Source organism: Merops nubicus, unplaced genomic scaffold (genome assembly GCF_000691845.1).
Source record: "Merops nubicus isolate BGI_N331 unplaced genomic scaffold, ASM69184v1 scaffold10568, whole genome shotgun sequence".
NCBI lineage: Eukaryota > Metazoa > Chordata > Aves > Coraciiformes > Meropidae > Merops > Merops nubicus.
The window spans coordinates 1-58,635 of record NW_008623640.1 but is presented as its reverse complement, the minus strand read 5'-3'; the positions used below and the strand labels follow the sequence as shown (position 1 = coordinate 58,635).

General features: G+C 37.5%; 1 protein-coding gene across 1 annotated transcript; it reads right to left on the bottom strand.

The window, feature by feature from the left end:
* Positions 1-25,074: 25,074 nt before the first annotated feature.
* Positions 25,075-38,719, bottom strand: LOC103777582 (glutamate receptor ionotropic, delta-2-like; the record flags this gene model as incomplete). The annotated part of the gene is made up of 3 exons (XM_008945140.1): positions 25,075-25,194; positions 33,249-33,410; positions 38,546-38,719. Coding segments are annotated over 3 exons (456 nt in total), but the record flags the coding sequence as incomplete, so codon positions are not given.
* Positions 38,720-58,635: the final 19,916 nt, after the last annotated feature.

The following is a 58,635-nucleotide window of genomic DNA, read 5'->3' as shown; positions in this document are numbered from 1 at the left end:
TTTTTTATTTGCTTTTGTCAATTCTCTACACAAAGTACAAAGCTGATCTATGTTTATACTGGATGATGTAAGGCTGCTGCTTAGCTCATGCTCTGAGATTAAAAAGAAAAAATAGAAAAAAATTGCCTGTGTTAGGTCTTCTCTGGGACTTCTAATAAGAATCAAGTTTACTTAGTTTGAGTTTGACTGCACTCACGTAGCATACAGATATCTGTCAGTTCAGAATTAATTTGTATTTGCTTACAAGATTACACTGTAAACATAATGATAAAATCTCCACCCCAGAAACCAGAAAGGAAACTAGTAGTGGTTCACCTTGAATAAGTGAGCTATTATGGTAGTGTGAATAAGATGATTAAAGGAAAACTTAGAACCTATTAATATTTTTTAGATGTATATAATTTGCCTTATTTTACATAAGATAGGTGCAATTTTCATAGACAAAATCAGCACCACATTCTATAATACTTGAAATACATTACATCCACTTTTCAATTTCTGGATTATAGCTGTCTTTCTTCTAATGCAGATGCCCAAGGTGGAAAATTCACAAGCAGCAACTTTAAATTTTAGTGTAGCTATATATCCAAGTACCATGTATGTTGAAAATGAAACTGAAAATGTCTTGTGAAACATGTTTAACTGTCTAAAATTTTCAGGATTTGCCATTTGAGATTGCTTTTGTAGTATTCTAACTTGAGGTTACTCTAAGTCAAGATTTACCCAAAAGCTGATGTTTGGGGTGAAGTGAATGTATTTCAAGAAGTGACAAGACAGAAAAGCATCTTAAATTTCTGCTAATAAAAGTACTCATATTCTGTACACACAAAATCAGAACAGGCTTGAGGGGGACACTTGTTTGCAGAAAGTACAAACCTTGTTGGGAATAATTATCATCATGCTCCAGTTCAAGCTTCTCCCTTTGCTTCACTACGCCCAGCTATTTAGAGTTAACTATTTGGGAACCCATTTCTGGTGCCTTTCTAATTATACATCAGAGTCCCCATGGTAATACACATACTGATTACACATTTAAAAGCACTTCTGCATTTAGTGACAGCCTAGGAAGCAGAGAAATCAGGTAATGACAGAAATGTGAAAAAGAGAGATGCAATGTTAGAAAGATATATTACACTAAAATGGAGGTAATTTGTTTCTCCAATCAGAATAAAAATACATAAACTTATATTCACATGGTAAATAAATATCAAGTACTATAAACACTAAGGCCAAGGAATACGAAGAGGTAATCTATCTGTGTCTGTGTACACATAAAAAACTGGTTGCAGGTATTAATGGAAAAGACATGAAACACATTGTTCTGCTGCACTACAGGTCATGTTGCAAACTCCAGGAAGCATGAAGTCTACGCTACCTAGAGAATTTCCAAGATCCTTATTTTTTTTTTCTGAGTCAAAATACAAAAAGGAAGTGTCTCAATTCCAGGATGGTTTACTGATGCTGAGGATGTTTCTTACACCATTTGATACCTCCTGGCCGCTGATACTGCTGTGTCAATACTAACTCCATACTGTAGACTTGCAAATCTTGTAGTTGACTCTCTTTATAAAGGAGATGTCTTGCCCTGTCTTTACATTCCATGAATGGCGTAGTTATATAGCTGGCCACCTTTGTAAGTTATCCAAGGTTTTACTCTATGTCACAATAGACTTAACAGGTAACAGCTAATTATCAGGCAATCAGCTCAGTTCCTTAAAGAGAATAATAACGAAGACGAGTTCTATCAAGGTGTTAACCTGCATAGAAATTGTAGCACAATAGGAGGACAAGAATAGGATTGATTAGAAGCTGTGATATGTTCACAGATCATGCTAGGAGTCTCTGGTAAGCACAATGCATCTTTAATGCAAATCAATATAGACAGTCTGACGATGGCCCTTGAGAAGGGAAGTGCAATCAAGCCGCTACTCCGAAAGACAGAGCCAGTCCAGCAGCGAGCAGCCGGGTTCTCTCTTCCCAGCATCAATGGGAGTGAAGACTTTGTCTGATAATTACAGCCGTTCAAATGATTTTTGCTGTTAAGTAGGCTGTGAAATTCAGGAAGATATTCTGGGTTTTGCCTTATAATGGCACAATTACTCATTGACAGAGCACAGTAGCACCATTGTGGTGAGTCGCTAGCAAACAGCCTCACAAGCTGCAGAGGACGTATAATTTGAGCAGAAGTTAAGTTTTCCCCATGTTGTCTTGGGAACTTCAAAAACCCACTTTCAAAACTATAAAGTTTTGCAGCAGTTTTTTTAAAGAGAGAAGTTAAAAAATAGAGACACACATATATAAATCCAGCCCCCCCAATCTTATTCTCAGATGCTCAGCTGTAACTGTGTAGGGCCTGTTCACTAAAGAACAGTAGGTGGGTAGTAATTTTACAACATTTACTCATTTATTTCACACCGTGTCTAGAGTTATATTACTTTCTAAGAAAAATCTTCAACAGTCTCACCAAGTCTCTCCAAAACATATGGTCCAAACCCTACTGGGTTTAGTAACAAAATGAAGTGGGATAAGCAGTGATATTCAGCAAAGGAAAAAATGTGTTAAAAATCAGTAAACTTCTAAAGTATAGTTTACATTCCACATTAATTCAGGACCTTAAATAAAATGTAGCTTTAAAAAATCGGTTGAACTAATTTCCCCTATCCCATGGCCTCTGTAAACTCCTATATCATTGAAATTCCAGGATTTTGAATTAAAATTGGAGGGGAAAAAAAAAAAGCATATTGCTCACCTAACAATCACATTTCTGCTTGAAAACATTGATTTCTTAAAACTACTTCACTGACGTTTTAAATGCCACAAACTATACCTAGGCACACTGTTGGCAGCAAGCTTTGCTCCTGCAGACCAAATGCACGAGGAGATGAGGGTGTTTGTACCAATCCTTGCAAGAGACAGTCATGGTGATTAACTGGCTCTATCCTTTTGTCCTCCTGTCTGAATAAGTGTGGTGGGGGACAGGAGTCAGGAGGGGCACCTCTGAGATCACTTCAGACAGGTCCAAGGCGAACGGTTGGAATGAATTGCTCGTGCCCAGGCCCTTGGAGCATGAAGGGCTGTGTGAAGAGAGGCACAGTTCCTGAAGCAGCTGAAATGAGCAGGAGGTTCTGCAGCACTGCACTGCGCCTGCCCTCGGCACCCCATATGTCTTCACCGGAGGAAGCATGCAGGGGGAGATGAAAATTAATTATTGCCTCAAGGAGTAAAACTCACTCCACAAGATCTTTGAGTCTAGGGGCTACAGGTTCCCTTTGTTTCTTTTGACATATTACACCAGCTTTTGCCTGGTGAGGCATCTGAAGATGTCAGATGATGGTAGACACTGAAATTCACAGGAAATTGCTTTGCTACCAGAAAGCACATTTACTTTTAAGCAGGTACTTTTTTTCATGGTACCTCCTCCCAAAACAGACAAGTAACCAAGAAATCACAAATTAATATATAGTGATTAAAATTCACATGGACTCATCCTTGGAGCTTAATTTACCATACAGTTCTGGATATTTTGATAAATGGATTAAGTACCTGTAGATTTGTAAAAACACCCTAAATGTTGTTACTACTGCACTTAAACTTAGGAACTTAAATCTTTAATCGGCCATATAAATCTAAAGTGTTTTCATGTTCTGAGATGCTTGAGACACTTAGCTCCCATTAAGTTTGTAAATTTAGGTATCTAACCTCTACTAAGCAAAAAACCAACTCTCCATGTTTCAAGTATTTTCATCAAGTATACTTTTAGTGTGGCTTATTTCTCTCCCTGAGGAACAATTTCTTTCAGACAGTGTACTGTTTCACTTTACAATCATACAGTTTAATGATTACCATATAATTTATTTGAATTTTTTTTTTTATTACAGATGTGTTAATTATAAAAATTATCTTCCACAAGAAAGAACGGGAACTTCAGTAATGGGGGCTTTTTTATTTAGTGTATATTCCACCACACCATTTCTAACGTACCCTAAAGGGTCATAAATGAAAATTTACACCTGAAGGGAAGCTAACATATCTAAGGGTTTTCAAGCAGCTTTTCTGAATTTTCTGGGTATAATTTAGTCTTGTTGGAAGAAAAAGAACTGAAATGAAGCATTCCAGCAAAAACTATCTATAGGTATGTATTTGTGTGTGTGAAGAAGAATTCTATCTAGCCTACGGGAAGATAAAAACAGCTTACAGCAAAGAGGATCTATCACAAAGAATAACTCAAGCCAATAGAAAAATCAATCCAATATGCCACAGATAGAGCATGCAGTCTTAACAAATCCTCTAATGCTTAAACATCAGGAACAAAATTTGAAGAGTAAACATTAAAGAGTAGCACATAGTAGAAAAAAAAATCTGAAACAATAAAGACATGACCATAATAAGTGATATCCAACCATGACCAGAGACCACAGCATGATATAAATGTGGAAAATAAAATCATCTCCTTCTCATAAATCTGTTGTCAGGACTCATGGTGGCTTTAATGAACTGCTCCATCAAATCCTAAACCCAAAATTAAACATCAAGTGACCCTCTTCTAAGTCCCCATCCAAGTCACTTGGCTCATTACACACTAATATATAAGAGTGATAAAAGTCTGGTGAGTCAGATATTCAGCAGAACAAGAAGAAAATAAAATTTGATAGCTTCCCTGAGTCTGTCCATCTATTATCATGTTAGGGAGGGGCAAAAAGAAGGAAAAAAATGATTACAAAAATGTTAAGAGTTAAGAAGGTGAAGACAAAAGTGCTGGAGGTTAAGAAGTAAAGAGAAAGGAGGAAGTAAAATGGCTCCCTGTAAAGCTTTTAATCTCAAATTTAAAACCCAGGCATGATTTTGCACCCCTGTCTCAAGCATAAGTATATTCATTATTGCTATAAGGAATAGTGTGCTGGCAAAGCTCTACATTTACCACTGGCACCTGGGGAAAGAGGAGATGGGGTGGCTTTCCATTCAAAGAGGGGTTACCAGGAAGAACAGGAATAAAACCAAAGGCAAATAACGTCCTACTGTTCACAAGCAGCCTGTGAGTCTTTTGCAGACTAGCACCAAGCCATCCTGCCCAGGAACTTAGGCACTCTCTGAAACAAAGACTTCCAAAAGATGTGTGATTGTCAGGATGGAAAAGCCTCAGTGCTTTAGGAATAGACAGAAAGACCTGAAGTCAGAAATCCAGCTCACCTTTGGTGCACTCTGCATTTCTGAACATTCTGTATTTGAGGCTGGGCAATCTATTTTCACACAGAGAGCTCTGCGGCCTAGGGCTTTATAGACAAAATACAGGCCACTAGCTTTTGTGCATATACACCTATATGTACATATGTATATGCTTAAACTTCTTAATTAGCTTCTGTATGAGCTTAAAATGAGACTGACCTCAGTGAAATATTTTTCGCAGCTATCCTCAGGTCTTCCTAGTGCTGTGTGTTTTAAAACTGGGGTACAATTTAAAGCCATTGTAACTATTTCTACATAAATAAGATATACAAATAATAAGTTATTGGAGTCTTAAATTTCAAGCAGGCACCACACCGGGAATTCTTTTGATTAGCTGAATTATGGGGAGAGTCTGAGGACAGTGGCAAAAGGCTAAAAATAAATGTTTCTTCCTAATTATTTTTTTTTCAACCTATTAGGAAGTCAGTAGTAAAAGCTGGACAGAAATCCTCTACCTGTAAAGGGGAGCAAAGGAGATATCTGTATCCAGGTTTTGGCATCTCACACTGACTGCGTGTACTTGGACAGCAAAAACAAGGCAAAAGAAAGCCAGCACAGGAAGCATACATATTCATTCCCTTCCTACACTTCTCCCAAAACAGTGTTTCTTCCTCAACACTGTTCCACACCCATACTGACAAGGGCACAGGAAAATGAACATCCTTGCTGTTATATCACCAAGTGATATCAGAAACCAAAAATAAAGAAGAAAAGAGATCTCTTGCCATTCTACCCAGTCAGCATGGGTTTATGAAATACATATTCATTCCCTTCCTACACTTCTCCCAAAACAGTGTTTCTTCCTCAACACTGTTCCACACCCATACTGACAAGGGCACAGGAAAATGAACATCCTTGCTGTTATATCACCAAGTGATATCAGAAACCAAAAATAAAGAAGAAAAGAGATCTCTTGCCATTCTACCCAGTCAGCATGGGTTCATGAAAGTCAGGTCCTGCTTGATGAACCTGATCTCCTCCTATGACTTCCCATCTAGCAGACGAAGGAAAGGCTGGGGATGCTGTCTACCTGAACTTCAGTAAAGCCTTTGGCACCAAAGCCTTTGGCACTGTGTCTGACAACATTCTCTTGAGAAAACTGGCTGCTCATGGCTTTGATGGGTGTATGTTCTGCTGGGTAAAACACTGGCACCCAAAGAGTGGTGGTGAATGGAGTTAAATCCAGTTGGCCATCACAAGTGGTGTTCCCCAGGACTCAGTACTGGGCCCAGTCCTGATTAACATCTTTATCAATGTTCTTGATGAGGAGATAGAGTGCACCCTCAGTATCTTTGCAGACAACAGCAAGTTGGCCGGGTGTGTTGATCTGCTTAAGGGTAGGAAGGCTCTACAGAGAGACCTGGACAGCTTGTATCAGAGGCTGGGGCCAACTGTATGAGCTTCAACAAGGCCAAGTGCTGGTCCTCCACTCAGGTCACAACAACCTCAGGCAATGCTACAGGCTTGGGGAAGAGTGGCTGGAAAGCTGCCTGGCAGAAAAGGACCTGGGGGCATTGATCAACAACTAGCTAAATATTAGCCAGCAGTGTGTACAGATGGCCAAGAAGGCCAAAGGCATCCTGGTTTATATCCAAAATAGTGTGGCCAGCAGGACTAGGGGAATTGATTATGCCCCTAGTACTCAGAGCTAGTAAGGTTGCATCTTGAATACTATGTCTAGTTTTGGGCCCTTCAATACACGACAGACATTGAGGTGCTGGAGCAGGTCCAGAGAAGGGCAACAAAGTTGCTAAAGGCCTTAAAGCAGAAGTCTTATAAGGAGAAACCAAGGGAAATGGAGTTGTTTAGTCTGAAGAAAAGAAGGCTGAGGGGAGGTCTTATCGCTCTCTACAACTGCCTGAAATGAGGTTGTACTGAAGTGGGTGCTGACCTCTACTGCCAAGTAACAATTGATAGGACAAGAGGAAATGCCTTCAAGTCATGTCAGTGCAGGTTTAGTTTGACTATTAGGAAAAATTTCTTCACTGAAAGGGTTATCAAGCACTGGAACAGGCTGTCCCAGGAAGTCGTCGAATCACCATCCCTGGACATGTTTAAAAGTCATGTAGATATGGTGCTTAGGGACGTGGTTTACCAGCAGACTTGGTAGAGTTAGATTAATGGTTGGATTTGATCTTAAAGGTCTTTTCCAACCTAAATGATTCTATGATTATTTAAGGACTTCTCCCTGCCACTCATCTAGATCTCCTATGTGCTTGCAGCACACTCATATCTGTAATTCACACCAGTTCTCAGCCTAAAGCTCACCTTCAAGTGATGATTGGCTAAACTAGTCGAATCACATACACGGGCTATGTGGAGAAATGCAGCAGCCAGCCAGGTTTGTACTTCCAAGTTCAAACGTTGGCCTTTCCACTAATACAGAAACAGTCAGCAGAGAATACCTGCTAGCCATGAATACGTCTCCTTCAAAAATGCAGTAGGGTCTAGGATGTGTCCCACAGGACTGACTTGAAATAACAGCTACAAAAGAAAGAAGGCAAGGGAACTGTGTGGCAGCCCTGAGGCACTTCACAACACAGTGTACCAAGATTGCTGCATTAAATATATTGCATTTTTAAAACGTGTCATGATTCCTCTTTTTCTGCTGTGCTGAAAGAGATATGATTGTTTGCCTTTCAGTAAAGATACAGACAAAAAAAATTAATAACCACGTCTCAACCTGGTTCTTGAATTGTTTTTGCTCCTTCTAATTTCCTGCCAAAGCATGTAGTCAGTTCACAAGGTGACATTTGCAGAAGCTCCTTACAGATTGATTGGCTAAACTGCTAGGGAGCCGAGAGAATTTGTATAAAGAATGACCTTCATTCATTATAAAGTCAGACCTACTGGTATTGCAACATGCCAGAAAAACGCACCCACTCCCCACTCGATGCTCAGAGGGGACTGCTGCTGGATGCAGATCACAAGCAGGACAGAAAACAATAGGCTAGGTGATCTGCAGAGCTCCTGATAACCCTCTGGTGAAAAGTCAGATCGTGGTGCTGCCTACTGCGTATGACAGGCTAGACGGGAAAGGAAAAAAGGCAGACTTTTCTTGGAAGACATCCTGCATAGTTACAAAGAGTTACTTGGAGGATACTAATGACTTCAGGAATTAAATATGCAAATCCTTTCTCTTTGTGAGCATCTGCAGGCTCTCCTTGTCTTTCCATCGTGATTTCCCTCCCTTTCAGCCTTTGCCTTGGAAGTTCCTGCACTCTTGGTGCTCAAACTTTCTACCACTGGCATATCTACTCCTCTGTCCTTTCAAACAAAGTGGTCTGGGACAGGAGCACTTGTGAATTGCCGTTTGGTAAAGAACCAGTCATTGTTCTGTATAAAAACATTGAATATGGATTAATAATTTCGCTAGGCTACCAACAACAAAAAATCATTTAAAATATTTTCTCAGGACAAAGTAGCATGTCTGTGCTTCAGCAACTGGAAAGATGCTGAACTGCTTATGGGGCTCTGGACATGCACCAAATTGCTGTTTTCTTTTACTTCTTTGGCTTGAAAAAAACACATTGGCAAAAGACAGGATGTGTTTGGTTTATTTTTGCCCATTCACTCCTCCATAAATATTGCTATAACACGGACCTCCTGAAATATATGGCAAAACATAACTTTCACCAGAAATGATCCCTTTGGGACTTGCAAGATATATATACAAAATCCACAGCACTTCTAAGTTTTAGTTGCTCTTGCTGTATGAGTTCACAGACTGTCTGAACCAGTAATGCTATCAATGAAGAATTTGTTTGATTGCTTTGAAGTAAGACACAGAACTGACTAAAGTTTAACTACAGTCCTTGATTTAATCAGATTGAATCATGACACAGAAATCAAAACTCATGTTTTTATGATGTTTGGACTTTGGTACTTTGGAAGACTTGGTCTTTTCAAAGAGATATGGAGAAGAACAGACATAGGCTTTGAAATTAAACTATGAAATTAGCTCACTAATAACTTCAAATACCCTCTGCAGCTTTCAACTGCCTTCAGGACCTCCCTCTGCATGTTTTGGAAGACTACAAGTTAACATATGCACCTGAATTAGCTGTCTGAAATTGACAGGTTTTAATAAAATAGTGACGAGCTCATTCCAGCAAGCAATTAAAATGTCATTAGCTTTTTCACTGCTCACAAGACACACAGACTTTAAGGTTTTTAAAAATATTTCTGTACTATTATGGGAAAGGATATATTGTCACGGTGTTTGTCTAAGAGGTTGAATACATAAATAAATATTCTTATACGCATAGCTCCACACATCATAGATCAAATCAGAGAACTCACTCACAGACTTGAAGTTGAAATAAACAGCACAACCATCATAGCTTCATGGGTACTCATTAACCCACAATAGCCAACTTGCTGTGATTTCCTAGCAAATAATACTTGCACCAAAGGAAAAGTCCTTTTTGCTCTTGGGTTAAGGTTTGTGAAAAAGAGACTAGTTTTAACTCTCACCAAGAGAGGGCAGTGAAATATCTCAAATTATTACAAGATCCCACACAAGAGTCATATACCTTTATAGCACGCATGATAGCAAATAATCTCTGCAGACATTTAATTTTAAATTCTATGGAGCATTCATCTGATGCTGTATTATTTTTAACATCCTCCCACCCTTGAGTAAGTGTACTGTTGTGTTTGGAACAGAAGAAAAATAGATTATGGATAAAACCGTAGTCCTTATGAAATAAGATTTTACATTTTTTTTTTTTTTTCTGTGTCAAAGAGGTTTTTCAAAGCAGAATATCAAGAAACACCTGCCTTCTACAGCCAGGTTCATAGCAGTGTCTAAGTTTTATTTTCAGTTTTAGCTGACTTCTTCAAAATGCGGGGACTTCACTGCATAGCTGTATCTCATACATTCTCTTCTTTCAAAACCCAAAATGGCAAGTTAGAGGGCTGCTTTTGTTTCCAGCTCTTAATGATCTTGTTACAGGTAAGCAGCTGTGCTGTGTTGTTCAGGATGATTGTTTTTTTTGAAGGCAGTATCCATTTAAGGTTATCTCAATACTTTTAGGTTGCAAAGTTTAAATTGTCCTACTCCAAAATCTTTCACTAAGTTATCTGTCATAAATCTGCTCTTTGTGGTCTCCAAAGGATTGCAACATCTTGGCTTCTTGCAATTCTAAGCCTACTGCTACCCCACCATTTTAAAAAAAACAGCTGGCAAAAAGCCAGCACCTTTCTCTTTTTCACAGCCAGGTGATTACTGTTTTGCTGAGCTAATATAATAACCAACAACTGAACATATAACCTTTCAATCCATAGATGTAATCCATGGAAAAATATTTTTTCTTCCGCAGAAAGATTTTGGGGTTTATGTTCAACAGGATTTAAGAGAGATCACAGCGATGACAGAACCTGGCCAATCTGGCACATGATTATATCCGATTATATTTGCACTTGCCAAGGCACCTTTCAAAAGATATGGTAAAAGCGTTTAAAAGAACAGCAATAGCAAAAAAGAAAAGTTAAAAAAAAAAAAAGGCAAAAAGAGAGGTGGGGAGAGAGTAATATACTTCTACTTCATTTTATCAGTGGTCTTTGAAAGTTTAGAGAGGTTTTAAGTCCTTCTTTAAAGATGTAATAAATAGACCAGACAGTTAAATGTTTTTTTCCTCTCTTTCTAAAGCAAATGGAATGAATAAGAAAATACAAAATAAAATAATGATGAGCTCAAACATTTCTTTAACAAGGTATCACAACATTCTGTGTTTTCTTTATTTATGTTTTAATTTTCTCTTGCAGAAATGATTTGCCTCAATATGCTAAAGTCACACAACAAACTAAAAAGCAGCTTCTAATGATTAATGGACTGACTGACAATTTACATGTTACAAAGCTGTTAGAAAAGAACCTAATAAAACTCAGAAGGAATATACAACTGCAACTAAAAATAATTCAGAGGGATTGATCTGTAATAAGTGTGGAGTATGTTGTTACATACTGAATACATTAAACAAATGGGGATGCCATATACTACCAGAAAAAGAAGATGAGAATTTTTTATTAAACTTTCCTATCATGTTTGTTCTCATCTCCCAACCCCCCAGCCCTCACCCCTCCTCCACCAAAATATGAAAGCAGCATGAAAATCTTTGCCACGAAATCAGTTTGATGTCCAATTCACTCCCCTTTGGACTGAACAGAAATGCTTCTGCACGTAGGGATGCTAAAAACATTTGTATTCAGTGAATCAATCCCTGTTTAATGCAACCTGCTGGTGGCCTACAGTCACAAAGTGACATAAAGACTGTATTCTCACAGGGGAAGGTATCCATCACCAAGTTGGTCTTGTCATGTTTGCTTTCTTGCAGACAAAATAAGTGGCAAAGCTAAAAGCAAGCAGGATGCAAGGTCTTCAGCAGTAAAGTTAGTAGTGAGAGAGGACAATAACTTCCACACGCTGTTCAGGGTAGAACAAGCCCCAAGGCCAAACAGAGAAATCAAAATCAATTTAACTGTCCAGAATCAAGCATATCGAGAGACTCATTATAACTTCATTGTAGACCAAATTAGCTGTGAATTATTCTAGTCTCCCAAGTATATCTGAAAAGGTAATTTGTGAACAAATAGGTCACAAAATATTGGGGAAATAGAATTTACCTTATTCTACACTGACCAAAAGGCTGTACTTTAAAATCTTTCTGCTAGCAAGTGGACACGTTGACTATCCAAGTACTGTAGACTGGGTATTATTGGATAGAATATTTCCATATTCTTTTTACCATTGTAGAACAGAAAGTCCATGTTACCTGTCCTTTCTTCTACAACAGACCTTTACAGAGATAACAAAACTCCATCTATGTGGCACTTCCTTTTCCAGGTTGTAGCCTCATTCTGAAACAAACTTTGTGGAATTGCATCCACCAACCCTCATCCCCTAAACTGCCCCGTGTGAACAGAGCCGCTCTGACAGCGAACCGGATCTCCTCTCTAATTCAAAGCTCGGACTACTCCTCCTGTAACCTTTTCTGAGTGAGTTTTTCCTGTGTGCAAATGAACCTATCAACTTTGGATTTGGCATATGATGCCATTGCCTACAGCCCTGCAAATAAGGCAAGACAAAGCAGGCTCACCTAGTCTCCAACATCAGAAGTAGAACCTATGATTTAAGGTAAAAATAAAAAAAAAGAATGAAGTGGCAAGAAATATACATCTAGCAGCAGGCCTGGATGGATGGTCCAGGGATTTCAAGGCAAGATAGTTGCTGCAGAGCAAAGACAAATAGGAAGATGTAGATAACTCGTAATGTATACAGAACTGGATACAAGGAAAAAGAGTCTATAAACCCATTTAACCACAAGGCCAAGTGCAAGATCCTGCATGTGGGTCAGGGCAATCCCAAGCACTAACATAGGCTGGGTGGAGTATGGACTGAGAGCAGTCCTGAGGAGAAAGACTTGGGGGTGTTGGTTGATGAAAAGCTCAACATGAGCCAACAATGTGTGAGTGCAGACCAGAAAACCAACTATATCCTGGGCTGCATCAAAAGAAGCATGGCCAGCAGGTCGAGGGAGGTGATTCTAGCCCTCTACTCTGCTCTCATGAGACCCCATCTGGAGTATTGTGTCCAACTCTGGAGCACCCAGCACAAGAAGGACATAGAGCTGTTGGAGTGGATCCAGAGGAGGGCCATGAAGATAATCAGATGGCTGGAATGCCTCTCATATTAGGACAAGCTGAGACAGTTGAGTTTGTTCAGCCTGGAGAAGAGAAGGCTCCAAGGAAACTTACTGTGGCTTTCCAGTGTCTGAAGGGGACCTACAAGAAAGTTGGGGAGGGACTTTTTACAAGGGCTTGTAGTGATAGGATGAGGGGCAATGGGTTCAAACTGGAAAAGGGCAGATTTAGATTAGAAATTAGGAAGAAGTTCTTCACTGTGAGGGTGGTGAGACACTGGAACAGGTTGCCCAGGGAAGCTGTGGATACTCCACTGGTTGTGTTCAAGACCAGGCTGGATGGGGCTTTGAGAAATCTGGTCCAGTGCGAGGTGCTCCTGCCCACGGCAAGGGGGTTGGACCAAGGTGATCTTTGAGATCCCTTCCAACCAAATGCATTCTACAATTCTGTGGCTGTGGCCTGAATGAGACTGATACTCCCTTTAAGAAGTCAAGAAATACAAAATTGCATTAATTAACACTGTTCCAGTGAATCATAAGTGTGGTTTAATCACGGACATATGCTATTTAACTAGATCCTAGCTGAAATATTTATTTTCTTACTTCCTATGTTTATGTCAAATATTTGTCTCAAGTAACATAATACACAGCTTAAAATAAACTGTCTAATATCTCCGACATGCACGCTCAATGGGAAAATCACACATCTTATCAGTAGTTAATAAATATAGGGAACTAAGAGTACCTGAGTACTAATTCAGAATACTAGTAAGTTCAGAGTACTGAAACATTCTAGAGAGGAACTGCTGCAAAACACCAATACCTAGGCTTTAAAATATAATCTATTACTTTAAAAGCAATCAAGTCATAATGCAAAATCAGTAGAGGTGTATAGAAACTGCATGTTGCATGGATATAATGTAAAACACTTATGGCTCATTATTAAGGCATTCCATTAGAATGCATACTTTCAGTCAGATTTTTATGAGCTCTAAGTACATCAATTTTTATAAAAGTGCCTTAAAAAAACCCAAACAAAAAAAACCAATCTCGCATTTCAGATGAACAGCTTTATGACTACATAAGGTGCAAAAGCTGCCTGGTTCAGCACAGATCAGGAAAATGCAGCAAAGATGGGACTACATCTGAGCCTCAAGGGACACCATGAGGAAGCAAAGACAAGCTTGAAGAATTACAAAGAGGCAAAGTAGCAGGTAAACTGATCAGAAGTGCACAAAACTGCCGAAGATATTACCCACAAAGGGTAGCATGATTAGCACAGCAGAGCGGGATATGACAGTAAGAGAGAAGACTAACTCTGGCAGTATCTGCAATAACCCCTGGGATCACTCACGAAACAGCAAATGGGCCAGCCATTGCAAAACAACTCTCATTTCTTGCTCTAGCCACAGCTTGGCTCCTAATCTCTGGTTCACTTTGGCCTCTTTATCCATCTTTCCTAGACAGAGATGTCAGAGAAGTCCATAAAACACAAAGGACTTTATTTCCAGTCGTTTAAGAAAGACACCATTCCTGGTACCATGCACTTTACTCTCAATATATATTTGTGTTGTCTGCAAGTATGTTAAAAATGTTAGTTATAGCTAGTAGGTTATTAGTTTAAATCAAAATGTTATAAATTTCATAAAAAAAACCCAAAACATACCAGTCTTCATATATTATGCTACCATTTTGTAAATGGAGTAATAAAATATTTTGCATATACAACCAAAATTAGTTAATTTGAGCTTAAATTTCAACAGAAGGCATTCTGCTTTTTATCCCATTCTCTCCTTTTCTATTTACACAAGAAAAATATTCTATCTACTTCTATACCTTGAAAAAAAACACCCATAATAATTTTCACAGGTTTTGAGAAACAGAGAGAGTAGTAGTATTGGAAGTAACAAGGAGAGTACTTTCTAACAGTTATGTCCCACAGCTGCCAGACGTACTTTACCAAAATCATTAAAACACAGTATTTCTCCTCATTTACTTCTAGCCTAAAGAGTTTCAAAGCCTTTTTAGTGCTTACAATTTCCTAACAAGTTTTATCTTTCAGAAAAAGAGGTGATATCAAATTAAAATAACTGTTTACCAAGATGGAAATGTAAAGTATTTGAGACCAACATATATCACTCTATTACTTTAAAGCAGGAGGTCACCATGACAAGAGTATTTATTATTAAATTTTTACTGTAACTTACCCTTTGATTAAGGCATTATATCATAACTACAGAACAGGCAAAAATCTGAGCACTGTAATTTTGAGGCTGAATCATAAAAATCTTTCAACACTATGAAAGAACTATAAATATTATGAAGTCATCAAAAGCTTCATCATCTTCATCTTTATTATTGCTAAAGAAGGGTGCAAGGAGTTGGCCCTTACTAATTACACAGAAGTAACTTTTTATCTCTGGAAGTGACTCTTATGATTCTTTTAGTTGCAAGAAACAGCTATAACTACTTTATGGGAAACGTCTCAGCACTGCCATAAAGGCAAAATGACATATCACTTCTACTTCAGAAGTTCTTTGGCAGATAAGAAAATATAATTGAAAACTTTACAAATCATAATTTATGCATAGCAAACTCTGCTGTATTTTGCAATACATGAGGTGAGTAATTTAGCTGGAAACTACAGTACGTTATAAACAGATAGAGCATCCAAGTTGAAATCACAAGGATGCTTCTCATTGTCTTCTCAAATATTGCTATTAGTTTCTTATCTGTCTTAAAAACACCACAACAAACAATGATTGACTGCATTTTCAGCTGTGTTGTGTTAACAACAGTGGAAAGCAATTTCCACAGTTCGACACATCATTTCTCCTCTTTCTCTTTTGCTAACCACTGTACCCACATGCATTTTTTGGTCCAGCTCAAACACGAGACTTCCCATTGACTCAAACTGTTCTCCCTAGTGAGCACCATTCTCCTTTCGCCAGGGGACAGTTGACCCTTGGCTCTTTGCTAATTTAACTCTTTCTGACGCTTGCCTATAGATGCCTATGTCCTTCTGATGAGTTTAGGAGCCTTTAGCAGCTTCACAGATGTTTTTACATTCTTGCCTGATGTAAATCTACTCCTGCAGCTGTAGAGACTGAGGGTGGTAAATATTACATGTAGATATAGATATACAGACATATAGCGAGTGTTCTCCGTGGAAATCCAGAGGTCCTGCATTTTCATTGAACACAATTACCAGTTTTCCAACTACTTCACGACTTGGCTAGGTCCTCGAGATCCCATGCCTGGGAAGGGAGGATGAAAGGGATTAAAAGTTTGGGTTCTTCCAGCTTTAGTAGAAAGTGACACTGAATACTCTGTGGGCAAAGAGACGAAGGTCAGTGGGCTTTTCAACGTCACTTACACCAGCGCAAGAAAATACTGCCTACTACTGTCAACAAAATATCTTCAGCATCATGTTCAACAAAATGCATTCTCTCAACAACAACAAAAATCCAAACCAAATGCCCTCCCTTTAAAAAAAAAAAAATAATAAAAAAACCAAACAAAACTTGCTTTCATCTCTGCTATATGTGAATATTCAGTGGATAGTAAGACAGACTTTCATATTTTCCTGCTAATGGGCTAGCTTGGAACAAAGAGATCTTACTGTGAAACAAAACAATTCTGCCTACTTTAAAACGTGTACGAGAGTTTTGATCAACATGAGCCTTCCAGGTCTTTCAGATGTACAATAGGGGCTCACCTGACATTCCATCAGCCTACGAGACAACACAGCCTTCAAGAAGTCCCTCACAAAGTGTAAAAAATTATAAACAATTTATTGGAAGGTTGGAAGAGATGCTCTTAGAAGTCCAACCTGGGCTGTTCTACAATTCTATGATTCATTACCTTGGGGAGACACAGTTGGAAGGATGTAGCAGGCCATCTACTCATGTCAGTCTTGGTTTTGGTTCTTGAAGAAAAAGCAATTTATCAAATCTTTTCCAATCTGTGTCCATCTACTTCCATGTATTATGGACTAAGATCTGTGCTATAACCCTTAGATGTATCAGCCTTACCAAGGCTGTGCATTGAGCTTTTAATTCAGAGAACTGAACAATACCCTTCACCACTCTCAAAAGCTAAAGCTAAATGACCCATTTCCTACTACCATCTCTTTGTGCCTCCTGCTAAAAGAAGTAGCTCAATTTTTTATCAACTCTCTCTCCTGTCTACATGGTTTTCCAATTACTATTAATTTTTGACTAGGATACCAAATTTACATCCAAATTTGGATGGAAATACTTAACTTACTGAAGTTACAGTTATTATCTCCCTCTTCACATGCTATATTAGCTACAACACCTCCTTCTTTTGTATTAATGGAGGGTTAAACACACATTACTTCCTGCTACTGGAAAATGTATGTTTGTTCCAGTTACAAGTATTTGTGAAATTTAGTAATTTTCATCAGACGATAGCTTTGACCAAAATCAAACCAACTCTAAAGAGCAAGAGACAAGCACTGAAAACTTTAATTCTGAAAGGTACCTATAATTTGTTGAGACTCCCCACCTTAAAACAAGTAACTCCAAGTTGAGCTAAGTGTTTTATCCTATTAATTTCAAGGATGATGAGACACATTCTTGAAGCAGCACTCACTGAGTGCTCCCTTAAAGGTGAAAAGAAGTCTCAAATGGGATTTTCAAAATCACATAGAAGAATTACTGCCTGCGAGGTCAATGAAGCATTAAGTCCGTTCTTAAATCATTTTTTTTTTCCTGCTGACATTATTCAAAATGTCATTTTTGAGGCACTTCAAAGTTCCCAAGCACTTCAGATCTCTGAAGTGAGTTACAAAGCTAATTTGCTCAGCTGAAGTATTTGAGGATAGAAATTCACCACAACTTCCCAGTCAGTTCTGCAGATTCATGTTCACTGGGAAGCTTTCACAGCTACTCAAGCTGAAGAAAAAGTAATATAAACATAGTAAAGGTATTTCAAAAGTGGCCCAACCAATCATACTGAAAACAGTTAACAGCCTACTAATTGTAAATATCAAGTTTGCAAAACCAAAAGTGATATAATCCCTTGGCCTGGTTCACCTGTGGCCCACTGCAAGCAGTTAAAGAGGAAGAGAGGAACTCAAAAATGAAGGAAAAATTTCTAATGGATACAAACCAAGTTTCATGTGCTACATTAACCTGATGAACACTCAAATCCAAATTCTTTCCGGCTGTAATTATTAAAAAACCCCACATTATTTCTCCTATTCAAAAGTCTTCAAGACCAAAAAAATCTCTGCTGCAAAAAAGAAATGACTGAAGTTCTGTATAACTCTTCTCTACTATGCCCATTTTGAAGCACAGAATAATCCCACAGGATCCTCTGTGGGTAGGTACTTGCCTAGCAGCATCAACAGAAAACAGAAGTTTCTGATACAAATCCTAGCTGTTTTTTTTATTATTATTTTTGACTGATCTTTCTCAAATTTTCCTTGTCATAACAAGATATTACAGGGAATTAAAAACACAACTTTGAAAATGGAAAGTATTTCTCCTGTTCTTTGCTGTCAAGACAACTGCATTTTCAACAGGAGATGGGTAAAATGTAACCTCTTATCCCCAAGAACAAAAATGAATAAACCCCATGAAACTATATAATTTACAGCACATAAAAAAGATTTTTCTCTTTCTAATGAAAGCAATCAGTCAAAATAGGCAGTTCCAAATCCACTGAAAGCAGTTTTCAGCAAGAACATTCATATCAGTTTTGACAAGAATGGAAATTCTGAGCAAAAAAGAGACGGACTCATGCCTGCCAAAATTGCCAAGAGAAATACTACAGAGCACCATTTCCTAGGGGAATTTCTGTCTGACATCGGTGCTTCTCCCCAGGGTCCCATTGCACTCACCTCTCCTGCCACCCTGCATTTTCCCTTTTTCTCCACTGTTCCCCATGCAGGAGTAAACTCCTCTTCACCACAGAGTGCTTCAGTTACTCAGAGGCTTGAGAGAGTTTTGGGGGGTTCAAATGCCACTCCTCTAGTCCTAAAAATGTCACTACTAAAAGCCATCCAACCTGCATGCTGAATACTGGATAAACGTGTATTTTAATTATTTGCATTGCATTTTAACCCACCACCCAACCCTATTATTCCAGGCTGAGAAACCTAGACACTCGCTTGTCTTGCAGCCTGAGATCATCTTTCTGTTTGACAACAGGTCCTGCTATGTTCAAATGCCTGAGCACACTGGAGCACAACAGATGTGGCTGACTGTGCTGCTTCTAAGGAGAGAGAGGTGGAGTAATATATCTCCATTGCAATATGTTTGTCTTGGCTTTGTGGGCATTGGTTTTGAGTTCTGGGCCATTTTGCTCATAAAACCTCATCCTGGCTCTCATGCATTCTTGGTGAATGTCCTGCTCCACAGGTTCACAGGGAATGGATTGCTCATAGCAATGCCTGTAGCAGCAGCTCTGCTTTGCATTTAATAATCACTAGAAGAAGGACTTCAACCTTGGTCTCCCATACTCCTGTGGCAGCTTTCACCAAGCCACCAAAACGATCTCTGACTTCTTTACTCTGTGCTTGTTATGAACACTGAAATAGTCAACCAGACAAACAGCCAGCCCATGGTCAGCATCAAGATTTAGATTTCCCCCCACCCCCATGTGATTCAGAGTGTCCAAAACCTGACAAATTCTCCATATGATACACTACTGATTATTTTGAGTTGGTCTGTCTCTCTCTCTCTGCAGTCTCAGATTTTAAAAGAAAATGTGCTATTCAAATGCAAAGAAAGGGATTTTTTTTTTTTACCTTTTAAGTTTTTTAAAAGGTCAGGAATACAGTTTTGACTAGAAGTATTTCTTTTTACATTTTCATTAGACTAAAATGCACATTGTTTGACTTTTAAGCTAAATAGAAGTGCACTTCTAAGTAAACCACAGTTGTCTACTAACACTAGTTTCATTGCAATAACATGTAAATTCCCAATGCTTTCCAGCCAAATTAAATTTCACCAAAATTTCACAAAAAATTTGCAGAAGCTAGCAGAAAGTAAAGAATCAGCCACCGTTATCTTCATCTACTGCATAGTCCTAAATAAAGAAAGGAAATGGTTTTCTTCAGCAAGTTTACAGCAGATTTAAGTACTGTGCTCAACTGGAACAGCAGATCCCAGTTCACTAAGGTATTTAATTACCTTTTTACTTTTAGTACTGAGTAGTTTATTTAATTTCTAGAAGGCTGCCTATGCATTTGAAGTTGCTTTAGAGAGAGTATCTATCAGCACTAGAGGCAAAGCAGTCAGACAGTAACGTTTACTTTCAACTTCCTAGAAAACTACACCATCACTAATGTCTCTGTAAATTGCAAGTATATCTTTGCAAGTCACATCATAAATTGCATGGCAGCCTTTTAAAACAGCTGAAACAGATCGCAGCTTAAAGTACCAGATGTTGATATATATTTTAAAAATCACATGACAGAGCTCTACCTTTGACCATGATCACAAACAGAGCAGGTGAACCTATGATCTATCTCAAGTAGCTAATCAAGATGAAAATACTTCGTCCACGTTTGGTTATTAGAGTGTTAGTTAGTAAGTGCCATCAGAGCTGTGTAAATTCTCTTTTTACCTAATGAAGGAAAAAGGAATAAGAGATAAAAGATGCAAACAATAACTTCTGACTTTATAAGATGATCTAGCAACTTCCTCAAGATCAAAATCTACACTTTGAATTTATGTTGTTTTGTGATATAAATGTAAGAAAAAATTATACACCGCATAACAAAGCAATGCCACTATTGTAATCAACAATTGTTCTCAGATGAAGTGGAAGTACCAATTATTTTACTAGAAGGAGAACAAAAAATACAATGCAATTTTCTCATCTCTGAAAAAATAACACAACCACAGAATATTCCATGTAACCCTTAATCTGTGAAATAAAAACCTGCATGCATTGGATTCCGTGGGGGAGGTACTCCCACTCGCACTGACAGAAGAAGAGAAACAACACACTCATTGGGCATTATGGCAACGGCCTTCAATCACATTCACACTAAATGCTTTTCACTACAGATATCCTTTAGATTAAAATAGCCATTTCCATTGAATTACAATCATTTAGGACAGACCCCTACAATCCTATGAGACAAATGCAGAGCGCGTGAAGCATCTTGGGTTATCCAAGTGCCCACCCAGGGTATCTGTTTTCTTGCATGCCCACGACTCCATCCTTGCTTGGAGACATCCCTAGGTGTCCTGAATGCAAAGAAAGCCTTGACATGGATGTCCTGGTGCAAAGAGGAAGAGATGAGAGAGCTTGGTGTGTCATCTCATTCCTCGACTGAGAGGAAATGAAAGAAATCATCTTGAGAAGATAAGAGAAAAAGGTGGATGCTAACAGGGATATGGAAGCAGAGCAAAATGCACCACAATCTCCAAATGTCCACACACAGTAATAAAACCAGTGTGGGAACAGGAAAAAAAGTCCTCTAAATTTGAAACGTGTAGCACAGAGCCTTTGAGGATGAGTCTATTCTGAATTACTAGGAGTGCTGGAAGAAACCTGAAAATTACTTTATTTTTGCACTGCTGTTTTCTACACCACTAACGTATAATACAGTAATCCTCTGAGCTATCAACTCCCTTTCTTCATTTGTTTGTTGGATGGTTATTCACAAGAATGGCAGCTTTTATTTCAACAGTATAGATAAAAGTATTGCACTGAAATTTAAATGTCAAAGAATACATACTCAAATGTCAAATACAAACAGACAAATGCCAACAGAGAAATGTCAGAAATACACCCATGTCTCCCACTGAATATAACTGTATCTGCACAAACGCAAGCCACAGTATGATGTGCAAAAGCAAACGTTTTTCTGCAGTTCCTTTGGGATGGTAACACCACTGGTGTCAATAAAATCAGTACCTGGCAGTGATCTGACTGTATTACTCCAAGTGTCTGACTCTGGCAACACATATAACCTAAGAGATCTGTGGTCTGCAAGGTGATGGATAGCATTTACAGACAATCATAAAAAAAAAATAATCATATTTCAGGCAAATGTCACTCCTGACTTTGCTGGCTCTTCACTAGATGAAGGACCACAACACAACAGACTTCCACATGAATGCTCCCATTGTTTTCCAGGGACAGTAGCCCATGAAAGTTGAAGGAGCGGTCTGACAGTTTCTGCTAGATATGTGGCATAATTTAGCCAATAAAAACAGACACAAGCATGAATTCTTGGTGTTTCCTAAACTGCTCGCTTTCTGAGTCCTGGGAATATTAACCTGAGAATATAAGTGAACTTTTTCAGAATTAAACAAATGACTCTGGGACCCAGAAAGAACAGACTTCAAGCAGAATTCAGATTCTTGAGAAATTAGAGTGTATTTTAAGATTTTACTTGCTTTAATTAAAATCGATTGTTCCTTCAGAAAACAAACAAACAAACAAAAAACCAAAAACCAAGAAAACCACAAACCAAACTTTACACATTTGGCTTGATAAGAACTTCTGGTCCCAATGACTTCAATGGGCCTTCTGTCGTGATTTCACCCTTCATTATCTCCTATAAATGTACTTGAAAACATGTTAATTAGGGTAGATGTATTTGCTTAGAAATTTCAGTCAGTCTGCTAATTGCAGCTGCTTCCACTACAGATGAGAAATAAAAATGGCCAGGTAGTTCTGTAGTGAGACTTCTAAATACACGAAAATCTGAAGTGCACTTTAATTAGTGTAGCTAACAAAAATATATCTGACTCCTGTAACTGTTGTGATTTGCTTCCGACACTACTGGCTCATACACTATAAAGTAAAACCTAACTCAAACATAAAATATGTGAACTTTTGTCAAAACCAAGATACAGCATTTTCCCCTTAAAACTTTCTCTGCTCTGATGTAAATATTTTAGAATCTTCAGCTTTTTTATTTTTTTTAACTTTGTGATATTGATTACAAATACCATATTTATTATAAATCTTTTTACTATTCCACTTAGTGTTTACAAATACAATATTGGAATTGCTTTGAATTTTTTTTTTTAAAGATGCTTCCAAGAAAGAGTACCACATTTTCACAATACATACAGAAATTTCTTTCTAAATAAGATTCCTTTCTCTACACCAGGACTATTTCTAAAGCTTTCTCCGGATCACTGAATGATGTTTAGAAAAAATATTGGAACAGATTAAATCTGTTCTGCTCTGCACACTTTCTTCTTCTTAACCAGCTGCAGCAAATCACAAAACTCTAAGGACAGACATTTATTGTGCAACCTGCATCAGGAGAATTTTCTTATAATCTCTATATTTAATTTTAAACACTCATCTTAGCAATCAAACAAATAAAATACTTTCAGTGTCTTACTTTTTAGCTTTACTTTTCTCTTGAACAAGGTCTTGTGACACTGAATTTCATGGTCTAATTATATTCTGTGAAAAACCCTACTCTCTTTGAACAACTTCAAATCTATTTCCTTTCAAAGACGGTGAATGTGTCTTTGTCCTTGAACTATGATAAAGGTTAAGCAAGAAAGGTTCAGAAAGCCTGTTTGTACCATCTTATTGTTTTGCATAACTTAAGTGTCCCCATGGTTGTTAATCTCATCTTTAAAAGTAAACTGTACCATAGTTTGGATCTGCACTATAAATCTAGATTATACCATCGGAAAAGAGTTAGAAAGGCTAGGAAGTCTTCTTGTACTTATGTATTTCCAGGACCTTCCTGTGAGTCTCTCTTTCTCTTCTACCTTTTTTTTTTTGACATGGAAGAACATAATTTAATGCTTCACTCAGGCATTCACCCAGACAAGCCTGAAGTCAAAAACCAGCCAAAGTCAACCAGTTAAAATAAATTAAGAGACAGAAATTTGTCTTAGGAAAGACTACCTGGCTGCTCTGAAGAATAAATAGCTCCTTGATACATAGCAAGGAAAGTAAATCAAGTCAAAATATGTTAAAATGGACTGAATTTATAAGTGAGGGAATAAGGATTCATCAAACATCCTGGTCACCTAATGACTTGGTGAAGAGGACCTCCAAATTTCAACAAGATCCAGTTCTGTTTAGTCTCTGAAGCATCTGTTAGTATCTCTGCTCAAGGTGACACAACTATAGGCACGTGTGTACATGAAAATATTGACAACATAAACCAGGGAGAATGGAATAACAATTCTGATGAATAGCAGAGGAGAAATTTCAGGAGTTTAGAAACACTTTTAATTTCTTACTTATCTCTCCCTTCTTTCAGAGCACTTATCTGTTACTGCAGAAAGTATACAGCCAAATGATGTACTTCATCATATAGTGACACTGACACATTGAACCAGTTTACATATATTAAGATAACTTTCTCTGTCATTTGCTTACAGACAATCACTTCAGGTTCCTCAAATATAAAAACTAATGTGATCTGATGCACTAAAAGAAGAGATACTGGTATTACCCTTCCAGAGGTCTGACTTGGAAAGACAACAGCTCATAGAAAAGCCTATTAGTCTTTTATTTTCCTAAAAGGTATCATATGATTTTTGCTACTTTTACTATCCCAGGTGGGCACTTGTCCAAAATTAAGGAGATACATCGCAAATGGACGCCTGCTTCCAACATTCCTTCCACAGGACTTAAACTTTTCTTATGGACTAGCGAAACAGAAATGCCAAGAAAAAGTATTTTTACTGGAGCTGTACATCATTTCCTCAAACATTCCCAGTCCAAGTATTTGGATTATTCTGTAACAGTTAATTTCTACTAAAACATCATGTGTTTATTTCATGAAGACACAAGATGAAAAAAATACTGTCTAAGTGACAACAGATTTTCTCTTTCTGTATTTCTGAATTTTAATCATCTAACGGTTGCAGCATCCCAATTTGATCATAAATATCAAGTGCCACCCTGAGAGTTCTAAACATAATTTGATGTAAAATTCGCTGTTTTGGAAACAGGTTGCAAGGCTTCAGCCTTCACTGATCTTTTGGGACAGCTGACCAGCAACATAACACATTCTGTATTACAAACAACTTGATTGACATAACCTGCTCCAAGGCCTCTTTGCAATAATAAAATAGATGATCATCTAGGAGATGCAGACTTTTCTCCCCTTTCTTACTCCTCTTAACGACACACAGCAGCACATCTGCCATGAAACGCTCTTAACATGAACACAAGGAGGGTTTTTAAAAAAATCAGTAGAAATAGTCTTTTGTGTGAATACAAGTAGCCTCACCTTGCGGATGCCTCTGCCAAGATCTTCTCCATAATTTGTCCCCAAAATTTCAAAATGTACATTGGGATTCCCCCCATTTTCTGCAAATTCCAGTTCTCCAGTCAAGCCGTTCACTCCACCCTATTGGAAAAAAAGGAAAGTGGAGTAAGAACTCAGAAGAAGACCATTATAATAACCTTTTACTTCTCCAAGGGATTTGTGCACTAACTATACAGAATGCATAAACAACTATCAGAATTAGGACAGTTTTCATAAGACCACATTCCCTTAAAAGTTCTGAAGCCTAAATTGTTCCTGCATCATTTAAGTTCTTCACAGAAAAATCAAACCCAGTAATGTTAAATAGGTGTAACTCAAGCAATAGTCTTACTCTTAGCATATTTGCACTCCAATTTTTGTTCTTTCATCCATCAATATATACATTTAGACATTCTAGGCCCATTAGGAAAAAACAAAACAAAACAAGTTTTGTGACTAATTTTAGTGGAAATAAAACTAAAGACAAATGTATAGAAGAAATTGCACAAAAAATAGTTTTGTTTATTTTTGCTTTCCTTCCCAGATATTTCTCACCCAAAGAAGTTTTCCACATGAGATCAGCTTGAGTTTTGGATCAAGTTAGGTGATTTTTGAGCCCAACAGAAGTGATCTGCATAAATGAAGAGGGGCTTGTCTAGCTGAATATAGTGGTTTTTCTGTTTTCTTCCACAACTCTTCTCTACTATGAAGTGTGCATGAGATGAGTAACAATGCAGTCTATTTTAAAGCTTGCTTTTTTACATTTCTGTCAGAAGGGTTTTAAAAAAATAAAGATTAAACAGTGAATATTTACTATAAAGAATGAGAGTTGAAACGGCTGTACTTGCCACAGCAATACTCAAAATATATTCCTGGGTTAATTCAACATGACACACATTTCATCTTTGTTTAAGAACTATGATGACCTGAACTGTAAAATCAACAGAGCCATGTGAAATGCCTACAGTGAAAACCTTTAGTATTAAAAAAATTCTTCATTTTTCAGATTCAGGGAAAATTACATGTTTAACCCAGTCCCTCAAAAAAATATTTTAAGTGTGTACAAGTAAAAAAATCTGCCTCTGGTATAAAACTGAATGAAACAGTTTTTCTTCACAACATAAAACAAGAGTTTTGCAGCTGTGATTGCTCCTTCAGTTATGAGTTTTATTTTTGAACTAAAAAAAAAGGAAAATAAACTCTTGCAACAAACCACCTAGCGAAGCACATGAGCCTTGCTGAATCATTATTTCAAAAGCTCTGTTCTCTCTGTTCTTAAAATTTGCATCTCCATTGCAGATTAGTATGAACTAACAAATTGTTGTCATCCTTTTATAAAGCATTGATGTGGTTACAATAAAAGGAAGCTGATCATTGAGATAATACCTTTAAAACTTACTAAAGACTGCTAAAAAACACTGTTGTTAAGGAACAATGCATACATATTTCACGACATGCATGAAATCTGTTAAAAGATAAACTGTGTATATATAGTTAATACTTTTTTTAAAAAAATCTTTTCTACAATATTTATTTTTTTGGATGAGATACTAGAATAAAAATAATTTCTAAAAACCCAACAAAACAAAAAAATGTCCTGATTAAGGGTACATCTGCACAATCTTTTGCAGGAAGACTCCAGGTCATTTTGCCCTCAGAGAAAGCCAGCCAGGAAATTTTGAGGCATGTCACTGGTTAGTGTGACACTGAGGTTACTCATTAGCTTGAATACAATCCTATAATAATCACAGCTTCTTGGCTTTTAGATTGGGGTTAGCACACCTCTGGCTGGTTCAGAGTAAAAACAGGGTGAGCTTGTGTTTACCTGTAAAATCATTTGAACATATCCTTCAGTAAATAAGTTTAACAAATATAAACCTTTTCTGCTAACTTAAAGTTGACTATGTCCTATTCACGAACCAGAAATAAAAACCTGTTCTACATACCCTTTTCCTCATATAGTCTCACTTGGCTTTCTGCTTAATCAAGCCAGGATTTCATGGCACAAGAGATGTAGAAATGCCTGTAAAGCAGCACAGATCTGCAAGGCTTGGGACCCCCATCTGACCCCCAAAAGCCTCCATCTGCCTGACTTGCCCTTCTTGACAGCATAGACCTCTCCTCCTAGCCCTGCACCACTCTGACCCCCTAGCATACATTGCTTTTATTATATTATACTTCGTATTTCCTATATTACTTCCTAAATGGTTTCCCCCCACAATGTGAACTAACCCTGTAGGTCTGAGGTAGGAAAAGGATGCAAATAAAACTGTTACAGACCACCTGAGCTGCACCATGATTTCAAGTGTGACACAAGCAATGTCTGGAAAGAGTAAGTGAAAACTCATGAATAAAATGATAAAAGAAACAAAACATCCAACAACAACAGCAGCAGCATCTGTTAAGACAGATGATTTTTACAGCAGAAAAGTGTTTTCCTTTTATCTTATTTTGTGGTAAGGCAGCTTTAAATTGGGAACTTTTGACACAGAAAATTAAAGTTACTATTTTCCAGGCTTAAAGTGCTCCGAATAATTTATGGGACGTGAAGATAGAATCATACCTAAAATCTGAATTATTTTTTGACACTTGGGACAGCAATTTTAGTCAACTTTTTAATTATTTTATATAACCTTATTTCCTTATTTGAGGAAATGTGATTAAAAAAAGAGCATCTGAAGAATTTCATCTCAGTTATATTTGAAGTAACAAAATCCACTTTTTAAGAAAACACAGGATTATTTGGAAATACATGACCCCTTACATATAGTACAGGTTAACAAACTTACCCACTATATTTTAGAATTGATTCTCTATCCAAAACAATTGCTTATTTACCATTAATTTTTAGATGGCTGCAACTGCTGGGGTAAGACACAAACTGTAAGTGTATTAGTTATTTTTAGTTGTCTGAAATCCAGCAGTAACTGTAACAATTTTTCTCATTCATCTATTTTGACAATTTTATCATGCTTTGAAAATTTCTCATGTACGAGCATCTCTGATTAGAGCTTTCTTCCTAGATGGTGTACATCTGCAAATAGTGTAATACAAGCTCAGATTAGATAGGAATGCTCCTAGCTTGGGAAGGGCAGAGGCAAAAAGATGAAATGGTGAAGAACTGCCTGTATAATACCAAAAGCAATATCAAGTCTGACAGGGAAATTCTTGGAGGTCCAGATACCTCCCTCCCTCCCCTGCTGGACCTGCAGGCCAGACAGTCCCACCATTACTCTCTACTAGACTTACACAAGCCTGGTTCATTGCTTAGGGCTAATGGATTTGAACAGCACACTGATCTAGGAAGAGTTTCAGGACACTGCTCCATTTTTTCTGCATAGTCTTTCACAGTGTGGATCCCTCTAAAACACTGACTTGATTTATGGCACATGTTTTATCCCTCTACAAATGCATAATGGAAGATCACAGAGGAAATGGCCATCTGTATGACAGCTACTGATCCAGTAACTTCCTGATGAGATTTCTCCAAGTTGTTTTAGTGTTAATTATGATAATGGGCAAGAGTCAAAGAAATTTTTCATTCCATTTAACTTACAGACACAATGCTACTTGGGGAAAAATGAAGACCAATTTATTATCTACTCTCTCTATAATTCCTCTAAGGTTGAGCTGCAAGCATGCAATTTCCTGACACATCTAAAACCGAGGAGTGAAATGTCAGTTGTTAGGACAAAAATGTTTTACTTACATTTCTGATCACTGCTCTGGGCTTTGCAGAGCTGTTATAAAGCTTGGCAATAGAGTTAAAGCCTACTTGAGTCCCGTCTAGACTGGCAAGATAAACTAGAGGTTATATATGCTTAGGCACTACTCTACTGTAAGTCCCCAAAGAAAGCATTATTTACCTGGCAGTCAGGGCCTCACTTGAGAATGTCAGCTTGCCAATCATCAGTTAGAAAATATTGTACTTGCTCTCACTGTTCCTGTTCAACCTTCTTTTTATTTTTTTTTTTTTTTTTCCCAAAATATGGTTAAGCTCACACAGAAGCTATTTTGCAATTAAAGAAAAACTTGCTGTTACAGGCAGGAAAAAAAAAAAAAACCAAACACTATAAGCACTAAATAAGAGTTTCACATTTTATTATTGAAAAAATCTGATATTGAAATCGTTGTTGAGTTTTCAACTCAACAAACCATTTTTAGCTTCTAGCAAAAAGAGTCTAATCTATTATCTGAAAAACAATTTGGCACCTTTTTCACGTGTCACTACAGAACATCAGTGACATTTCTGAAACCAAAACTAGATGACAATTCCACTGAAGATTCATGAGAGAGCACAAGGTACAGCTTATTTTTCACAACGAAATAGGCTCTGTGTTGCTTGCTAGCACTAAAAATCTGCTGTTTTTCAGTGAGCTTTTAAACAAATGTGACTGGGAAGAGTTCAGGTAAGTGTGAGAGAAGATACATGCAGTAACTTCATGTCATTTTTCTGAGTTGATCCTCCATACAATCCTACTTACATTTATTCTCAGACTATTTAGGAAGATTAATTTTTCCAACAGTAGAATTACTTTCTAATAACACTTATTTTTCTCACTGTGAAATGGTTTTACGGAGAAACAAAAAAGTGAGCATGTATTTGGGGTTAGTTTCTATTACAGAAGTGAATTTAGAAGTAATTGCTAGAGCTGGCCAAATTCATTAGAAGGATTGTATTTCCTGATGAATTTAACTTTTCAGTCAGTTCCAGAATGGGTAGAAACAGAAAATAGATTTTACTAATTGTAGTGGGCTTAAAATGTGGTGTTAGGTTGTAATTTTTTTTTTATTTTTTTTTTTTTATTGGCTCTGTCCAATCAGCTGAATTCATACAGGAAAAAAAAACAGCTTTAGGAGTTGTTTGCAGAAATAGCAATGCAAGAATCCAGGAATCAAATGTTCAACAGTGAAAAGTAACAAGTGGCAATAGGGAATGATTCAGACAGCTATTTTGCCATTTTAAGAAACATTTGAAACTTTAATTCTCTAATTTTCTATTCTTCTCTATCAGCTCATTAATCATAAAGAAATTTGGTTATTTGCCACCAGTTCTCCTTTGTTTTTTTATCAAATGCTGCTGTAGGTAGAACATCAGGTTCCTTTCTCTTAAAATCTTCAGTATGTAGCTTTATAGAGATTTACCATCTCTTTTCTTATTTTGCCCTCCACAAGTCAAAGAGGTTCCCCAAAACACTGCCAGATACGCCTATTTCTGGATCTCTCCTTCTAGAAGATAGATTTTCTTGTATAAAAGCTTCCTCCAGAACTAGTTTTTCCTGCTCCTTTCAAAGCAACAAGTCATTTGTGTGAAGCAGTAGATGGCAACATCACTTCTGCTGGAATTAGGCATCCCTTCCCCACCACCCTCAGCTACAGTGTGACAACCACTGAGTCTACACTGAGGTGGAGGACAATGTGGGACAAGATGGTGATTCCAGCTCTGTGATACAGGCCATTATGAGGGCAGACTTAAAGTTGTGCAGAAGATGGAAATACTTTTTCCAGAAGCATCTCAGAATGTATCTTCACACGGGACGATAACAGTATCTTCTTATGATGTTCCATTATACACTATATGTTTGAAACAGTGGTGATTTAAAAATGAAAACATAGAACCTTTTATTCAGAAACTATTTAAATGCTGATAACTCCATCCTGTTTTCTTTCAAAATTAAGGAAAACTGGTATGTTTTTTGAGATCTTTTTTTTTTTTCCAGTTGATTTTAGAGGATGTTCAAAAGTTAGAGGAGAGAAAAGACAAAAAAAATCAAGTTGGGAAAAGGAAACCTTCTCAATTCTAATTTTTTAATTTCAAAAGTATCCAGTTGTGATGCTGAAGTTGTTCTACATAAATGCTTTAGTGAAAAAAAAAATGGGAAAATAGACCACAAAACTAAAGCAGAAATCCTCTTTCTTGCATGCTTCCAGCTCTAGGCTGCAAGCTTTAGCTTTCCACTGACTAGGGATGGAAATGGTACAGACATACACATGCAAAGGAAATTTTTGTGTTTCATTTTGGATTAAATTTTGCCTTTCAGTTTCAGCAAGTGACTTGTAGAAAATCATCTCTGTCAGCACAATGTACTATAAGGGCTATTTAGGTTATTCAGTTTACACCAATAAAATTGGTTCTTCTCAAAGTCATCTCATTCAAATAGCAGAGAAACCCAGAAGCAGCAGGACGCAAGCCTTGTTAGCTGCACACATCAGGAATTTCCTTGGCACTTGATTTGTTTTTTAGCAAGCTAACCACAACCCTGAAATTTCTGTTTGCTCCCGCCCTCTTAAATGCTTTCATATTTCCCCCGGACATTTCTCTTCAGGTTTCAGGGTTAAGAGCTACATAAATTGATCTTGAACGCAGTGCAGCTCTTCTGTGAAAGGTCACAGAAAGAGTTTGTTTTATTAATCTCATCATTTTAGGAAGTGAGAACTGGGTAAAGATGAACTGAACAGCTAGGTTGATGTGGCAAAGAATGGAATAAACTCAGATACACAAAGAGATGAGATGGTGATAAGAAACAGCACAAAGGATGTTTATGTAAGAGAACAGGAGCAGTCTCACATCCACAAACAACACAAGCAAGCAAATAATCATAATGAAAAACAGTCAGCAGCTCTTTCCATGGTGGATGACTTCTAAATTTAGAGATGTTAGTAGGGCTACCAGAATTTGTCCAGAACTCTGGCTCAGATAGTAAATTCTAATTCTAAAGTGGAAGGGGGTATTATGGCTTTTCTGGCTCAGGCATCCTATTCAGATCTGAGTAAATAGAAATAGCTTTTAGTTTATTAAAGAAAAAGTGTGCAACGGTATTTACAAAATGCAAATTGAAAAGTTCCAAGGCTAGTCTTGCCTGAAGCATAGCTTAAAATGAATGTGACTGTCAAATGGGAATTTGAAATTGCTCTAATAGGTTAAGAGCAATGCAGTTTAGAGTCCCTCAAAGCCCTATCCTGCCCCTGAAATAAGAAATGTGTCTTGGATCATCCTTGCAGCCTCAGGACTTCAAACTATTAGAATGGAAACTAGGGATAGCCACCAAAGAAAAGCCTTGAACTATTATTTTGGAGTTAATGTAGACAGACTTGGGACTGGGGGGCTGAGGGGTGGGGAAAAGCAGCGTTCCAAAGAGCCTTGTTTTTTGTCTGCATCATCATAATTTCTGGTGTAGTTAAAGACCTAATTCAGAACAGCAACTTCTTGAAACATCTTTAAAATTCTTTTTAATGTCCTTTTAGTTAAATCTATAAATAAAGCACCATTTAAAATACTTTGTTATTATGTTTATTTTTTTATTTACAATGTAGGCATTGCCAAGACATTTAAATGTAAGCATATATTACCAGGAAGTACCTACAGACAAACAAGAAGGCAGTTTTATGAAAGACATCAGTAACATAAGGAGATGGAACCGAATATCTTACAGGGAAGGGTAAACTACCAACCTGTGCATATTTTGACTAAATACTGACCCAGAAAGCTATGATAATTTTCTCTAAGTATGTGGAGGCTGTAAACATCATGAGTTGAGGGAATAACAAAGAAAAAATAATATATATTAAGAGACTGAAGAACAGGAAAAGTGTCTTGGGCATGAGCAAGATTAAGGTATGAAATAATAATCACGGGGAAGCAGTGAGAGCTTAACTTTGTCTAAAGTATTACAGAGCCTATTATAGGGAACAGTTCTCCAATGGCAGAATACAGACCAGATGAGTTAGGGTTTTCTTCACTCTCAGGTCTATTATTTCACCATATTAATGTCAGTAGCAGTGCAACAGCAAATTTCACAGAACATTACCCAAGTGAATTCTGCAACCTTTTTCTTTTACAAAAAAATAGTAAATTTATCTGCTTTACCTCCTAACCTGTGACACTTTTTCCATGGGATATTATTAGTACTTGTGAATTCCACTGGTTTGGTAGTTTTGGTAAACAAACTCATTGACTTCTTTTCAAATACACTCATTATGGCAAAAAAAAAAATAATTAAGAATTATTTTCATTGATAAACTGTAAATATATCAAAACTATTGCTTTGAATAGACACAGCTGGTACTGACAAAAAATACCACACACCTCAGAAGGAAATACTGCCTAATGCAAGTATTTTAGACATCAAAGACAATGAAAGACAGCAAAAAGGTACCTTCTTGATGGTTTCCAACATGGATCGTCCTCCTTGCCAGGGTTTGGAGTTTTTCCTGATGCAGGTGAGGCTGGCCATGCTGTGCCATTTCCTGTCCTCCAGCTTCTTATGAAAGGCGTTTGCCAACAGGAGGACAGTGTCGTATATATACAAGTTTGAAATCTGCAAGGAAATTAAAAGGGGAGTATTAGCATCGTTCCTTGTGGTCTCCTGCCAGCAGCCAGAATTTATAATTTATTCTGCCTCACGCGGAATCCTCTCTCATATTTAAATGACTTATTTGGTATTAAGAAGAAACTGTAAGAGTCAAAACCTCTTATCTTTGGCTCCCGTAAAAACTGCAGCTAGGGGCTGTTATGCTACAAGTGATTTGCAGCAACAAACCACACACACGAAGTACAGGCAGCCCAATCACTGGCATAGCTCCACTTGCAGGATTTAAAGCCCTACTTATGAAAATAAACAGACTTTCAATTTATTTTTAATCAGTTGCCTGCATCTTTAGATTTTTCAGCCACCAGATATTTGGACACCATCAAATTCTCTTCAAGAGCGTTTTGTTCTTTTAAAAAATAGAAGCTCTGAAAAATAAAAGTATATCACATAATTGTAGGGTTTGTTCCTGACTTGTGCAGTCAGTTCTGATAGAGGCAACTTCTGGACTGAAATATGACCTGATGAAATCCTTCTCAATGTGCAGCTGCATGACAGGAAACACTTTTCCTGTCAGAGTATTTGTCAATGGCTGTTACTTCTTTGTAGAAGGCAACTCTTACCAAGTAAACGTGTATAAGTTTCACTGGGAGCATAGTTACACACATACAGTGTGAGGAAGTTCCAGCTTGGCATCAAAGAGAGAACAGCTGAATTCAAGAAAAATAAATCACTTGTGTGCCAGCCCCACTTGCTCGTATACTATTCCTATAGAGGTACTTTTAAATAGCACATACTACAAAGTCAGATGTGAAAGATGCAATTGAACGTCAAAGAACAGAAGATCAGAATTCATCAACACTTGTGAAACACGTAATTAACCATACAGCTTTATTTCAGTTGTTTCTGTCCGAAAATGGTAGGAACGTTTGTTACTAAGGTTATCATAAAGAAAAATCCCAGCTGTCCTGAACAGAGGTTTGCTGGAAGAGACATGATGTTCAGAAACAAGAAGGACCTTTGGGAGTATTATTTTTAGATAACCTATTGGTCATTTTTAAGTCACAGGGCCTCAAATTATTGAGGGACACTCAGTTTCCTCAGCTGCACTATGAAGCTGTAGAGCATTCACAGTGCCTGAAAACAAATTAGCCATTAGCAATTTGCTAACTGGGGACAAGGCTGCTGTGCTTTTTCTCTTCCTAGTCACAAACTACTCAAAAGACACTTCCCAGATTTGTGGAGTATGCTGTCTGCTCTGTATAAGGGTTCCTCCGTACAGATGATCTGCTCAAAACCTTAAAAGAAGAAAGAAGCTTACAATAGCAAAGCATGCCAGCTTTGTAGAGAATACCCCTATTCTGCCTCTTAAAAATAACCAAAGACTAGGAAAGTCCTGCAGCAATTGAGAGGAGGTGTATACCAAAGGAGTACATTAATGCTGAGTATCTGAGACACTGACTGGAAAAACCACAGTTTTAAAAAAAAAAAAAAAAAAGGGGAGGGGGGAGGGAAGAGCCTCTCTTCCTGCTTAATTACTCCTTTCCATATAACCTATTTGTTATGTTTTCATGGTCTTACATAAACTCCATCTTTATGCTGGCTTTGCCTGTGTCATCTGCAATCTGCTCCATACAGTTCTCACAGAAAGGTTTTGGGACAGACTCCTTCCCCGCGTAGCATCCAGGAAGGAGGGTCTCTGCCTCATTACCTTGCCAGAATTTCCTAGGGCACTTTGCCTTGTGCGTTTTATTGAAGGAGATCTAATAGTCTGCTACTTTGCCTCCTGATAAACTCCTGGGATCCTCTATCGCCTTTACAACTCTACACTGTTAGTATCATAAACACACAGAACTTCAAATCCTTATTTCCCCTTTTCTTTAAGTGACAATGATCCTTCACGCCCTCTTTCTGGAAGATGCTGCTTTATTCCTACTTGAGTTCTGTTACTCCAGTGGCTGTGAATATTTCCAGTTCAGTATTTACCCAGGAACTAATTTACTTTCTGCAGATGCACAGGCCAGGCATCACTGTGCATGACAGGATTAAAAGCATGGATTGAGGATCTGGGTTCAGATTAATCATGCATTTTTAAAATAACCTGGATGATTTTCTGTGTATTGTAAACCTACCGAGAATTCAAAGCATTTCAGTTAAAAGCGTAGTTTCCCCAAAGAAGTCAGCACCACAGGGTCATTTGTTTGAAGGGGAGAGAAGAAACTATCCCTGTGCTGTGAAGCGTTTATTTTACATAAACATTTGCCAAAAGGGAAAAAAAAAACAAACCAAAACAAACCAAAAACCAAACCTCTAGAGAGTAGAAACAATAAGGTTGTTAATGAGACTAAATTGGTACATGAAGGGCTACAGATGCCAAGTCATCATTTCCCAACAAAGTGACATTGCTTTCAAAGCACTGCTTTCAAGGTAGCTTCCATAACCTAATATCATGGGAATAGAAGACTATTGTCACAGTTCATGGGGAAGGATGCATTCACTAATCTAAGAGTAATATAGCTGAGCCTTCATCAAGTATTAACAGGGCTCAGGAGTACAGAGTTCAGCAATTATTAAGCATTGTTATTCCTTCACTAATAGTTCAGTTTAACATTTACAGCAATCAATCACTGGTAATGCAAGGATAAAGACATTATGATTAATTTCTCCTCCTCAAAATCACCTCTGTCACTAGCAGACATATGCTTCAGTGGCAACTGTCCTGATGCACAGAGTGGGGCTGTAATTTAAAGTCACTTTACACTTTTATTAATTTCCCACAGAAATTTACAGGGACATTTAATGCATTGCCTGGTATCCATTATAGACCCTTTATTTATTCCAAGTCTCTTAGACTAATGGCTGGACACTTGAATTACCAAGAAGGATCTAACTGCATAACCTCCTGTTGACATGATTAAAAATTCAGATGTGATATTTTGTTTCAGAGTGTAGAAGAAAATTATGTAGCAATCAGATTAAGCATGAGTGATAAATCTGGAATAACAGTGTTTATTTTATGCATACCTATGTTACCACACAGTTTTTAGACAAAGGGTCATGGTACTAAATACTTCTGTGAATCTAGTTTTTTAACTTCCTGCCTCCAAAATGATACAAATTTACAGAAGTTTTTGCTTTCACCAGGACAATCCCAGAGACACAATGAGAGATCTTCACCAAGGCATTTTTTCAGTATTTTAATAAGGATGCTGAAAAAAAAATCAATTATTCATACAGACTTTAGGGGAAGTAATTCAGAAAAAAATAAATCAAGAAATCCACCCTTATAATTTCCAGAGAATGTTTCTGATTAGTCACACTTTGATGGCATAAACAAAAAAAAAAAAAAAAGACATTTTCATTTATAAACTGTTCCAGCTCCCCACTGGAATAGAATTTAATTTATAATATTGTTGGGGAGAACAAAGAAACAATGAACAAACCCCCTAGTTGCTCAGAGGTGAAACACAAGGGAAACTGTGTTGGAGTTTTTCTTCCTTTCATTTTTTAGTGTTGTCTCACTCAGTTCCTGATGAAGTGCAGCCATCTCAGGCAAAGCGCTCAACTGTGCAGAACAGTTAAACCACCCAAGCTTCCATCACTCCTTTGAATCAAATCATTATGAAAGCTTTAAAGAGGAATACTATGGTTCTCCAAGCAATAGGTTGATCAAGAAGCACAGGCTAAGGTACAAAGTTCAATCTAACATATTAAATAGCATTTGCCAATTTGTAGAGAATACATTTTGATTTAAATAGCTTTTCTTTCCTAGAGTCAGTTTACTGCTGAAGTGGAAATGAAAGTGAAGTTGAAAAGTAAATCAAAATGTGAAGCCTCCCACTGATACGGAATCCTTATTTTCCACCTTGCTGTTCGTAGCTTTGTTCACAAAAACTGCTCTTTATTTAATCTCTAGAGGCTGCATGCAATCACACCCTCAGTTTTTACACGTTATCCATTGACTACCAAAGTTCCCCCAGGATCACGCTGCCATAGCAGAACAGCACAACCTGAAGAATTTTCACAGTTCCTAAACTGCCTCTAGAGATACCCTATGCACTTATTGACCTTACACAGCCCTGTTTATTTTAAGAACTCTAACAGGATCACTGTGCAGTGTGCAATGGCCAAACTTTCTCATGTCATCAATAGTTATTTACTGGCTGCTTTGTGAACAATTAGCAAGGCAAAGGCTCTTACAGCTAACCTGAAACAGGGCAAGACCAGCCACACATCTCCTCTTATATTTCTCCTCCTTCCATATTTCCATTTTAAGTAAGGATGCTCTTCAATTTTAAGTAAGGATGCTCTTCAATTCCTCCCAATTTGTTTCCTATTGTTTTATCTCACTCTCTCCTTTCAGAATCACAAGATGATTGCTCTCTGCTGCTAAGTCAGATATGCTGCTCCTGCACCACTGCCGATTCAGTCATCCTTCCAGAACATCATAAATGACCGTACAAAAAAAAATCCAAAAGTAAAATTGACATCTTAAGCCAATTTCACACTCCTGATTTGCCACATCTTTGTCGTGAGGAAGCCTAACCAGATACATGACAGACAGAGGACTTGCTCTTGGAAAACAAGATGCAAAGTCAGGAGGACAGTGACCATGATCCAGCTGCAGATCTCACATGGGAGAAAGACTTTTATAGTTTAATTCTGATCTGTGATTAAGAACCCTGAAAACAAGGCCTCTTTGGAACATAGGCATAGATTTATGTGTGTACACCGATACACTTGAAACAGGTGATGCAGGTGCTCCCCAGGAAGGCTTTCCTACTGACAACACTTTTGAGGCTTAGAGAAACGGGCAACTCAGGAGACATGGGCAATGAGGAAGAAATTCTTCTCAGTGAGATAAAAAAATAAAATTTAGCAGGCAACAAAACAGCTACCATACTGCCTGGAGATCAGGTGGCTTTTCTGGACATTTTTCTCAATTCCTGTAAGAGCAGGCGAGTTGTTCTGCTCCATTGGTCACACTCACCCCTTGCCCAAATATTCTTGTCATGCCATAAGCCATTAAACTACATGTCAGAGAGGATATGAAAAATAAACATTAAATTACATTAAGCCCCTGCAGGAAAACCTTGATCTAGAAAGACAGTTCCCAGGTGGGAATAGGCAGATATATGAAGTACCTCCATGCTTTGGGAGAAAGGGTCCTTCGGATCACACAGTGATGAAGATATTCTGTGGTTGCCACGGAAACAGCGCTGACTTATGTTTTGGGGGACTGGAAATGTCTGTCGTATAATTGTTAACCTTCCGATTGACCTTCTCACCAGCTCCTGCACATCCACATCATTTATTTCCTGGAAGGTAAGGCACGGGAGAGAATATGCATAAAAGTTAAAACACAGAAATGTTACTGCCAGGTTATAAACAAAAAACAAACTGAGAAGACCAAGAGGCGTGTGACTGCTACGTGGCTCTTGCTGAGCTCTGCCACAGCCTCAAAAACAAATTGTGTGCTCATTAAAACAACTGACATAACACCCCTACAGTAACTGCAACAGTTTAAAATGTACTATGCCCAAACCTCACAAAAATCTTTGTAGATATAACTGGGCCTACTTGCTTCATTTTGGGTTTTCTCTCCCTCTCCCTCTACCTTTGATCTTTTACTTAAAAGCGTTTCACAGCATCCTTGCCAGATAATGTGCAAATCAGTAGGGTGTCATACCATGATGTATTTCTAAGTGTAGCATTACTTAGGAGCTGTGAAGGTACAGACAATTATTCAGTCCTTAAGTGTTCATTTCCTGGAAATAGACTATCAGGAGCCTATAAACAATGTGCAAGTTAGCAAATATAATTTACCGAAAAGGTAAAGAAAAGGTATTAGAACATTCTAGGTATGTGCTTATTTACAGCAAGAGCTGGTTCAAAACCAACTTTTTACTCCATAGGGTACCTATTTAAGGCTTACAGATGAATACTCAGCTCTATGGACATACTTTAAAGAAAAAAATAACTAAGTAAATACATCAATATGTGGAATATTAAGCTTTAAGGCAGGTTACAGAAAACAAAAGACAGTTCTTTGCATAGTATAAACCCCTGCAGTTTTGGAACATGGTGTTTTACACCACTGAATGGTGAGGCCCTCGAGGAACGCAGATCGAGGTGAAAGTGGACTCACAAGCAACAACAACTGACTCCAACCTTCACATAAGAATTAAACTTTAGTTAAACAGAGTCTTTTTCTGACAGCTCAGGTAGGGTCAGCTGGTAGCTTTCGCAGCAATTCTGTTTGTATTTTTCTCTAAAGCAAGAGAAGTAATCTACAAAATTGCTCAATCTTTTTTACTAGAATCTATTTCTCACCATGCTGAACTGGTTATCCATAATCTGTTTTAATTACTGAGGCTGATACCCCAAACTTTCTAGGCATTTAAACCTGTGGCTCCTCCCAGTAAAGGAGGTGCTTGAAATGCTCGTGTTAGTAGCCTGCATTTAACATACCCTTGAATACAGCCACAGTTTACTGAATATTTCTGATTCTCATTTGTGTACTTGCAACTTTTCATTCTTCAAAGGCTACAGCACATCAGCACTGTTACACCTCTAACCATCTTCTGTTTTGACCTCTAGTTTCCTGATATATACCCATAATCAAAAACTTAGGAGACACCAGGAGATAAATGTGAAGTCAAATTACGGAATCTTTCCTGTGAAAAGGAAGTCAAGCTTTTTTAAAAAGTAGTTCTTTAAATGTTAAGACAACTATCCCAGAAATTTTGGCTTTTTTTTTTCTTTTTGAGCTTCAGTTATAATTCTTTCTATTAATTATATTGAAGCAACTTCTTTGGACATACTGGTATTTGTTTATGTCCTTTAAATTTCAGAATAAAAATACATGAGATGTAAATTTTAAATTCTACCCTCTTGACTATAGTAAAAGTATTTTATTCCTCTTCACAGATTGTCATATTTTCTGAATTCATCTGTTTTTAATGTTCTTTGTGAAATATAGATTTTTCTGCAAACAAAAATAAACACATGGCATCAGCTGTGTGCAGTATAATATTTTGCATTTCTGGTCGATTAATTCTTAATGTACCACAGATAATGGTTTCTCTCAGCTTAAGATGCCGTCTTTTCATTTAGTCTGTATCATTTCACTAGCGGCAAGGTACAAAAAAAAAAGACTGTTTTATAATAATGCTATTTTTTTTAATACTACTTTCAATATAATCAGAAAGGAGAGCTGAAGAAACTTTTAATCTTGATTTTAAACTATATTCTTTCTCAAAGGATTTTAAAAGAGTTTGCCTGGTTTCATTATACACTGTGCCTAAACTGTATCAGCAAGTCTATTAGACTTGTTTTAATAATGTAAAAACTGATAACTGCATGGCCACATTATAATGCTAAATAATACTTTGAAGGAGATTTTCACTTTCAGCTGCTCAAACATCTATCTTTTTTGCCTCAAAAGTGTATTTATTTTTTCTGTATCCAGCATTTTTTGTTGTATTTTCAAGTGTTCTCATTTAAACCTTTAGGTTACTACCTCGTATTTTTGTACATCACCTGGGAACTAATAACAGAATTCAAACACCAAAGAGGTATGATTGCCAAGGAGGTATATACACCAGTAGATTAATGACAGCTATTATTTTAAATCCTGTGAATTCCACTGCTGTATCATAAGTACAGATTTTAGGTTAACAACAAAGCAAACTCCAATTCAACCCTAGTCATTTGTTATATATTTCTTTGTCTTTTTATTTGATACTTGGCATTGACTGAGTGACGAACCTTTTATATAATGACTTTCCAACATCATCTCTCATTCTTGAATTTTGGATCTGACTTAAGAAAACTATATAAAGCAGCCATTGTATGAGAGGAAACAATTTTCATTTGCACTTCAAAGGAGGATACAGTATAATGATATAAGGATGGCAGATGATCTGTTATACAAGCACTAAATGTCAAAAAAAATTACAGAGTTGGCCAAGTTGAACTGAGGTGGCACCTGTATAAATTTAGGTTTAGTTATGTGGAGGTTTGTGTGGTTGTGTGGTTTGGTTGTGGTGTGGTTTTTTTTGTTTGTTTTTTTGTTTGTTTTTAAATCAGAAGTTTAATATATAGGTCCAAACCTTTATTTTGTTGGTCTGAACTTGGAATAAACGGGAGGCTGTCCTATTTCAGATGGAATAAGGATAAAATTAGAAGCACATTTAATCCATGTAGGCAAGTAAATAAGGAAAGAAATGCTATTTTAAATTAATAGCTCTTGACAGATGAATTAGGAAAAGGGAACTAAAGAGGATCACCTCAACATATGAGGCACTCTCCAGTGGAAAAGAAGTATATACTGGACACATACTATATATTGCCCTCCAGCTTTGTCTCATTATTTTAAGATAAGCAACGTAGGCAAGACGTACTGTTCACCAGAGAGCAACTGCACCAGTGGTGAGAGACATGGAGGGAAATAATTTATCCACATGCCCAGGTAATAAACACCAAACAATGGCAGCAATACCTTTACTTATGGAAGCACCTTAACTTTAGGCCAGGAAGGTGATTCTACTGGACATGCCCTACTTTCCCGTGCGTGCTGTGACATCACGACACTAAGATGGGAGAGCCTTTCTTCCTTCTTCAAAAGCCAGCAGCAGTGTGCAGGGGGCAGAGCAAGGAAGGGCAGCCTCTGACCATGCCATAGCATACCTGTGCTAGGCCTTTCATTAATTTCTCAGCCCTTCTCAAAGAGGAGTAGTTGAGAGGAAGGCTTAACTAGATGAAGCTCCAAGACAAGGGAGATCTTGAACTGCATAATCAATTGCTCCACTATATCTCCCTTAGGTTTCTTAGGTTCTGGGGAGGATGATCAAAAAGATAAAATTGATAGGACAAGAAGAAATAAATCTTTAGCTTTCACAGAGAAAAAAATCCAAGAGTTTGGAATAAGCAGGAATAAGTCAGTCTGTCCAGTGGCTCTCACTAGTCAGAGAACAGAACTAGCAGCTTTGTCACTGACCTGTATCAAAGCTGGCGGCATTTCACACTTGACTTGCTATCACTATTGGAAAAGGTAAGAGTCAAAATTAATTTCTAATGCTACTATGAATCAATTAACCATATTAAGATGTAGAATTATGTGAACACGTGGATCTAAGCTGTGATTTTAGGACCTGATCTAGCTGTTTGCACTTAAAATGTAGTCATGCTCTGTACTCCCCCTCATGGTGGAGCACATGAGGCTGAAACACAACACAGCAAGCTGAATGTATCCACCAAGGACCAGCCCTTTCCCAGAAACAAAAAAAAATGTGTTTCATCTGAAATTAGCCCTTGAATACAACTTTGTGGGTTCCCCAGGCCTCTCTTATGCTGTCATAGGGAAATCTGTTGGACCTTTTCCATCAACTTTTCTTTAAAAGAGGGTTTATTTTTTCCTCAGAGAAGTTCTTCCAGATTCTGATGTCTCCGGTAATTAGAAACCTTCCACTAACTTTTGCCCTCAATTTATTCATCAGCAATTTGAAGTCATTTGCTCTTGTGCCAACCTTATCCTCTAGCCCTTGACAATGATGCATTTATTCACACTCTGTATGTGTTTATAAACAGAGCGTATCCTCTTTCAGACTTTGTTTTCATAGGCTAATCAAGGCAAACTTTTCAGTCTCTTCTCACACAAATCAGCTTTTTTTTTTTTGTACACCCATTACATTCTAATATTAATAGAGCTAGTCATAATTGTGCATATTACTGCAGATGAAATCCAACCAGTCCTTTATACAGAATATTACATTTCTTTGTCCAGTATATAATATTTTCACCTCCTGTATGGCAACTGTAGGCAGTGGAAAGTATTTTGGGCTTTTCTTGAGTCAACAATAGCAACACAGAACTGGTGGGAGCCCTGGGTGTAGTTAGATGATCCCAAATGTTTTAACAAAGGAAAATGCTTGAAAGAGACATGGATTTAAAATAAAGGACATATCTTCCACTTAAAAAGAGCAAAGAAAGAAAAGTGCTGAAAATCACAGAAATGCCCCTTCAGTTCCACTAAATAAACTATAAGCTTTACTGTACTCTTGTGATAGAAAAGTCATAGAAGAAATATAATTTTACTGTCCTGGGATTTTTGAGGTTACATTTAGTATTGTACAGAGGAAAAGAAGCAAGCAGAGACAGACAGAGGGAGAGAGAGTGTGAGAAAACCATTTTCACATTTTGTTAAGGCATATTTGATCATGACTACATTGAAATCTATGACTCCTGCAAATTTTAAATAAAGAATTGCACCATCTGCTTTAAGGTCCTGAAGAAACAGGAACATTTATTTGGAGAGTGTTTCCTCAGCTGACTGCACTGATCAGAAGAGATCTGTATTTGCAAAGGACTAATGCAATGTCTTATATTTTAGAAAATTATGAATCCTTTCATTTTATGGGAACAATCCCCCTCCTCCCACACATGCATTTCCATGATGATACACAGTCTTCAAGCAATTTACTGTATTACATAAAACAGCAACTAATGGGACAATAAAAATTAAGGAACTCTTTCCAGGCATTACAGCATTTAAAGTGAGCAATTAAAATAACAGATGTTACCTCACAAAACCTAAGCAGATTCCTGATCACAAAACTGAAGGTGCTATTTCCTTTTATATTACTATACTTGAAATGGGTACTGTATCCCCTTGGTATAGTGATGGAAAAGGAAAGACAATTCCAGCTTATTACGGTATCCCAACGCAAGGAATTATTTGAGTCATATGTGGATTTTGCAGAATAATGTATTTCCACTGTAATAGGTCATCTTAGAATGTCAGTTTAGGAGGCCAGAGCAGCAGTGAGCAGAGAGCTGCTTAGTTGAGAATATAATTTAGCCAATACAGGCACACAAAACCAGATATATAAGTTGTCTAAGATGTCACAAAAGATTCATGTAATCAACAAGACCGGCAGAGCTCTGAGATCATTTCACAGTCATGTAGAAGTACTGTGCTCATCAACAGCTAACGGGCAACCATATCAAATGGACTTGGATGTGAAGATAGCTGTTTTACACAACACACAGTAAGGGGCCTGCAAAACACTGCATTTCCAAATCTTGCACTGCTCAGGTGGAGACACTGCGAACTCCTTCCTGAACTGGTAAAATGTTGCAATAACCAAGTAATGTTATGCAACAGTCATCGTTCAGGAAATCAACGTTTCTGTTGTGATTTGAACATCGTGATAAGGAAAAATAGGGCAAAACATGACTCTTTCCATATCATTATCTACAAATATGATTTATTGCTAATCTGATTTTTCTGTCCACAAAATATTGAGGTAATCAGCAATTTGAAACTGAGCTTAAAATTCAGTTGCTTAAGTGGGAGTATGTATATAGCTTCAGAAGCAGATTATGCTGAGACAGCATTGAACATGTGCACCTTCTTTAAAGCTGACAGCAGGAGTGACTGAATGAGATACAGAGATTTTAATGACTATAGTTTACAGCACAGTTTGTCAGAATGAATTTAATTGCGGCTTTCATCCATTTCCTATACAAGGCTATAAACCTACAAAGGGATGATCTGTGTTGCTCTGTGTACATCATTCAGCTCTCCTAGCTGTTGGGACCACAGCCCAGAGAAAGAGTTTTGGAGTGGAGAAGGCAGTTGAGTGGTAACCACTTCAATTGCTCTGCCATTTAATCTGCTGCAATGTGCAAATAACAGTGCTCAGAAAGCAGATTTTCTCCCACAGAGACACTAATTTCTGAATAAAAAGCAAAGAGAAAGCATGTAGACTTGTTTTTTTTGTTTTGTTTTGGTTTGTTTTTTTTGAGGGTGGAGGTGCTGACATAGCTGAAAGCAGTCACCTTCTTTAGAACTTTCTAATTCAAATAACATTTAAAATGAAAAACCAGTGGCAGTGTCTTTAAGCTGAACAGCAAGTCAATAGCTGAGGTCTGACTATGAAATTGTTGACTAATATATTGATACAGAGGTTTAATGATGGCCTATTTTAGATTTAATGCTCTTTTTAAAATAATAAAGCGTTAACTGAAGAGTAGAGATGAACACTCTACTTCAAGATTCCACTCCCTGGATGTGAATTCTAGTTTATTCTGACAGACAAGAGCATATATAATGTTGTCCACATGACTGTCTGTAGCTTAAAGCTAGGTCCTCAGCCAGTGAGGTCCCATTTAGTGCTGGAAAACACAAACATTACTGGTTAGGAGCAATACAGGGCCCAAACCAGTAAATTCTACTGGACCCGAGTTGTCAACACAGCATTTTTGGGGGCATAATTTTCTCCAAGGAAAACTGCCTAAAAATCCACTGGTTTAACGCATAGGCCAAAGTACAATCTTAGGGCAATGTTATAGCTTACTACAACCTTGAAAAAAAATGTTTTGGATTAAATTACCTTGCTATTAGCACATTGCACTAGCAGAAGTGGACAGTAAATTCAGAGAGCAGACCTAGAATGCACATGCAATATCTCCAAGAAACCTTTTATCATGAGAATATATAGGAGTTGCATGATCTACATGTTAGGGGACAGAAATCTCCCCAGAAAATTCAGCCATTCTGGACCTAAATTGCTTTTCATAAAACAAAAGAAAAATCTGGATGTTGTCAGATCTAAGAACAACTGTACTGATCAATGCTTTATATGCAAAGCTATTTCACATATTGATTTTTCATATTTTAGCTGACAAGTGTTCATGGAAGAACCTATTTCAGTTTAAAAATAGGATCTCAATTTAATTCTTACTTTTTTCCTTTCTTGAATATTCATATATGACCTGATGCTGAAGTCCACCAAAAAGCCTCCTACTAATATGTATAAATTTGGGGTATCAATCACCACTGAACTCAAAGGGAATTCTTAAAAGTAAAGGGAAATACTGGATTTTATTAGTATTATTTTTATAATTAAGAAAAATCATTAAAGTATAAACGAAACACAGGCACTCCACTACAAGAGACTACATATTAAAAAAGATCCTAAAAAGGTCCTCTAAAAACAGTCAGCTCGTGTCATGTGTGAAATATCAGGATACTCAGAAGAAAAGTGTTTTTTTTTTTTTTCCTTTTTTTTCCCATTTATTCATCCAAGGACTTCTGTTTAAAATAAGCAAGAGTAAACAGTGAAGTCCAAGAACTTGTCATTCTATTTTTATTAACCAACATCCACTGCCTCAGCATGCCTGAACTTTTGTTGTGGCTACTGCTTCCTGTTGGCAAAGTCAAGACCAGCATGAATATTGTCAATAAGCCTGAAAACAGGATTCATGGTTCACAACAACGTTCACTTGACAGTTACCTCATTTATAATGATCCAGTGACAGTCAAAAGCAACCAAATTAGTCTCCACGACCTGAAATAGAGAACAAACCAGCTATCAGTCAACTTCCTTCTGAAAGCCAAAAAAAAAAAAAAATAAAAATTAAATGGATGGTCTCTGCAAATGACAAAACTCGAATCACAAGCTCTCAAGACCTTTGTTATTCAACTGAGGACAGAGAACCTTTAGCAGAACTCCGCAGAAGCATTTGTGTTATTGTTTGACTTGATAATTAAAGTTGGAAAATACATTTTATTGCCAGCATCACTGAAAAGAATACGTTTCAGTTGACTGAAGAGAAAATGAAATAGTTTTTGCCTTAATATTGTGTGTTGAGAAGGGCGCAACAGAAAGGAAGGCAGAAAATGAGTATCAGGGAACTCCTGTCCTGCCTCTAAGGTCTTTCTAGTGTACACCTACCCTGGAAAGGCTGTGAAATAACATAAAACAAACAAAAAACCATCCATAGTCCAAATGCTGGCATTCAGAGAAATGAAAAGCAGGGATGAAATGGTTCTCTTGAGAGAGAAGGCTGTGACAGGGATGATGAATGATGGCCTGTCCCAGGCTCCATGCACAGAGGGCTTCTAATCCTCCTCCTACACATCTTTCCTTTGCTGAAACTTATCTGAGGAGCAACTGGAATGTCCAGCATGCTGGACTGAAAATGTATTTCATAATTCATCTTTTACTCTGCCCCGTTCTTTCCTTCCTTGAAACCACTACACTTCTGTGGTGAGTCATGTTTGATTCACCTTTACAGTAGAATCAAAGATGGAAAAAAAACACATTTGGTCTACTTTCATTAGCTAGGAAACAAGTCATCAACAGGAGGGAGGCCAGAAATAAACTATGGAAAAGGCTGGACGTGTTTATATGTTATTTTTCTAAATTAAATTAGCATGGAGACTGAAATAGTTTTAAAACCAAATGAATCCTATTTTATTTGTAAAATCACCATGCTCGTCTTGATTCACAATTCAAAATTACGGGATACTTAAAACTGCACTGAATCCCAGAAAAAACAAAGACAAAAGTTGAAACAGAGCTTGGAATTTAGGATGTCTTAACATTCAAATAGATGACTACTGCTGAGCTGTTACTACTTGGACCATTGTGCAGCCATCAGGTTTGGCTTTTAAGGATGCCCAACACAAATAGTGGTTGCTAGGGATGATTGCAATTTATACCGTGCCATGTCCAAAGAAGAACAATTTAACTGGCCACAAATCTTAAGAGCAACAAAAGACCTCGTACTGATAACATTTGCTACTAACTCAAAGGCCATTAGAATTGGGTCACTGCTTATTTACTGGAATGACAGGCAAGCCTGGAAATTCTGCTCTGGAGAAACTGGGAAAGAAAAAAAAGCCAGTGCAGCAGTATATGAACTGTCTTCTTATCTGAAAGTCTCTACAGCACCAATAAGAAATTAAGGGAAATGAAAGCTACAGCTGCTAATGTGCTCCTAGAATATTTCAATATTATTAGCAGCAGAAGTCAGGGTCTTCATGTTATGTGGAATTTAGACTCGCAACTCTTTCTCTGTGGTGACAACAATATATTTTGTTGTGTTGTTTTGACATTTTCTTGTATCCTCCAAAGAAAGAATCCACGAGGCACATATAAAGGAACAGGATACAAGCTGAGTAACCAAGTGATTGGAAGCATCACAACAGGTCCAGCCAGGGTGCTTGAACTGGAGTGTGGCAGTTCCAATCAGATTTATCATATCAAACCAGATGGAAGGCAAACACATCCAGGAACAGAGAAAGATTTAAAAAGGACAGAATAGTTAAAAAGCTCTGTAGTGAGCACTTGCTCCTTTTATGTAACTTCCAAGCATAGAAAGTTTACGTCATTTACAACATAAACAATGCCATTGAAATTTTCCATAAGACAAAACAAATCAACACCTTACTGAAGCAAAAACAATGCTGCTAGTCAATCTACAAACATTTCTGTGGAAAGCAAGCAGAATGAAGGGGAAAAAAAAGCAAGAAAGGAGGAAAAAAAAAAAGGCAGAACATCTGACATTTATTTTTAGCTTCTTGTCAGGCTCCTGGCAACCTTGTCCCTCCTAACTTCTGGGTCCAGGATGTCCCACTGGGAAAGCCTGGCCTGTCCTAACTACTCTGCTCAAGACGAGGTCTCCTGAGGTTCCTCTGGCTCCAAGTCAGCCTGCCAGAGGGATGCCCTTGGAGTCAAGGCTACCCGTGGTGTTAGGGGAATAGCAGAGATAATTATGTTCCACAAAGGGCTCCTAAATTATTTCTCTGCTTCAAAATGGCAGTCAACCAAAACTTCAGAATGAAGGAATCCACAAAATAAAAATTCAGATTTTCTGTTTAGTTTTCAATAACACAGGAAAAATGGAGCTGATCACTTCTTTGTGCCTGAAGCCTCAGCTGATCAGATTTTAATGCACTTTATATTCCATTAAAACTTTGGTTTCAGTTCATTTAGTTTCTTTATAAATACTTGATTCTGCGCATCTATTTTGCCCAGGCTCTCAAATTTCAATTAGACAAGGCCTTTTCAAAAGTGTATGCTTCTAAGTGTCACTGTTTCTATTACGTACAGCTCTCAGACCGGAGTCTTGAAGAGGCTTACTGGTCTCCCCAGTCACTCTTACTATTTCAAACAGCTCAGGCTACCTGTGACAGATTTATTCACAACTTGCAAATAACAAGATGAAATGCAACCATTTTTTAGTTACAGTTGAAACTCCTTGGTAGAAAGATCATGTTTTATCCATTAAAGTTTATGCATTCATGAATCTACTTAATATTAAAGGCATTTTCAAAAAGCTTATGTCAAATTGAGATGAACTTGTAATGTATTCAGAAACACTCAAACATGTATATTCTAAGTTTAGAGGGGCTATGAATAGACCCTGATTTAAGAATTCGCTTTCCCTTTCAGTCTGCCAGAAGCTGTTTTTTGGCATTTTCCTTAGCCCATCCACTCAAAGCACCCAGTATAACAGTGGTTGCTTAAAGAGATGACTGATGATGCCCTGAAAAAAATGGCCTTTTTTTAACATTTTATTTGATAAAATACTGATTTACATCTAAACTGAGACTCAGCATTAGACTAGGATTTCAAGGCCATCTTTTTATCCTTGGGTCAGTTGGTTTTACTTGGTGAAGTCCTAGTCCCACCGATATCCCTCACAAAAGAGCTGTCCATTACAGCAGGATCTCAGTCTCACCTCTGAACACCCCTTTCTCCCAGTATGGCCTATATTGCCCATTTAATTGACCTCCAGGTTGGACACTGCATGTTCTAACCGTGTCTGTATGAATGGCAGGGTACTATACTATTATCACCATTAATCACTTTCTAATATTTCCAATTATTTTGCCTCTCACAGTTTTCAGTGTAGAAGAATGCACAGGAACATCCACTGCTTTACAGAAAAGAAATACCATATTATGTAAACCTTCAGTTTTGATGCTTGAAGGAAAAGGTTGTTGAATCCTAAAGTTTTCTCCAAACACCAACAATAATCATATGCATAATCTCACCATCAGAAGACTCTCTTGGTCAGCAGTTATTAAGCCCCAGTACACAAGTTCGAGATCATATTAAGTCAGTCCAAATAAATTATAAATAAATAAAAATATCTACAGCCAGCAGCAACATAACCTAGATCCAATTATCCGTCAGTAAAACAGTCATTACTTGGACACAGCAAGCCTTTAGAGTCATGACACAGTGTTCTACAACGCCCTTGTCTATCTACTGAGTTGGCTGTTTTGTTTACTGTAAAAACCCACTGCATTTTCACTTGGAAGGGATGATAACAAATATGATTAAAGTAAATAAACCAGAAAAGCATGGCTGGTTCTGTTTAAAATTGATCATAACCTAAAAGGGCACATAACACAGCTTCAACAGAAGTATATAATGCAGTTGTAAAGAAGGTTTCTACGACTCATACATTCACAAAGTTAAAACACATATTTGTTATCTGAACAATGATCTTTTTCTGGCTGAAATTCACATCTGCATGCATATCAAGCGAGCTGGCATGAACTTTTGTTCTGTGCCAGGGGATAATGAATGTACAAAATAATGCCTGCAAAAGCATATGGGCAATAACGAAAAAGAAATCTGATATCCTGTACATTAGAAGCAAAAATTCCAAATTGATGGGGGCATGTCGGATGTAGGGGCTTCAAGACCCCAAGCATAGGAATACAATGCAAGTCTGAGATTCATCCCCTGGTTCTGCTGGCTCTGTGACAGGAAGCAGCGCTGTGCACTCCTGAAAGACAAGGGACAGACTGGAAATTTCCATACAAGACAGAAGGCAGGTGAATGTATTGTTATGCAACTCACCTCTTAAGCTAAAACTGTGAAAAACTAGAGTGTGCATTCATAATGAGGGCTGAACACCAAAATCCTACACAGATACTAAATGAGGGAGAGTTGACCCTTTTTAAAACAAAGAAAACCATGCACGTATTGGGCGAATACTCTTTTCACACTTCCTCTAGGAGACACTAGACAAGAATTCAGCTGTGGGTTACTAAACACACGTATACTCAATGCAGAAAGTTCTCTAAAGCTCAACATAGTTGTGAGCTGGAGAGTATTAGGACACAGTATCATACATGCCCATGCTGTTCTTACTGCTTCCTCAGGCATTCCCTTACAAACACCTCTGGAGATAAAACATTGAAACGGTCTCTTTGGTCTAACACAATGTGGCTGGTTTTGTGCTTCTAAATATATTCTGCTTTTTTAATTGTGATGAATCGTACTAGCAGTAGCTAAAAGAAGAGGAAACAATTCCGAATCACCCGTTGTGCAGTTCAGACTGGTTTTATTTACTGAAATGGCAAATACATGAAACAATACTAAAGAAAAGAGGCATTTTATGTTGCTGGGACAGTGCTTCTGCTGTGCCACTGAGCACCTCCACGGTGCAGGAACAGACATAAGCAGACGAACTCCACCGTGAATGAGGGAGCTCTGTCCTTGCAGTCTAATGCCCATAACAACTCACACATTCCTGTCTCACACAACTAAATTGGTGTCAGAAAAAAGCAGAGGACAGCAAATACAGCCAACAATTCCAGAGAACAATTTTCCCAAATTCAGCATTTTTTCATCTACCTGCTGCTAGCACTCAGTTATTTTTAATACCGTATCACATAATTCTCTAGTACTAAGAATCAAAGCAGCAAGTTACCAGGCCCATTCTGAACTAGACTTCATGAAATTGCAGAAAAAGTGAAAAAGAAATTCACTCTCTACCACTCAACCACTGCTCAGACTGAGTTCACACTGGACTATTTGAAAACATTGTGGCATCAGTTGCATAAGTCCTGCAGCAAAGGACACAGGCCGTCAAATACGCAGTGCCATTCATACAGTCAGAGAAATCCAGAGCAGCAGATATAAAAGATGGCTCTTAACATCTTTGTAGCTTCAGAAACGCATTCATGTCAAACTCCAGCAGTTCTCCTAACACCCTATTAAAATAAATCAAACTTCTGCTTCATGAGGAAGGTGTTCCACTAAGTCAAACACAGATGCTATTGAACCAGTGAACAAGAACATGGATGAAGCAGAAAATAATTTTCTTTTCCTAAATAATTGAACTACACACCAAGGGAGATTTTGCAGAAAGCAGAAGAATGCTGTCAAGAAGACAAGTGATAAGCAAGGACAAACCATCTGTCATTGGCAGTAACTCCAGAACTCCTGAATCTTTGGAAGAGCCTGACAATATATCACAACTATTTCTATTGTTCATGCTCAAACCTTCAAATGGGCTAAATGGAAGACAATCTAAAGCCAATAAAGCAGAAATAGTACCAGCATGGAAGTTTCTTGCATGTGCAATAATAAGTGAGAAAGTAAAATATCTTCCCAACAAAAAGTGCATGTAAGTTAATGGAAAAAGGCATAAAGAGTTTGTTTTATCTCTTCTTTCCTACAAATATGGGTCCATTGGTGTGGGTCAAAACTACAAGATACAAATCCGAAACCTACAAAGCAAACCCAGTAAAACTGTTCTGGATCTTCAAAATTCACTTCTACGCATAAGCAATAAGTTGGACAAGTCTTGCAAACATCTAATGAGCAGTAATGGTGCATGTATGAAAGGATCCATACAGAATCTGGCAATCTCAAGCATCCCCTGTTTGAAACACAGCAGAGAGCTCTTGGGCTCCAGTTTTACCTTTACTAGAGTTAGGATTGCTCTAGAACAAACAACACACATACCACAGCTAGCATCTGAAAATGTTGAAGAACAGTGTCTCCAACTTTCCTGTTTAATTTCTGCTCCACCAGAAAATGTGGTAATGCTCTTTCTGCTACACCACCACCTAGCAAACCACATTTTTAATTTGAGTTTTTGCAAAAGCCAACAGATGGCATTGTATAATCCCTTGTTTGGGAAATGGCTGAGAGTGAAATAATTTAGAAAGTGATTTAGAAAGTTAATTTTCCCAGGAGTTGAGCTGGGACACAAACTCCCTGCTAACCTCTTCCAAACATCCTCTGTCTACAATATGTCCCATTTATGTGATCTTGTAATCTTAACTGGCACTCTTCTAGCTGGAAGTCTGGCAAACTGCTTTTGTCCAAAACCACTAGATTCTTTGCCATGTCTTTTCATAGACCATTCTCTTGGAGTCACCACTGCTATATTATAGTTGAATATATGCCTCAACCTAATTGTCTCTCCCAGGGGTGCAGCAATTTGCTGTTCACTAAGATATAATAAACCCCAGGCTTCCAGTATGCATATGTGAGACAGGAAACCACCCCTCATCCCTGCCTTCAACTCCCTCCAAACCTAAAAAACAGGCATGAAATAGATAGAAGTCAGAGGCCATTTCTTAACACTTCCTTTAACTGAAGAGATGTGATTTGACTACTTTGGGCACCTAGAGCAGCCTCCTGTAGTATAGATGCCTCCTCTATTGGTGGTATGCAAAGCAAAATATGGAAGTTAAAGACTATTAAATAGCTAATGTACAGGTAGTACAAAGAAAGTTAGGTGATAAACTGAAGGCTACCTTACCTGATGTGAAGTTTGGAAAGGTAAATTCATGGGGTTGTACTATTTAGCATGCTGTACTATGTTCAACAGTAAAGGACTTGTACATGGAAATCCTGAGCTTGTCTTCAGGTTTGTCTGGTTCTCCCCCTCCCCCCCCACCCCGCTTTTTACATCTACCTGCTACCTCATCAAACTATCACTATTTTATCAGGCTATTTGTACTATTTCTTCCTCCTGGTGCAACAGCAAGAACTTTTCTGTATCTCTGTTCTTAGCCTTCGGGCTTCTCAGTAGGGAAATCAGTTGCTGATTTATAAAGTACATTCTTACACACCAGAAACTAAAGCTCATAAAAATCTCTCTTCACTGAAGGCAATATTTTTGGAATCTAGTTTTAATCTCTAACCATTTCCACTCTTGAGAGGGGAAAAAAACCACCAATATGACAATAATTATCTTTATTCTTATAGAACATCATCTCTTTCTGGGATTCCTTTCCCTCCAGTTCCTTCTAAACAAAAAAAGAAAATTTTGGGTGAAATCTGATAGAGAAAACCCTAGGCTACTAGTCATCTGGTTACCCAGGACTAAAAAGCAAGCTTCTACAGCACTTGCAGGGGGAAACATCTTCTATTCTACACCTAAGGACATGTGGGTTAGTTGACATGGTTTCATTTCCTTGCGTAAGGAAAACACATTTCCTTGAAAAAGAAAGAAAATGCTGAAGTACTTAATCACTTTTTCTTTTCTTTTTTTTTAATTTTCAGATTTATTTCAAAAGATGATCCTTTTAAACTAAAATAATTAGGTTATTCCACTAAACAATTAGTTTTATATTGACTTGGCTTGCCATCCTAATTATATTTAAACTAAGTCAAGGTCCAGGGAAGATTTCATCTCCCTTACAATAAGATCTTAGAGATGAAGGCAGTTCAAACAGAGAAAATTAGCCCCATACTAAAGAAAACATATCAACAGTTAAATGCTCAATAAAAATAAACTCAGCATTAATACTTCAGTGAGTATGACCATAGGCTTGTTTAGAGAACACAAAATAAAAATGTATTCTGTCTAGTGGAAATGGTCATTTTACATTTTTCATTTCCTTCAATGTTAAGGAAAGCTAATAGTGCACTTATTTTATAGGAATCTAGAATGATGCATCCTCTGAGGTTAGCCTATAGACTATGTGTTTAAAAGAATATCTGTTAAGTAATTTAAGCATCTTTCATTTTAAGGACTGCTTTATTCTTACAGTTGGTTACGCTATTTTCATATTTATGTTTTGATTTATATTCCAATTAGCCTCATGAAAAGTGTTTGTCATAATTATTCTGAAAAAAGACCCCAACCAAATCACAACAGATCTGTTCTGAAACTACTTGGCTTTAACTCAGATCCATGAATATATTACACTACCTGCACTGGCATACAGTTGCTAGAAAACAGAAAAATGGTATTCTCAATGAACAACAATGTACCTCCCACTTAGAAACTGCTTATTTCAAAAGTAACAAAGTGATCCAAACCCTCATGTAAATTCAGAAATACAGATTAATTACTGTTGTAGAATTGCCTGTACCTTCCTTTAGTGTGAAGAAATTCTTATAATCCCTTTTTATACCTAGATTTTGTTCGTAGTGATAGTACTAAACTGATGCCTGAAGATGTTTTTTCTTTATCTGTTACTTTTTCTTTTTTTATTTATTTTTAATAAGCTGAATTACATTTGGAAGTCTGAAATCTAAGCAAAAAAACTTGAGTATATGGGTTGAACAGGAGCTTTGGCCAACCTGGTAGTCATCACCTTTGAAGGTGAACAACGAAACATAAGATGCCTAAACCTATGCTAAAGTCTCAAAATTTCCTCCTCTGTATGGATTAAAGAACTGGAGTCAGAGGAGTCTCCCAACTTTATGGTTTATACACACCTCTCCATCTCCCACACTTGAACACATTAATGAACTATCCTTTGAGTGAACCTGCTCTAGCTTGAAGGCTGTTCACAAGCCCTCCAACAGAAAGCAAGTAATTATCTTGTAGATTTCTACATCTTTGTAACCAACTTCAGCAAAGCTAGAATCTCTCCACAACAGGGAAAGCTGGGGATTAATGAAGCTTTTCCCATAGATTTAAATTTATTCTAATGTCCACATAAGTTATTTTTCTAAGTGGAATGAAAAGTTCAGTTCCTACTTTTAACCATTTGCAGACTTTATAGATAACAGCAGGTTTAGGCCAAGACTTACTGATATGAAGAAACCTTCCAGCCTGTTAATGTAATACAAGTTGCTCAGACAAACAGCCACCATCTCTAGGCTCTAGCTTGAAGAGGAAAAAAAGGAACACCAGTTTGAAAATGGATCATTCTTACTGTATGCTTTAGTTAATTAAGCTGCTAGTGAAGAGTGCTTTGGAGGCTGCAGGAAAAAAAAAATCAAAACAGATGATGAAACACTATCTGTCATAATTTTAACATATGGTCCTCTGCTGGCTCCTATAAAAATACCCCAATTCATATTTACTATCTCTTTAAACCTGTTGCCAATATGGCAACATATACATAATGTTTCTAATTGAGAATCATAATTAACCAAATAAAGCTATCACTTTAATAAAGCAGTACACAGTTAAGAACAAAGAAAAATACACCTGTGAAGCACAAGATTCCTCCCCAGAGTGCATTAAGGTGGGACGACTGCATTCATGAAAAGGACATTGATTCAAAGAAGACTTGTAAAGGAATCATGTAAGGGTTGTATTTTAAATAACCTTCCCCTTCTCATCCACAACTGATTTTATACTTTATACTGTTCAGATTGTCATGCAGTTCCTCTTGCTTTACACCAGTTCAAATGAGAACAAGAATAGTTAATTAGGATGGAAATACCGGTCAGAAAGAGGGTGAAAAACATGGGGTTTGAGGAAGAACTTGACAGGAGAACAACGATACAAGAACAGGGTTACTGATTTAGAAAGCTGCTTAGTAGTGTGAACACAGATTTAGACTGCCACTGCTTAAAAGCAAGCAAACAAAAAAACCCAAAGACAAAATACTAGTTTTCTTAGTAGCAGCCAGTATCTATAAAAACCTTCCTATCCATCCCAGGTACCAGCAACACAAATTAACTCACAAAACCAAACCAAACCCACCAAACAACCTTCTCCCCCAACCATAAATTTAAAATAGTCAAATTGGCCAGTTGTTGTCTGATACTAGGTGTGACTGCTGTTGGTTTAAATGTTTCAAAGAATTTAATAACTATTAATCTGAAAATGAAAGGCTTAGTTAATTTTCTTTTTTCAAGACTGTTAAGGAAATATTTTAGGGTAAGCCCCTCTGAACTGTTTTGCATCCCTAAATTAGCCAGATTTTCCTCAACAGGGCTGCAGGATGCTGAGTGTTTATGAGAATTTTCCCATTCCATTCAGGTTTTTAAAAGTAAGTTGAGTGCCTTGAAAATCCAGCCCTGATTATGTTGGCAGAATGTTGTGTATTTTATTAGTGATACGGAAATGTGGTTTCAACTCTTTTTTGCATGTTAGCAAACACAAGGTCTAGTCTGATCGTGTATCAGGGAAAATGTTAAATATCATACAGTACAGAATATAATGGTGCTGCTCCTTTTTTTCTGCTTTAATGTCCACCTTAAGAGCATTTGTTGCCAAGCATAAGATTGACATTACTGAAAGAGAAAGTATTTCATTATCCTATCACAGGCATTATTAACGAAGGTCACCATTCAAGTGGCAAAATATCATTAAAGCCATCAGCTATTTTTGTTCTTTACCTTTATGGTGGTGCCTCTGCTGTCATTTCACTTATCTGTAGAGAACAACAGTGGCAGAGGTCCAGGTGAGATAGTCTGTATTTCTGACTTGCACACAAACTTAGCATTCAGCTCTTCTCCAAGTACACAGGCTGAAAGCGTTTTTTTCTGGTAACAGAAGTTCAAGAATCAAGAGTAGTTTAATAGAGTTCTAACTGGCTGCAGGCTTGAAGCTCCCTGTGAAAAAAATTACTCTCAAAAGCACACGTACCAAGACAAAATCTATTCTAAGCATATTGAAAATATTCTGACTGCCAAACTGCAATATCAAATGTGAAGCCCATTGGCCATTTTGGTTTCTGTGCTTCACAACAGATCAATAAAATGGCTCACTCTTACTAAAGGTCCAAAGGCATTGCAAGCCCAGGAGATCTGCACAAGGACTCGCTGAGTCTTAGAGGGGGCTTGGATCAGAACAGCATCCTTTTATTATAATGGTTCTGAATTTTCCAAATAAAGAACCTCTAAATTTTGAAAAATTCTGCTATTACTCTACTTTCACAGTCAGTCAGCTACTTGAACCTGACAGAATTTAGTCCTTTAATATTACTATAAGATATTTATGATAATTCATGTCTGTCCTAACATCCTTAGCATGCAACACAGTTCAGATTTAGCTTCTCACCAAAAAACTGCTGGCTAGGTATCTGTTTGCATACCTCAGATCTGAAATCCTTCACGCACATCATTGAAAATCATTAACAAAATACAGTTCAAGGTGAATACAAAGTACTCTGTGTATTGCCACGGTCCTATAGCTGCTAAAGGTTAAGCTAACAGAAGCAGGACAACTCAGAAGAACCTGACATGGGTTAAATTATACACTAAAAAGAGAGAAAATATGTACATTTTTTTTCATTATGGTTTGATATTGGTTTAAAAACTGTCTTCACACAGTAACTGCCCCTGGATGCAATGTGTCCAAGCAGCATCTGTTTTGTTGAAGAACTAGACATGCCAGAACTGCAGGCTCAGGCACACCCAAAACACAGCTGTGGCTGGGTCATCAGCTCAGCTCCAATATGGGACAGATCCTAACAGATTGGAAAGAACTT